The sequence below is a fragment of the Palaemon carinicauda genome, chromosome 24 (assembly GCF_036898095.1).
Source record: "Palaemon carinicauda isolate YSFRI2023 chromosome 24, ASM3689809v2, whole genome shotgun sequence".
NCBI classification, from domain to species: Eukaryota; Metazoa; Arthropoda; class Malacostraca; order Decapoda; family Palaemonidae; genus Palaemon; species Palaemon carinicauda.
The window spans coordinates 109,278,518-109,350,606 of NC_090748.1; the positions used below are offsets into that span (position 1 = coordinate 109,278,518).

Here is a 72,089-nt window from a genome sequence, read left to right on the forward strand (position 1 = left end):
AACCATCTAATTAAATAGAACGCAAATGTAAATACTGAAGTCAAAGTACAGTAGACTAACTAATTAATATACATTAGGTCTTACTAGTTTAGTACTTACACACATCTGTACCAATATCATCATAATCTTAATAGTTTGTGAGCTTCAATACCAAGTATTTTCCAAACAATAGGAAATGGTTTCATAAAACTGAAGCCATTCCCTAACTGCTGATCAGTCTATAACAAGGGGAAACCAAAACTAAAAGAAAAAAAATGTATCGTTAGGTAACGCAACTGATCCGTAATAAACCTTTCAGATCAGAACTGTAACTTGGATCAGCATTATCATTCAAAACACAAGTACAGTACATTTAGTACATTACAGTACTGCATGTACTAATATGACCTAAGGAACAACATAGCACATAGAACATAATGCAGGGACAGTACCAAAAAAAAAATGCAAGCCATTTTTTACAATAGGAGATAACTTGCAAGAAGATCTTAAAGTCTTAAGTGACATTTCCTTTCCTTTAAGATAATTTATCTACACACTACGTAACTCTGTGACAAGTCGAGATTTAATCCTAGGTGCTCCGAGCTTACAACTACCGAATGACTAGAAATTTATGTTAACCCTTTTACCCCCAATGGACGTACTAGTACGTTTCACAAAACTCATCCCCTTACCCCCCATGGACGCACTGGTACGTCCTTGCAAAAAAATGCTATTCATATTTTTTTTTTTTGCGTATTTTTGATAACTTTATGAGAAACTTCAGGCATTTTCCAAAAGAATGAGACCAACCTGATCTCTCTATGACGAAAATTACGGCTGTTAGAGCAATTTAAAAAATATATATTGCAAAATGTGCTTGAAAAAAAAAAACTCCTAGGGGTTAAGGGTTGGAAAGTTCCAAATAGCCTGGGGGTAAAAGGGTTAAGATGTTGAAGAAATGAACAGCATTACTGCCAAAGGCCTTAAAGTCCTACATAATGTACAACCATCCACATATTAACTTTCTCCATCCATAGCCAAGACTCAGAATTATTCACTTCTGTATTTCTTTGAGTTTCCACCGTGAAAACACTTAAAACATTTGACCGTATTTCATCAATAGACTTTATCAAGAAAATATTATAAATTACTAATATAGATATCAATCACTATTACTAAGTCCACACATACTGTACATTTGCAAAATGTAGGAAAATCTCAAATATATATGAAACTATGAAAATACAGATATGAAGTTATGCATTCCTGACTAAAGACAGCTGTTCGTTGAAATGGCAAATAATGCTTACCTCAAGCCACTATAGATATATATGGAGTTATCAATCTTTCCTCCCAGAACAATTCAATTGTAACAAGTTTGTCTATTACCAGCACATCCAACTGCTGAGAGCAACTTACAAGTTTGACGCACAACATCGGATAGGAATCTGCCATACAGTAGAAATGCCTGACTCCTGTACATATTTACTAGAAATATGATCTTGAGATTAAAATCATACGCTGTTCATTCTTATCAAAATCAATTTTGTAGCGGACCAGTACTTTTAACTCTTTTACCCCCAAAGGACGTACTAGTACGATTCACAAAACTCATCCCTTTACCCCCATGGACGTACCGGTACGTCCTTGCAAAAAATGGTAAAAAATTTTTTTTTCATATTTTTGATAATTTTTTTTTGAAAATTCAGGTATTTTCCAAGAGAATGAGACCAACCTGACCTCTCTATGACAAAAATTAAGGCTGTTAGAGCAATTAAAAAAATATATGCTGCAAAATGTGCTGGGGAAAAAATAACCCCTTGGAGGTTAAGGGTTGGAAATTTCCAAAGAGCCTGGGGGTAAAAGGGTTAAGTTTAACGCACAACACCAGATGGGCCATACAGTGGAAATGCCTGACTCCTGTACATATTTACTGGAAACTTTGATCTTAGAAATTAAAATCCTATGCTGTTCATTCTTATCAAAATCAATTTTGTAGCGGACCAGTACTTTTAAATGTGATAAAAAACAATGATCAACAGCGGAGTAGTGCTGATAAATTCAAGAACCACCATATGATGAGCTAGTATTGGAAGCACAGTTATCAATGCACAAGAGTAAAGATAGTGTTTATAGTGCATCTTTGTGAATTATTTTAATTAGAATAACAATTCGTTTTAAAAGTTTATATGTGCAGAAGCCAGTGGAAGTGTTTCATAAACTCATAACTCTGCCTTCACATTAATATTCTTTATGAGTTTCTGAATCATTTCGGCCAAACCTTTGAAGAGGCCGTATCCCCCGTCGTCGTCCTGAAACTGCTCTTTGTAAGCCAGATCGTCGTAGGTATTGGCGAGGTGTCTCAGAAGAGGCAGAGCTTCGTTGAAATGATAGCGGCAAACCTCCACCATGCTGTCCATTGCCGACACAACTTTGTCCACCTGCAACATTCAATATGAACAGTATGAACATTGCTTAATTCATATTAAAGCTAAAAATAACTACAAGTAATTAAAATGATTGGTACCTGAACAAGGAAAAGCCATAAACACGTTTTAATAATTTTTTATACGAATCCATACTAATCTTTCATATCCAGTGACTGTAGACAAAAGAATGTACCATGTGCACAAAAACCTTACCAAACTGACAAACCACAAAAGTATGAAAACCATACTATTTACTTTTCCCTCTTTTGATGATCCTTAATAATGCCAAGCAAACTTATCCTTATTACCAGTCACTTAAAAAAAAAAATTCCTTTTTATAGCCTTATCAATCACTGCTATATAATAAAATAAGTCATCAAAATCAACAAGCATTACCGTATCGTGATCAGGTCGTAGAGGCATCTCGTTTCTCAACGCAGCTCCCATGTCATAACGACGATCCCGTCGGTCAAACGAGGCCGCCGTTAAGAGCGAGGACACAGCCGGGCACCAGCCTCCTATGGCAAGCTGCTCGCTGAAGTCGAGGCGATTCAGCTGCTCTAAACGTTCCCCCTCAGCTTCGGCCCTCTCCACCAATAGGTCGTGAAGAAGAGAGACAATCTGTGAATCAAAACTCACATTAGAATACCATCCTATTTGTGTTAATGTACAGGGTGTAATAGATATGCTGTTAATTCAAATAGTCATGCCTTTACAGTATTCTAAAAGTTTTTTACCCAGCTGTGACCAAGTTGTAGAATGATCTTCCTAATCCGGCAGTTGAATCAGTGGAACTCTTGTCAGCCTCTATAGTTTATTTTAATGTTGTTACTGTTCTCAAAATATGTTATTTTAATTGTTCATTACTTCTCCTAGTTTATTTATTTCCTTAATTCTTTTCAACACTGGACTATATTTCCATGTTGGAGACCTTGGGCTCATAGTATACTGCTTTTCCAACTAGGGTTTTGGCTTTGGCTTAGCTATTAATAATAATAATAATAATAATAATAATAATAATAATAATTCAGTCTGTATATTTCTCTTTCAATGTTAACACTAGAAAATTTATTTATTCCTGCACCCCACCTCGTGAGTCCTGACTAAGAGCTTCCCAAGGAGGATAGTTACACGAGATTATTACATGTTATTTGAGGATCATTTAAGAAGCCATTAGAAACTAGACATTATTTCGATAATGATATTTTTTATTTATCAAGTTTTTGTGCATGGAAAATGTAAAAATGTCAAGAAACATTATCCCAGAACATTTCTCACCTTGAAAAGTACATCATTCAATAGTAAATTAATGGATTAGTGTAGCTTTTTCTACCAGTCAACACAAAACAACCACTCACACACGAAGCTACATTTATATTTTTTTAATGTTTCAAACACTACAATCTTTTGTCTATCAGACGAAAGAGAAGTAATTGTCTTTCATATGCACCTCAAGGTACTGTCTCAAAAAGGATCAGTGAATATCATGCACTCTCAAGGAAATTCAAGAACCTTAGAAGCTGGCACCCTAGAGGGATTTGTTTATAGTAATCATCAAACAAGGCCCCATGTAGCCAAGTCATACAAAAAAAGCAAACAAATAATATAATAAGAACAACTAAGATATAACAGATCAACTAACAAAAAAATTGGAACTATAAAAAATTTTAAGTAATTTTTATTTTTCCTAACATACTTACCGAGAACTACTTTCTTAGGAGTTACCTGGAATCTCCTCTCAACCGACCCGAGTTTTGTGTAGTCTACCCTACTTCCGTTTTCTGTGGGGGACTAACCCAGGAGTAAGGAGAACGTGCCCTGAGGGTAGTCCTGAGCTAGGTCGGCGTTAGCTTGGGTCTCGCTCGTCAGTAAGTTCTCTGGTCGCGTTGTGATACCATCACGCCGCTCTCATTCTCTTGCGACCCTTTGTGTCCCGACTCGTGTGTCCCACGTGGTTACCGCGTGGTATCTCTGTGCAATTCCCTTGTGTTCTCGTGTGTTCACTCCTTTCCCTTGTGTTTCCCAAGTGATTTCCTTATTTAACAACTAAGATATAACAGATCAACTAACAAAAAAATTGGAAATATATACATTGGATCTAAAACTTCACAAACCTTGAGTTGAAGTGGTATGCTCTGCCAGTCTTTATGGTCAAAGACTTTCCTCAGAACCTCTAACCCGCCATGCTGCACAAGAACTTGTTGCCCGTAAGGAAACCCTCGGACAAGACACGAAAGGGCGTAGATTGCTTTGCGAGAGACACCGTCCTGAAAGTTACACAAAACGGAATGTAATATGTATTGTAATGGAAAAAAATTATTATTAATAAATTAACTGCAGTCTGGCCTTATACATCCTAATTTGTTTGCATGCAGTAAAATAAGACAAGTTAGCAGGGGGGAAGAGGACATAATCAGGGAGCTTATGCCTTTGGATACAGAGAGCCAGCTGTACGTCATGTGAATTCCTATCAAAGGTAACTTTAAGGCATTTATTAAGACAACTACATATTTATAATAAAATGCAGAACTGTCAGATAAACGTGTTCAACTATGGCAGGTAAACCTTTTTTTTTTTAATTTAACAACTGGAATTAAATAATGCAAATTTATAATAGATTGATTTCATACTGCTTGAGAGCAATGTCTTGTAGGTTTTTAAAATAACGTTATTACATACATACATACATATACCAAGGCACTTCCCCCAATTTTGGGGGGTAGCCGACATCAACAAATGAAACAAAAACAAAAAGGGGACCTCTACTCTCTACGTTCCTCCCAGCCTAACGTTATTACCTTATGGAAAAGGTTGACAAAATACACACTAGATTTTTGGAACACAAAATGACAAATTCGAAGATAATTTGTATTTTTCCTAACCATACAAACCTTAGCTATTTACAAAGGGTTATTACTTTTAGCGCAGCTGAAATGGCGAGCCATTAGAATTTAACGAGGGTGTATTACCCCCGCGCTAGTTAGCGGGGGGGTAGGGGAGTGGTAGCTAGCTACCCCTCCTCCCCCTCACACACAGGTGAATACTCACTTTCACTTAGAGGTAGGACTTGTCTTGGGGGACAGGGCTGGCGGGCAAATATGTGTAAATAGCTAAGGTTTGTATGGTTAGGAAAAATACAAATTATCTTCGAATTTGTCATTTGTTCCGTAACCGAAATACAAACCACGCTATTTACAAAGGGTGACTTATCCCTTAGGAAGGGTGGAAAGTCCCCAGCCATACTGGCTTTGGCTTTACCCGGGGACTCAGAATCCGAGTGAGTCGCACTCGAGAAAAGGAGTCCCTGCACCTCACAAGTTCCTTGCACCGCAAGGAACCATGTGGCCTACGTAAGCTTGTGTGTGAAGGAAGAAGTGTGACCCGTCTTAGGCAGTTGACCTGGAGTTCCAGAAGGAACTCTGGGTTAGGACGTTCCCAATACCACCTCGTCAGGGTATGGGGGACGCGACAGTATTGACTCAATACTCGGAACACAAGGAAGCATGGTTTACCTGCAGAGGTTCGAGGTCAGCTATGCAGAGACCAGGATGCTGCTTCCCCGTAGAGGGGATGATGAAGAAAGAAGTAAGGGCCAGACATACTTCTTTCGTTCATGCAGACTAAAACCTGATAACAATGCCCTCAACCTTCTGCTACCTGTCCAAAAAGGAGCCTGAGGTTAGACCAGCTGTTGTGTAGCCACCACAGAGCGATAGAAAACGTATCGAGACTCCTGTGGGTCACGCCCTGCAGGAAGCGGGCTGCGAAGGTCATCAGACGCTTCCAGACTCCAGCTTGTAGCACCTGCGTCACAGAGTAGTATTACTCGAAGGCGAGGGACGTTGCGATGTATCCAACATCGTGCTGTAGGGCGACGTGACGGGGGAGGGTCTGAAGACAGGTCGAGATGAATGTCCTTGAGTCCGGGCTGAAGAGGTATACTGGTGACTCTCCCCCCATGTCCTCCTTGTGTTCCCAAATCGGCTGCAACTGAGGCCAAACTGCAGCTGTTCCCAGCGCTAACCTCTCGATTCCTGTACTGGCAAGAAAGAGAAGGTCTTGGGACATCAGACACAGAATGGAGACTCAAAATCTTGAATGAATCGGACCGAAGGGTCGGGACCCTCAGATTCTGAGTCTAGCCAACAACTCAGGAGCGAGCCTGAATGTTGCCTTCCCCTCTTCCTTAGAAAGGGGGGGGAGTAGTAAGAGACCAAGAAGATTGCTTACACACTGGCCGTGGCCAGAGTGAGCAGAAGACCCAAGGCGGAATACAATCCGAGGCCTGTCGTAAAAGGGTCTTGAGAAGATCTCTTAAAGGACTAAAAGTCCGAGCCATGCTCCAAGTTGGAGGTCTTCCTCCGACTAGGGCAGGGACGATCGTAGCTTCGCATGAGCGAGGATAGATCCAGCGGGCAGGAAAAAGTTATTCCTTTAAGCCTGAAGGTCAGGGAAAGGCTGAGCGACAGGCTTCATTGCCAAGAGCGGAAAGGAGTTTCCTCCCGCCGAAAGGCAATAAGACCGTTATTGCTGGAGAAGAGGCCTCACGGGAAGAGGTATATCTCCCACGGCACCAACCACCTTAGACTCTTCACTTTGCCTGGGAGACCCCTGTGGATGACTATCGCAGATGACGCGACCTCCGTACCGCGACTGTAGCGGGTTGTCTCTTCTAGAGGAGGAAGCGTAGTGTCTCCAGGCATGAAGCCGAAGCGACGCCCCGGTTCGGGAGAGATGTCGCAGTGTGGTTGCTTGAGTAGTCTGCGCCGTGGGAGAAGCTCTCCCGGGAGTTCCGTCAGGGGAAGCAGAGGGTCCAGAAACCGTTCTGCGCATAGTCCCAGTGGAGCTCTCCCATTGAAAGGTTGACAGACAACCTGGTTTTGTTGAGACCCATTGTCCGCAGACAAAAAGGAGGGAAGACGCAGGCGTCGAAGTTGTCCCACCATCACCGGAATGCATCTTGCCAGAGTCTCGGGGTCTGAGACTGGGGGGAAAACTAGCGGAAGCTTGAGGTTCCAAGCTGTCGCGATCAGGTCCCCCAGACCAGCACTTGCTGGTTACCCAAGGTCAAAGACCCCTAGGTACACTCTCTCTATGAGGCTCTGCTCGGATAGTCTGAGAGAAACATTCCCCTGCCTGGAATGAGAGAGCCGATGGTGGAATTGAGAGAATCTCAATCATCCCGGTATCTCTACTGCAAGATGTGAAGGTGTGAAAATGCGTCCCCTGCTGGTTAGCATGAAGTCGACACGCAACGGGGCGACTTGGCAGGAGCGGTAGGATCTGAAGAGGGGCCAGACTAAGGCCCTTAAGCCTACCTGAATGATGGAGAGGTATCCTTCAGGTCTTGACCATAGGCCTGGACCGGAACATGCCCCCCCCCCCCTTTCCTTTGACGAGTCCGAGAACCGCATCAAGAATGTGGGGAAAGGACGAGAATATCCACTACCATCAAGAGGCTCCATAGGTCAACACCCATTGCAGGTTTAATAGTTCCGCTGGTCCCATAGGGCCAGGGAGTCCGGTTAAACATTGCCTGAAGCCACCGGAACTTGGATCGCCCCACATGGAACTTATCCTGAGGCGACCGTTCGGACTATAAACGGGTCAATGAGGAAAGAAGAACTAGGAAACGTTCCAAGGTAGGGCTGAAAACTCTGCTTGACTGAGAACAGGTACTGCGACTCTCCTCAGTCTTGCCACAGTCAACCGAAAGGAAGGCTCGGAGGATGTGGTAACAGAATCTGGCGTCCCCAGGTGGTCACCCATCCAAGTACCGACGTTGCTTAACCTCGCTGGACGGACGAGAAGCGGGGTTTCCAACGTGGTAAGGCGGTTGACTCAATATCATGGCCAGATACTCCAGATGTTGAGGCAGAGGAAGAGAAGGCTCCAAGCAAAATACCATGAGCCCACACTCATGGGCAGCATTCGGAAGCTTTTCCCGGCGCTGAAGAAGGTCGAAACCCGAGCCTACCGGAGTTGACCAGCCCTCCAAACAGCAGAGGAGGCGGAAGTCTGCACCTGAGCGGCCAAGAGGAAGGCAGGGAGAGTTCTCTGGGGAAACAAACCTGCTATGCCACGGCGGGATAGCCACACTGCATCATAAGCAGGAATACTTGCAGTTTAGGCTGAATTCGACGAGCACCCTGGAAGATGGATGGAATGGAAACTGAAAGTACCCGTCCTTCCGATCCAGGGTTAAAGGAGTCCTGTCGCCTCGTTACCAGTCTGATCGATTCTGCTGGTCTACGCTGGCCGAAGTTTGTTCGACAAACTTGATCAGGGCTGAGAGGTCGACTATGGACATCCCCTCTCAGATCCTTCCTTACAAGAAAGGATCGACTGAGGGGGCCGGGGGTGAAGCCGTCGATGATCCTAAGGAAGACCTTCGCCTAAGGTATGGATCATTCTGCCCAACCGGGCAACTCTGCTGATGCTATGGCATAGAGGTTCAGAGACCCTGAATTCGCTGACAGAGACGGCAGGCGCGATATCCTTGGCTACTCACAGAGATTGTGCGGGAATGGGCATCGGGAAGCTGTCATTCGGATGAGTAACCTTAAGCATCCTCCCAGCGAAAAAACCTGCAATCCTAGAGTTCGTGAACTCCTTTTAGGACTATGCCCCCCCGGGGGAGTCTCCCGTGCCATCTGTTCCTGACAGGAGGAAACTGCAATTGGACACCTTGTCCCAGTTGTCGTAGCCGATAACTTAGGCCGACGTGGTTGAAAGAAAAGGGAGCTGGAGCCCTGCAGAGTCTGGAAGAAAGCGCCTTGGAGGAGTGAAACCGGAAGTCGATTTACTCCGCACAGCAGATGGTCAAGTCTCTGTCCTTGGGCAAAGACAAAACTCTTCTCAAGGATGGAAGGGTGTCTGAGGTCGTTGACCTCCACAGATGAGACACCCGAAGGAAGCCTTCAGTCAGTGCGTCCAGATGGTACAACATCGAGCTTGTCCGCAAGTAGATACTTAACGACGAAAGGCCAAGGTGCCTGAGCTCGAGAGGAGGAAAGTACCCTTGATCTTCCTGTAGCTTCCTTGAACCAAACCTCGGGCCGTAACCGAGGAGGGAAAGAACCTGGTAAGCTCCCAGAGGAAGAGGTAAGCAGTCACCCCTTGTCCGATGGAGAAATCTTCAACGGAAAGCCCCCCCGCCAAAAAATCCTTCCAGGGCGGGAGAAGGAGAGAGTACTCGTGCAGGAGAGGGGACCCTCGAGACCGACCTCTTGGGAACCAACTTCGCCCTGGGGGAAGTCACCACGAAGTCCACTCCTCTCTTTCTCTTCAGCGTAGGAGAGACAGCCGCTGGTTTGTTACCCTGGCCGGTGAGTGCTGGTTTCATAACCCTCATTAACGCCCGTGCCAGCGGATCAAACCATGTCTGCTGCTCCAAGGACACAGAGTCCGAAATCCTCGCTAAGGTGAAAGGGATCGGGCGATCCTTTGGAGAGGACACGACGGTTCCTGCCTGAAAAGAAGGTGGGAAGAATGCTGTACTGACCTGTCTTCGTCCTGCACTACCAACCTGTGCTTGGATGGAGGTGATCCCGAGTGCCGCCTAGGAGCACGCGTCCCTGCTGCTACCACCGGCTGTGGAATTCGCCGCGAACTATGGTCGCGCGAGGGCGAACGGTCGCGCAAAGGCGAATGGTCGCGCGGGCGCACAGGCGAGTGGTCGCGCGGGCGCGCAGGCGAGTGGTCGCGCGGGCGCGCAGGCGAGCGATCGCGCGGGCGCGCAGGCGAGCGATCGCGCGGGCGCGCAGGCGAGCGATCGCGCGGGCGCGCAGGCGAGCGATCGCGCGGGCGCGCAGGCGAGCGATCGCGCGGGCGCGCAGGCGAGCGATCGCGCGGGCGCGCAGGCGAGCGATCGCGCGGGCGCGCAGGCGAATGGGCGTGACGGCGAGGGATCGTGCTGCCGCGTAGGTGAAGAAGATCGCTGGCGGTAAGCGATGGCGAGCAGCATGTGTAGGTGAATGATCGCGTGATAGGGTGCGATGGTGATCAGCATCCGCAAGAGGGCGAGCGTTCAGGGTTGTGCGATGAGGAGCAGCATGCGTAAGCGGGCAATCGTGCAGGGTTGTGCGATGGCGAGCAGCATGCGCAGGTGAATGATCGCGTGAAAGGGTGCGATGGTGATCAGCATCTGCAGGAGGGCGATCGTTCAGGGTGGTGCGATGAGGAGCAGCATGCGTAAGCGGGCAATCGTTCAGGGTTGTGCGATGGCGAGCAGCATGCGCAGGTGAATGATCGCGTGAAAGGGTGCGATGGTGATCAGCATCTGCAGGAGGGCGATCGTTCAGGGTTGTGCGATGAGGAGCAGCATGCGTAAGCGGGCAATCGTTCAGGGTTGTGCGATGGCGAGCAGCATGCGCAGGTGAATGATCGCGTGAAAGGGTGCGATGGTGATCAGCATCTGCAGGAGGGCGATCGTTCAGGGTGGTGCGATGAGGAGCAGCATGCGTAAGCGGGCAATCGTTCAGGGTTGTGCGATGGCGAGCAGCATGCGCAGGTAAATGAGGGTCGCGCGATGGCGATCAGCATCCGTAGTTGAGGGTCGCGCGATGGCGATCAGCATCCGCAGTTGAGGGTCGCGCGATGGCGATCAGCATCCGCAGTTGAGGGTCGCGCGATGGCGATCAGCATCCGCAGTTGAGGGTCGCGCGATGGCGATCAGCGCGCGATGGCGATCAGCATCCGCAGTTGAGGGTCGCGCGATGGCGATCAGCATCTGCAGTTGAGGGTCGCGCGATGGCGATCAGCATCCGCAGTTGAGCTAGTAGCTGGCGAACCATGTTCCTTCAGAAGTGTTGGAGAACGTTGGCGTGCCAGCTGTAACACACGTGGGCGATCCGGAGATCGCTGGCGAGCTGATGATCGCTGACGAGCTGACGATCGCTGGCGAGCTGATGATCGCTGACGAGCTGATGATCGCTGACGAGCAGAAGGCTACGCGTGGAAGCCTGCGCAAAGAAGAAGAGTCCTTGACCCCGACCTGAACCGAAGTTCTAGATCGCGAGGGCGAACGTGGGCGCACAGGGCACGTAACAGGAACCGCAGGGAAGATCATCTTGAAAGCGCTGACGAACAGGAGAGCGCTGACGAACAGAAGGGCGCGCAGGGAAACCCTGACACGCAAGGGAAGAACCCCCGTGGGGGCAACCCTTTGCCCCGAAGGGATCGTTGTCCGCCGGGAGACTGATGTCCGTCGGAAGACCGCTGTCCGTCGGGAAGACCGTTGTCCGTCGGGAAGACCGTTGCCCGTCGGAAGACGAGATTAGACTGCTGTCCATCTGCACCAAGACGGAAGATCGAGAAAAAGAAGTTGTAGGCTGCAAACGGAGATTCAAAAAGGCGCCTCAAGCACCCTTATAGGGAGATGAGAGGCCCTTACGACGAGGCGGACGGAGGGCCTTACGGCGAGGGAGGCCAACAGCAACAGCAACAGAAGAAACCTCCGAAGAGGAGTCTCTATGAGTGTACTCTCTCGCGAACGAAAGAGAAACACTTCGTGGAAGAGACTGGTCAGCCAGTGACCTAAAAGGGGCAATCCTCCGAAGAGGAGCTCCTGCAGTTGCCCAGCCCCTTGAGCGAAACTGCAGGTGCGACCGCTCAGCACCAAGAGCATAGTCGCACGAAAAAAAGGCAAGAGAAGAACCCCCCAAAAGAGGAAAAGCTCAAGCCTGGACAGGAAAAAACTTCCCTCGGAAGGAAAGTTATCCGCCCAAGGAGGCAAGCCTCCTGACTGTTCTAAAATGAACTGGAGAGCTGTCCGTCGACACGGGAGTACTACCAGTAGAAGGAGACACGCCCCTGACGACAATACAAGGGGGGAGGCAGCAACAGCCGAATCCCCAGGACTCAACCAGACAGCTCACACCGTTGCTATATTACAGAAACGAACTAGATCGGTAACTGTAAAAAAATAAAACAAATAATATTAGTACACATTCATTCCCCCGGGAAGGCTCCGAAGAGGAATCCCGAGGAAAGGGAACAAGAATTACACAACAGGCACGTGCCCTCACAACCACTTACACTCGCGGAAGGAGAGCTGTAACCAAAACAGAATTATAACAATTATAATTATGTAACTATGTAATTATGTAATTTAAAAATGAATGAACACTAAAGAAAAAACGAAAACCCCGAAAGGAATCGTTCTACAAGCTGAAAAATTAACAACTACAATTAGATTCATAAACTAATTGAGACAAAATGTACGGCGTAGCAACCCCACCCACACGGGAAGGAAGCTACAAGGGCGTAGTAAAACATAGTAAAAGGGTGAACGACCTCAAGAGAGAGAGAGAGAGAAAGACCGAAGTCAAACTCGATCGCAACCCATAAAATTAGGCCGTGGTGGCCTAACTGCCGAGGCCTCCACGTAGATATCGTACACTACACACACACATCTGAAAAGGAAACTTACTTATTTCTATACTCAAATATATATACAAACATGAAAACATGTTTACATATATATTGAGTAAAAGAAAAGTAAGCGATTAAGTAAAGACAAAACAGACAATGGCTGCCAAGCGAGGACCAAGACAGAGACGTCTGTCACAGTCCGAGCCAAAAGTGAAAGTGAGTATTCACCTGTGTGTGAGGGGGAGGAGGGGTAGCTAGCTACCACTCCCCTACCCCCCCGCTAACTAGCGCGGGGGTAATACACCCTCGTTAAATTCTAATGGCTCGCCATTTCAGCTGCGCTAAAAGTAATAACCCTTTGTAAATAGCGTGGTTTGTATTTCGGTTACGGAACAAATTACCAGTTCAGTTCAGTTCCTCATGTGGAACACAGGCTCTCGCATTGTCAAAACTACCCACCTTTGGATCCTGGGTTACGGCTCTAATAAGCGTCTGCAATAGACCGGCTTCTAAAGCAGCGATCTGGACTTTTGGATTGCTCTGTACGGCTGAACCTAGAAGGTGAAGAGCTCCCTGCTTGACCGTACTGCTCGACGAGTTAAGAGCTGGTTTAACTATACTTTCGAGTCCTCCTGCAATCAAGATAAAATTGAATATTCTATTCATATAAAAGAAGTTTTTAACATGAGATAGTGGTACGAAAAATAAAAACTTCTTCAACCGGACTGATATAATTGCGGTTACAGTTTGTATTGGAACTTAACCCTTTTACCCCCAGGCTATTTGGAAATTTCCAACCCTTAACCCCCAGGGGTTATTTTTTTCAAACACATTTTGCAATATATTTTTTTTAAATTGCTCAAACAGCCTTAATTTTTGTCATAGAGAGGTCAGGTTGGTCTCATTCTCTTGGAAAATGCCTTAAGTTTCTCAAAAAATTATCAAAAATATGCAAAAAAAAATTTAAATAGCAATTTTTTGCAAGAACGTACCAGTACGTCCATGGGGGTAAAGGGATGAGTTTTGTGAAACGTACCAGTACGTCCTTTGGGGGTAAAAGGGTTAACATGAGATAGTGGTGCGAAAAATAGAAACTTCTTCAATGGGACCGATATAATTGCGGTAACAGTTTGTATTGGAACTTAAGATATACAACCGTGTAAAATAGCAAACAAAGAAACTCACCCATATCGGCAAATGTGATAGCATTATCAAACTGGTGAACGAGATATTCTAAATCTTCGAGAAGAGTGGCTTTCTGGTCGTCTGAATCCGACGTCTGGTACTGACTGATGACTTTCGTTAAAATCTCGCTATCCGTTTCCATGACAAGATTGATTTCGCTGAAATCTTTCTTCAGATCTTCGTAAGAACGGAACTTTTTCTTTGCCTCGGCTGCCTCCAAACTCAACTCCTGCAATGCAAATTTTCTTTTGAATATCTAATATTCTTCCTATTTAGTCAGAAAATATAAAAAAAATACAGATTATTATTATTATTATTATTATTATTATTATTATTATTATTACTAGCCAAGCTATAACCCTAGTTGGAAAAGCAAGATGCTAAAAGCCCAAGGGCTCCAATAGGGAAAAATAGCCCAGTGAGGAAAGGAAATAAGGAAATAAATAAATGATGAGAATAAATTAACAATAAATCATTCTAAAAACAGTAACAATGTCAAAACAGATATGTCCCATATAAACTATTAACAACGTCAAAAACAGATATGTCATATATAAACTATAAAAAGACTCATGTCAGCCTGGTCAACATAAAAACATTCGCTCCAACTTTGAACGTTTGAAGTTCTACTGATTCAACAACCCGATTAGGAAGATCATTTCACAACTTGGTGACGGTAATTTACTAATGGAATTTCGAACCTGCCAACTAGACTATCACTTTGTGTCAAATAACTTCTAGATCAATTACAGCCACCTCCTCATTCTTCAAACTCAGAAACTTTCTCGGAGCCTTTGTAGGGTGACGGCCAGATCCCGTAGAAAACGGGAATATTCTTAACTGTGGCCGTCGTTCTAAAAACGATTTTGGCGGGAGAAGCTAACTTAAAAAACCCACCTAACCTATGCTAAAAGCCGTATCCTTACCCAGGGGAGCTTCGCCCCCCCGGACCCCCCCCCCCCCCCCCCCCTTACACAACAGTTTCCATACCTACGAGTACGACGGGAGAAGCTAACTTAAAAAACCCACCTAACCTATGCTAAAAGCCGTGTCCTTACCCAGGGGGGCTGCGCCCCCCCGGACCCCCCCTTACACAACATATTTAAGATCCGTAGACCATTTCCAAACGTTTTTATTCTATACAAGAAAACAGTCGGAGCGATAATAAGCAAATTAGGACGCTTGGCCGTAGCGCTACAAACTACCCACTTTCTCTTTATATTCTCTTCCCTTTCCATTTATGTATCATAAGCAATCTTTCTCTAAATAATTTCTTATGACTACATGTATCTCAGATGTGACCATAGAATTTCAAGAATCACAGCCAAAGAAAATGGGAAAATTGTGGTGTTAAGAGGATAGAGATGGACTGGATACACGGAGACTATGATAGATAAGATAGTTTGGATATGTGGTAAAAAGGTATGAGGGATAATTTGTCAGAAGAGCAATATATAAACAGGTAGCAGAACTAAAGACCTGTAAGGCGTCAGAAGAGCAATACATAAACAGGTAGCAGAACTAAAGACCTGTGAGGTGTCAGAGAAGAGCAATACATAAACAGGTAGCAGAACTGAAGACCTGTAAGAAGGTGTCAGAAGAGCAATACTGTACATAAACAGGTAGCAGAACTACGACCTGTAAGAAGGGGTCAGAAGAGCAATACATAAACAGGTAGCAGAACTAAGACTTGTAAGAAGGTGTCAGAAGTGCAATACGTAAACAGGTAGCAGAACTAAGACCTGTAAGAAGGTGTCAGAGAAGAGCAATACATAAACAGGTACCAGAACTAAGACCTGTAAGAAGGTGTCAGAGAAGAGCAATACATAAACAGGTAGCAAAACTAAGACCTGTAAGAAGGTGTCAGAGAAAAGCAATACATAAACAGGTAGAAGAATTAAGACCTGTAAGAAGGTGTCAGAAGAGCAATACATAAACAGGTAGCAGGACTAAAGACCTGTAAGAAGGTGTCAGAAGCGCAATATGTAAACAGGTAGCAGAACTAAGACCTGTAAGAAGGTGTCAGAAGAGCAATACATAAACAGGTAGCAGAACTAAGACCTGTAAGAAGGTGTCAGAAGAGCAATACATAAACAGGTAGCAGAACTAAGACCTGTAAGGTGTCAGTAGAGCAATACATAAACAGGTAGTAGAACTAAGACCTGTAAGAAGGGGTCAGAGAAGAGCAATACATAAACAGGTAGCAGAACTAAGACCTGTAAGGTGTCAGTAGAGCAATACATAAACAAGTAGCAGAACTGAAGACCTGTAAGAAGGTGTCAGAAGAGCAATACATAAACAGGTAGCAGAACTAAAGACCTGTAAGGTGTCAGGAGTGCAATACGTAAACAGGTAGCAGAACTAAGACCTGTAAGAAGGTCCAGGAGACATGGAAGAGGGAGGTAGATTAAGATCTAGGCCTGATGGGAGTTCTGAAAATCTGAATGGAGACAACTGACTAAGTAAAGGGATAACCCGACATTAAAACATAGATAATGTTTATGACGACTTACAATAAGTATAGTACTTTACTATTTACTGATTAATAGCCTACCTTGGATAAACAGTATGACATCTATATCCTTACTGCTGCCCATCATACTTTGTAATTAATGAAGAAGGAATTTAAAATAAGAATATTCCCCAATCAGACTCGATATCTCCCTCCCTCTCTCCTTATTCAAAAGATATAATGAGTGAATGTGGTGTGGTTGTATGAATACTCTACCCACTATTTGGTTCAAAGTTCAGGCTCACATCATTCACATTTTACTTGACTGCTTCAGCATTCTTCTGTATGTTTTACAGAAGGAAACATGAGACTTGAGAGGCATAGAAATGCAGCTGGGGCCTATGGGATGCTACAAAGGAGCTTTTGAACCATATACATGGGGTTATGGTGGCCGATGTGAGAACATCCCTGACTGGTGAATGCCAGACTGGGGTTCGAGTCCCACTCCCACTCAAACTTCTTAGTTTCTTTGGTCTCTGCAGCCTCACTATCCTTGTGAGCTAAGGATGGGGGGGTTTGGGGGGAGCCTATAGGTATATCTAATTAGTTATCAGCAGCCATTACCTGGCCCTCCTTATTACTAGCTTGGTTGGAGAGGGGGCTTGGGCACTGATCACATGTATATATGGTCAGTCTCTAGGACATTGTCCTGCTCGATAGGGCAATGTCACCGTCCCTGGCCTCTGCCATTCATGAGCAGCCTTTAAACACGAAGTACATATTCAAGCGCATAGCCCCAAATTATATTCAAGCGCATAGCCCCAAATTGGGTTATCTCACTTGCCACTAATGAGGCCACTATTTCTAAAAATGCATGTAACTTTAGATCCCATTAAAAAAAAAAAAAAAAAAAAAGGAGGGAAAAGGGGGGTTTAATATAGAAATAGTTTGTGATCGTGCAAAATCTGAAGAAACAGTATTTTGTAAATTTAGTCCAACCATCCAGCCGAGAGGGAATCAAACAATAAACCTACCTCAGGAGATTTGCCATCTTCACTTTTAATATTCTTAAGAGCTTCCATAATATTTTCTCTCAGCATCTCTTCTCTCTCGACATCTCTGGGGTTTCCGCCAGGCGAATCGTCCGCCGATTCTACGTTGGACGATGGTACGACCGCTTTTCCGATCCCGGTGTGTCCAGTTTTCCTGAATTTCTCCAGAGCTTTGAAATAATTTGTGCCATCATCTCCATCTATGAGTTTGGCCTCTTTCAGCCCCGTCTGAAGATTCATACGGATGTGAAGGCCAGGAAGGACGGTGTGATCTAAAAGAAAAAACTATATTAAGCACATAAATTTCAAGTAAACTTACAAACATTCAGAGATACAAATACATCCAACTGAAATCATAATTTTCAGATAATGTATCAAAAGTTCATAATGAAATACCATAATAAAGGGATTTTGATGAAGGAAAAATCTATTTCTGGGCGAGGAACCTGTGTCGCTCCGAGAAATGCTCCTTAAAGCACCATTTCTAAGGTATAAATACTGCTAAATATACCAGAGAAAAAAGTTGCATGGAATGCTAGGAATATATCCAGCTCGCTCACCCCTAAAGGGTGTCGGTATTAAAACTGGGCCGAGTGATACCACTACCAGAGATCCCTTTCCAATAAGACTTCTCCCTCCTCAAAATCTCCCGTTACTGCGAGGTGTCGTATGTATAATTTGATGCAGTAAGCAAGATGACATTTTTAATATGAAATGAGACTATTTGTTGACTTTTGCAGCTGAAAATCATAGCATGCGAGTTAGGTGAAACCTACCCCAGTTCAAAATTTAACAAAAATTTACTTATAAACAATTCAACTTACAAACAGCTTCTATAGTCTATTTTTTTCAACGAGGCACATTTGCACCGACTCGCAGCGGTGCCCTTTTAGCTCGGAAAACTTTCCTGATCGCTGATTGGTTGGACAAGATAATTCTAACCAATCAGCGATCAGGAAACTTTTCCGAGCTAAAAGGGCACCGTTGCGAGTCGGTGCAAATCTGCCTCGCTAAAAGAAATGGAATATAGGAACCTAGGACTTTCTGATATACAGTACATATAATTAACCTTTGTAGGGTATTATATTAACGAGTTGAAAAAAAAAAAATTTCATACTAGAATTTATTATTTCCATACTTATCTAAAACCCGGTATTCAATTTTCACAAGCTTCTAGCACCAGTTTTGGCAATAAAAAGCAGAAGTGCGACATGTTTTAACCGTGACAGTATTATCATGTGTACTGTATATTTAACCCTTTTACCCCCAGGCTCTTTGGAAATTTCCAACCCTTAACCGCCAAGGGGTTATTTTTTCCCAGCACATTTTGCAGTATATTTTTTTTAAATTGCTCTAACAGCCTTAATTTTTGTCATAGAGAGGTCAGGTTGGTCTCATTCTCTTGGAAAATGCCTGAATTTTTAAAAAAAAATTATCAAAAATATGAAAAAAAAAATTTTATAGCATTTATTTGCAAGGACATACCGGTACGTCCATGGGGGTAAAGGGATGGCTTTTGTGAAACGTACCAGTACGTCCTTTGGGGGTAAAAGGGTTAAGATTACGACTGAGGCTTACTAGTGAAAATTATAATCCCTGTTCGTAGAGCTTTGCCACACAAGGAAAGGATGGGTTGGCAAGTAAATAAAATACTTTAAAAGATGCAAAGCTACATCTGTAACATACACCAATGTGTACCTTTATGTTCCGCAAAGCTCATTACCAGGAATAATAAGGGACTATAAGGTAATAAAAGTGGAAACTCTCCCTTTGACTCAAAATTAAAAGCAGCAAACACACTTATTCTAAAGGTCTTTAAAAGAATTAACCCTTTTACCCCCAGGCTATTTGGAACTTTCCAACCCTTAACCCCCAAGGGGTTATTTTTTACCCAGCACATTTTGCAGTATATTTTTTTTAAATTGCTCTAACAGCCTTAATTTTTGTCACAGAGAGGTCAGGTTGGTCTCATTCTCTTGGAAAATGCCTGAAGTTTCTCAAAAAATTATCAAAAATATGCAAAAAAAAATGTCAATAGCAGTGTTTTGCAAGGACGTGCCGGTACGTCCATGGGGGCTTTGTAAAACGTACCAGTACGTCCTTTGGGGGTAAAAGGGTTAATAGTAACAACTCTTGTATCATGGGAACCTTCATGAAAGGTAGCAAAGCTTCATCTATAATACTTCACCTATCAAAGACCATTTCTTATAGAGATGTAAAGGTTCCTTTCTTAGTTCCTAAACTGTAAGGTTTAATTCAAATAAGCCTTGAAGCCCATACAGGGCAGAAGCATCCGTACCTAATATACATTTGGCCAGGTTAGGATGCATGCCTCTTTATACCTCTAGTTTTGTGTTTTTCTTTTTTTCTCTGAATGTAAATGATGCTGCAAAAGAATCTCTGCAACTCACTGACCCCTATAGCCAGAGCAAGGACCATTAGGAAAAGAGTTTTAAATGATAACTCTCTATGTTTAAAGGGGACAAGATATATACTTAAACATTACTTCTAGGTTTTAAGAATATTTTCCTAAAGGTAGGTGGTGCGTCAATCATAAAGTATTTGAAACAATCCTTTATATCTGGCTAATTGGATAAATTTAGATCTGTATGTCTTCACACAGATACCAATCTTAGCATAACTCAAAAAGTGGAAGAACTTGATAGTACAATCTAGAGAGGTTCTAGTTGCCGATGTTCCTCTTCAAGTAAAATAAACTGCCTATTGATACTAGTATAGGAAAATTGTGGACGCCTACTTCGAGGAAATAATCCACAACCTAAAGGATTTAGGAAACTTGGAGTCCTTCATTTACTCAGCTGAGTCATAGGTTTGGAAACCATTTCTCTGAGGTTATCATAGAACTATGAGAGTCATCCTGGCATTCAGCAACATTCTGAAATTTTTTACGACCTTTCGGATCTCGGTCAGTCTTGGATCCTGCAACGTTCTGAATTTCTTTACGACTTTTTCTTTATCGTGAAAAGTCATGGATCATGACATCCTGGGCCAAGCCAGAGTCCAGGACCCCAGGGAACAGAAGACATCCAGTCTTCAGGTGAGAGAGGAGACAACTACGTCAATGTGGGGTAAAGGTTAAAGGTGTATGGTCTCGGCTCTAGTTTCATCAGAATAGATGCTCACCAGAATGTCAGTCGGGCAAGGCCAACCCTCCACTGTGGTGCCCAACCACAGCAGTGGTCACCCCAGTAAACAGCTTAAACTCACGGTCCAGCCATGCGAATGCTAGGCAAACACATTACCACTGTACTAGCCAGGAGACAAACGTTACCACTCTACTGGCCATGAGACAAACGTTACCACTGTACTAGCCAGGACACAAAGTTGATGCACTAAAATATTCACCCTCCCTAGCAAGTCCTCCTTTCACCTTAACTTAGCACATATTATAATTCTAGATACCTTAGAAGCATTCTTTCTAATCTATAGTGAAAAACCTTTCCCAAGAGATTATGGTAGTTCTCCCTTCAATGATTATAGATTTGGTTCAAACCTTCTAATACTCTGCGTCTGAGAAGTTGATTCTTAAGCCCTTATAAAGTATCTTGAATCAAAATACAGGTACAATTTGCCAGAAGACAATGGTTCATTTTTCATGAAGACAGCAATAAAGTTAGAGCCATTAATTCTTCTAACTTTGAATCAAACAGTTACTAGATGACACATGTCTTATTCTCAAACCTATACAATGTTTCCTTCTACACAGGTATTATCTCTTATATTCCCTTTCTCTGAAAAGGTAAGTGAAGATGAAACTTCAAATAAAAACTTTCTTCTAACACTTGGGGGAGTTGTATAACACAGTAATAACAACAAACAAATGGTAGCAACAACAAACAAAATATAAGTGAGCCTTGATTAAACTAAAGGAAGCTTGGAAATAAGGACAAAATACTAGATACAACTATGTCGCAAACAATACACTCAACATTCATCATAGTCTTGACTATAATTAAGCTATATTGAATAAAGAAACCACCATTCAAATTCAGCCACAAAGAAAAATAAAACCTACTACGAGCAAGGATTAACGGTTCAAACTTTACCTTGCTCGGACATTGTTAGGTTCTCACGCTTTATAAGCGAAGAGGCTTGCCATCCTATATCATCCTCTTAGTTCTGTGGTGAAAAAAAGGAGGAAATAGAAGAAGTTATACAGTTATGAAGAGGAGAAGGTAGAATGAAAAGCATGTGGTCAAAATTAATGCAGACAGGAACTGAAGGGACATGAGATAGGCCATAGTAATGCCTAAAATATGACACTTTGCACTATGAGAAGTGAGGATAATATATACCTAGAAAAAATACAGTTTAAAGAACATATTCTTCATCTTTAAAAATGGTCTTGGAATGTCCTGTACTCTCATAGTTGCCAAAGAAAGATAAAAGCAAAGAGGAACCTTGATACTCATTTCAATTTACAAACCATTACAGTACACTCGTATGAATGAAAAATATAAACACCATTTTATGGGGTCATTTATCCAGACACTACACACTTTATACATAGAGAGGTATTTGAGTACAGTCCATGAATGAAAATTAGATTTACAATATGAATCTCCACTTGAGACAAAAATGCAAATACCTGCACCAACTCATCATAATAAACATTTGTCACTTCCCTTGAGCTGGTTTAAGTCGTGAAATGATTTCTCTCAGTTCTCTTTCATTGAAAACTCTAGGTCGTCACTTATCAACCTTTCAGCAATTTCAAGGTCTATCCTCTGGGTCTCTGTCCCTCTGACATGTCTCTCCATTTCATTCGCACTCATGGACCAAATGGCAAGTGTATCTTCAAGGTAACAGAAATACTCTACCTATTCTAAGACCTTGATATTTATCATGACAGGTTTCTCAATTTTGAATGTCTTTCCCAATGAGGATTATCCATGTCCTCACATTAAAACATATCGTCACCCTCATAAACTAACTGCCTAAGTCATTTTCTCCACTTGTTGGGAAATCAAAAAGAAACCTTCTCATTTCCTAATTCTTTATATCATTGTCTTGAGTTTCAATTCACAAATTCTTAATAGAAGAATTTGTGAATAAGAATTTGTGAATTGAAGTTCAACACAATGATATAAAGAATTAGGAAATGAGGTTTTCTTTTTTATTTCCCAACAAGTGGAGAAAATGACTTATGCAGTTAGTTTATGAGGGTGACGATATTGGATATCAAAAACCTATTGCTCGATTAAACTTTTTTTAATCATGAGCACATCTTGAGACCCCATCTATTACATTTGGTGCACATGTACCGAGTCCATTTCCACAACCACCACGGGGCCACTTTCCCGATTGTAATTCATCCTTTGCTTCCTTTACGTTCAACATTAGCTTTATTCAGCTCACTGACATTCAGTCCCTTCCGTTCTATTACACTCTACTAGCTTTTGAATATTTTCACTGCCTCTTCTTTAAATTCTGCTATTAAAACTATGCCATCTGCACATGGCAGCTCACAAAGGTCCTCCTTCCTGCACTGCTTTGTAGATTTCCCTATCACTAGGATAAACAGCGGAGGCCTCAGCGCTATTCATGTACTTCTTGTAGTCTCCACCATTACTACGATAAACAGCAAAGGTCTAACCACTGATCCTTGTTGGACTTTGACACTTACCGTGATTAAAATGGACAATGACAGGGAAATACTTGAAATCAATGCTCAGTAAATAAAAATTACATCTTATACCACTCTACTAATAAAATAATAGCAGATATGGAATCTCCCATGAGGGGCACATGGCTACCGCCAACATACTTTCCATCTCTCAACATATCCAAAACGTAAGACTCCGATAAAACAAGTTAATGCATGTTAATGAAAACAGAAGGTTATATATAAAAAACAATCACATAATACACACCTGGTTTTATAGTTTGCCACTCATGTGTAGGTATGAATACATTATTAACATTGACAGGCTTCTCAATGGTGAACTCCTCCTCAACTAACGCTTCGTCATCATCTGGTTCGACGTCTTCTACAAAGACTAATTGGTGGTTTTTGGTGTCCTGCGCTTCCGCCCTTAAAATTGGTGATGCTAGCATCACTAATAGCACACAGCTGAACGGTGACTTCATATTTGGGTATATCTGTAAATAAAGCACATAGCTATTAATATGATCTATTCAAATTTATTACTTAAAAATCTAAGCATTCAATAAAGACAGTCTCATAGTTTATAAAGACTACACAGTACTGTACATAACATTTGCTTTAGCATCATTGTCATCTCCTCCTACGCCTATTGACGTAAAGGGCCTCGGTTAGATTTTGCCAGTCATCTCTATCTTGAGCTTCTAAATCAATACTTCTCCATTCATCATCTCCTACTTCAAGCTTCACAGTCTTCAGCCATGTAGGCCAGGGTCTTCCAACTCTTCTAGTGCCTTGTGGAGCCCAGTTGAAAATTTGGTGAACTAATCTCTCTTGGGGAGTGCAAAGAGCATGCCCAAACCCTCTCCAGCTACCCCTCACCATGGTCTCATCCACATATGACACTCAAGTAATCTCTCTTATAGTTTCATTTCTAATCCGGTCCTGCCATTCAACTCCCAATATTCTTCTTTACGATACACACCTTTATTTTATAAATACTTGCAATAAACTAGAGATGATGATGACATTTATAAAATAGGAAATTCAAATGCAGAGTTTAAACAAACTTTTGTTTCACATACACACCCCTCTATGTTGAAGAATACGTACTGATCAAAAACTATAGTCCATTTCTTTTATCGAGGCAGATTTGCACCGACTCGCAGCGGTGCCCTTTTAGCTCGGAAAAGTTTCCTGGTCGCTGATTGGTTAGAATTATCTCGTCCAACCAATCAGCGATCAGGAAACTTTTCCGAGCTAAAAGGGCACCGCTGCGAGTCGGTGCAAATCTGCCTCGATAAAAGAAATGGACTATAGATAATCAGTTGTCAGATGATTGGTAAGATTTCATTACTAGGGGAAAACCCTCGAGTCTTCTCTAGACTTTACTCATGGATCTGTTGTAGTAGGAAGAATGAAAGGCAAAGTTTATATCTATGAAAGTGAAAAACATTGAAGACTTGTGTGATCATACTAATTACAAAGCACATTTAGAAAAAAATTGGATCCTGGTTGGATATGACTAGTAAGTTGGTCATGCAGCTAAATCAACTACGACGATACAATAGTCATTACTTTGATTATTCCCAGTAATGTATAATGAATAGTGTCTGTAGCTGAAAAAGGATGTCTAGAAATTTTTTATCACTATGGTAACCTTTTTCATTACTGCACAAACTTGAGTCAATTCACATGAAGAGCCAGACAGGAGAGACTTGTGACGTTATACCAAGGCATTTAAGATTGAACAGCAATAAAACAAAGATGACAGTTGGACTAACAAATCTCATATTTATACACCATTAATGATACTTGGAAGAATACAGGACACAACTTCAGGTCTTTACGGTAAATGTCAACTAATTACGGAAAATACATAACTTATACCTTTTAAATAGTGACATATCATTATCATCATTAACATGCTCATTTTTTTTCATACTATTACTGCAATATAAATCTAAAATGATGTTTGTATTCTAAGGCACACTTGGAATGCCCATATAAACAAGCATCGGGGAGTGGATGACCAGTGGGGGTCTGGGGAATACACTCCCTGCCTGGGTACTGACAATCAGTGTCTTTTACACAACTACAACTAAGAAAATAAGGTTAGTGTGCGGTCGTATATATGGTTTTATTATATTTCCGGTCAGGGAAACATTTTCTAATAAAAAAAATAATGTTTTTTCCTATGGGAAAACTACCGTTTTTTTCAAAAATGACATTGATATCCAAGGCTCCTTTCTAACCTAGCCTAAGATGCCGTCTCCTTATCTATAAAGGGTAGTAACAGTAGTATGGTAAATCTGTACCTATGTCCTGTTAATGTTAAACGCTGAAACCTTACGTTCCCCATGACTTAATCTACGATGTCATGTCACTACTTGATAGAAGAGCTTTGCCATCCCTACTCATTTAAGCTCCCCAGGACTCCGTGGCCTAGCTAATCGAATATCTTAATAACTCGGAACGGCTCTCAAATAAAGATATTTCTTAATAACTCGGAACGGCTCAAATAAAGATATTTCTTAATAACTCGGAACGGCTCAAAGATATTTCTTAAGAACTCGGAACGGCTCATAGATATTTCTTAATAACTCGGACCGGCTCATAGATATTTCTTAACTCGGAACTGCTCATAGATATTTCTTAATAACTTGGAACGGCTCTCAAATAAAGATATAACATGTGAGGGCTAAGAAAAAAAACTTAACTCAAAGTTAAGTTAGGGGAACGTGCCAGTAAATCTTTAGTGTCCTTTGGGTACTTTGTAGAACGGTGGACACAGCGTATAATTGATTATGGAAGAAGGAATTATGGGGTTTTTGTAAAGTTTGGTCAATTAATTTATCGAAATACCTTTCCCAGTATAATCAAAATGGATTAATAATAGGATATGACCTAAGCTAATACAGACTTAAACGTTATGTAAAGACGAGAAAAAGCGATTATCAGAATGGTTCATAAAACACGTATAATGGTAATTACATGGTAATTACTTACTTATGTCAATTACTTTTACTCTCCAGTAATGAAAATTACACGACACAGGGTTAACACCTCAACACAATTGGTTCTGGGATCTTAAATACATAAGGGGAGCTGATGCAACGATTTCAATGTCGTGTACCAACCATCAAATACCACGTCATGTCAAAGGGGCGTTCATAGATCCCTAACTTCCTCTTTTGGAGAGAGAGAGAGAGAGAGAGAGAGAGAGAGAGAGAGAGAGAGAGAGAGAGAGAGAGAGAGAGAGAGAGAATGTCATAACACTCGATTTAATAATGGATGGAGGAGATTTCATTGTAGTAAAACTAGCTGAACTTTACACTAAATGTTTGCAAGAATACTCCATATCTATACAGTTTTGGAAAAACTTTATTATTATATTGAAAAAATTACTGCCCTATAAGTTTACTCTCTAGTTTTGATTGATGATATATATATATATATATATATATATATATATATATATATATATATATATATATATATATATGTATGTATGTATGTATGTATGTATGTATGTATACATATATATATATATATATATATATATATATATATATATATATATATGTGTGTGTGTGTGTGTGTTTGTGTGTGTATGTGTGTCATCATCAGCCGTTGCTAGTCCACTGCAGGACAAAGGCCTCAGACATGTCCTTCCACTGGCATCTGTTACGTCCTTGCTATGTTAGTCTATACCCCAAAATGTTCTCATTTCGTGAATTTTTCATCTTCTCTTCCTTCCCCTGCTTCTCTCACAATCTCTAGGCACCCATTCTGTTATTCTTAATGTCCATTTATTATCTGTTATTCTCATTATATGTCCTACACATGTCCGTTTATTTTCCTTGCATGTTAGAATATCCTCTACTTTTGTTTGTTCTCGTATCCATGTTTCTCTTTTCTGTCTTAGTGTTATTCTAATTATTATTCTTTCTCATAACTCTTTGAGTTGTAATTAGCTTGTGTTCTAAGGCTTTAGTAAGGCTCCAAGTTTATGATCCATAAGTTTTACGAATAGTACCATTTGTTGGTTTTTTTCTTTTTAGAGAAAGTGACATCTTACATGACTATATACAGAAAATTATTCTGCGCTGCTATACACTAGTTTTTATTTTTTTTTAAATATTTGATAGCACTGGTCATCGTGAGAGAATTAATACACCATACAAGGAGAAGTATTATCTCTACCTATTTCACTTGAGTAAAGAACAATTAAGAAGGTTTTGAAGATGAAGACAAACAATGATCTGAAAATGTAACCTCTATAAATCTCTAGACATTCCTGGCCTTTCTATAAAGTTATCTCAACAATGCAACGTTAGAAATTAAAGCAAACTCTCTCTCTCTCTCTCTCTCTCTCTCTCTCTCTCTCTCTCTCTCTCTCTCTCTCTCTCTCTCTCTCTCGAAAAGGATGTAATCACCTTAAATCTATAGACATCCTTGGCCTTTTTATAAAGTTTTTTCAACAATGCAGCATTAAAAATCTCTCTCTCTCTCTCTCTCTCTCTCTCTCTCTCTCTCTCTCTCTCTCTCTCTCTCTCTCTCTCTCTCTCTCTCTTAGTCATCCTTGGCCTTTCTATAAAGTTTTCTCAACGATGCAACGTAAAAATTATCTCTCTCTCTCTCTCTCTCTCTCTCTCTCTCTCTCTCTCTCTCTCTCTCTCTCTCTCTCTCTCTCTCTCTCTCTCTCTCTCTCTCTCTCTAAAATGTAATCGCCATAAATCTTTAGACATCCTTGGCCTTTCTATAAAGTTTTCTTAACAATGTAACGTAAAATCTCTCTCTCTCTCTCTCTCTCTCTCTCTCTCTCTCTCTCTCTCTCTCTCTCTCTCTCTCTCTCTCTTTCGAGTGTATAGTCTAACATTCTAAATCTACACCCCATGCTAAGATCATTGTTTTTGGTACTACGAGCGTAAATAGTATTACATATTATATTTACATATAACATAATTTTATGTTTCTTATTAAGATATTTCCAAAAATTAAATCATTATCATTTTACCAGGCTTTAAAAGATTATACGATTTATAATAGTAGTTTTACATTCTTAAAAATCGTATAAACTTATTGCATTTAGGAGTGGATTCAGGGTAAAATTAATTTTTCTTTTAATATTTATTTTTATTTGTTCTATTTTTATTTTTTGGGGCATTTTTAACATTCTTTCTTTGACTGGGTTACAAGCAGTGTTGCCAGATGGGTTAGTATAAAAATCTCCAAAACTCATAAAATATCCCCAAACAACCTAAAAAAATCCCCATTTCCACAAATATATTCTACTCTGTCTTGATCACGCAGGCTTTACTAGTAATAGAAATGACTCAATATACTTCATATAAGCGCAAGCAAATTAATTGCAACAATATAAAGGTTTACTCGTCTTTGTTTCTTCCTAGAAATTTGAACAGAATATCCCCATCAGACACCCAAAATCCCAAAATCTAGGGATAAATCCCCATACCTGGCAACACTGGTTACAAGTAACAGCACATCAGTTGTCAAAAATATCCACGGGAGGTAATCACTAACCATACATGCAATAGTATTGTTTCTGAAAATTACTATCCAAGCTACAACCCTAGTTGGAAAAGCAAGATGCTATAAGCCCAGGGGCTCCAAGAGGGAAAAATAGCCCAGTGAGGAAAGGAAATAAGGAAATAAATAAATGAAGAGAACAAATTAACAATAAATCATTCTAAAATAAGAAACAACGTCAAAACAGACATGTCATATAATAAACTATCAACAACATCAAAAACAAATATGTCATAAATAAACTATAAAAAGACTATGTCTGCCTGGTCAACAAAAAAGCATTTGCTCCAACTTTGAACTTTTGAAGTTCTACTGATTCAACCACCCGATTAGGAAGATCATTCCACAACTTGGTCACAGCTGGAATAAAACTTCTAGAGTACTGCGTAGTATTGAGCCTCGTGATGGAGAAGGCCTGGCTATTAGAATTAACTGCCTGCCTAGTATTACGAACAGGATAGAATTGTCCAGGGAGATCTGAATGTAAAGGATGGTCAGAGTTGTGAAAAATCTTATGCAACATACATAATGAACTAATTGAACGAATTGAATGGTGGACCATGGCACACTTTTGTTAAATATATCAGGAAAAATAAATGTTCATAATGTAATAAAAAGGCATATGCATAATGTCAAACGAATAAAGCTTTATTTCCAGTGCAGGGGAAAATAGTAATGATTATTATTACTTCAAAAAAAATACAAGGAAATTTTTAACTTTCATGAACTGCCTAATGATTGATCATGTCACACTTTTGTTAAATATATCAGGAAAAATAAATGTTGATAATGTAATATAAAGGCATATGCATAATGTCAAACGAATGAAGATTTATTTCCAGTGCAGGGGAAAATAGTAATGATTATTATTACTTGCTAAGCTACAAATTCGCTTTCATGAACTGCTTAATGATTGATCATGGCACACTTTTGTTGAATATATCAGGAAAAATAAATGTTCATAATGTAATAAAAAGGCATATGCTTTATTTCCAGTGCAGGGGAAAATAGTAATGATTATTATTACTTGCTAAGCAAAAATTACAAGGAGGAAAATTTTTAACATTCATGAACTGCTTAATGATTGATCATGGCACACTTGTGTTAAATATATCTGGAAAAATAAATGTTGTTGATGTAATAAAAAGGCATATGTTTTATTTCCAGTGCAGGGGAAAATAGTAATTATTATTATTACTTGCTAAGCTACAAATTCGTTTTGCAGTATGACTGCGACAATTGGATTTATAAATGTGTGTCAAAGACATGGGATATATGTTGGAAAACCATTAACAGTTTTACCAAGTTTCAATATGTTTATTCGCTGTTATATATATATATATATATATATATATATATATATAGGCTATATATATATATATATATATATATATATATATATATATATATATATATATATATATATATATATATAACAAATAGATTAGGATCAAAACCATATTGTATTTTAGACTCGTCTGCAGTCAGCTGTGACCACAACTTTTGAAATAAGGTAGAATATATATATATATATATATATATATATATATATATATATATATATATATACGTATTTGCATTGCATGTTATATAATTATATTAGGTAAACAATTTTTCTTTTCATAATTGTGACAGAATTGCTCAGCCAATCAAGGAAGACGACGTCATAATAATTAAATCATTAAGCTCTAGGCTTAAATGATATCATTATCCCATGGAGCAACTATAAACCAAGCTTAGTGAATTTTTATAAAAATAATTATGCAGATATATGATGAAATACATCATACATATACCAAAGGCACTTCCCCCAATTTTGGGGGGTAGCCAACAACAACAAGAAACAAAACAAAAAGGGGACCTCTACTCTCTACGTTCCTCCAGCCTAACCAGGGACTCAGCCGAGTTCAGCTGGTACTGCTAGGGTGCCACAGCCCAACCTCCCACATTTCCACCACAGATGAAGCTTCATACTGCTGAGTCCCCTACTGCTGCTACCTCCGCGGTCATCTAAGGCACCGGAGGAAGCAGCAGGGCCTACTGGAACTGTGTCACAATCGCTCGCCATTCATTCCTATTTCTAGCACGCTCTCTTGCCTCTCTCACATCTATCCTCCTATCACCCAGAGCTTTCTTCACACCATCCATCCACCCAAACCTTGGCCTTCCTCTTGTACTTCTCCCATCAACTCTTGCATTCATCACCTTCTTAACAGACAGCCATTTTCCATTCTCTCAACATGGCCAAACCACCTCAACACATTCATATCCACTCTAGCCGCTAACTCATTTCTTACACCCGTTCTCACCCTCACCACTTCGTTCCTAACCCTATCTACTCGAGATACACCAGCCATACTCCTCAGACACTTCATCTCAAACACATTCAATTTCTGTCTCTCCATCACTTTCATTCCCCACAACTCCGATCCATAATCACAGTTGGTACAATCACTTTCTCATATAGAACTCTCTTTACATTCATGCCCAACCCTCTATTTTTTACTACTCCCTTAACTGCCCCCAACACTTTGCAACCTTCATTCACTCTCTGACGTACATCTGCTTCCACTCCACCATTTGCTGCAACAACAGACCCTAAGTACTTAAACTGATCCACCTCCTCAAGTAACTCTCCATTCAACATGACATTCAACCTTGCACCACCTTCCCTTCTCGTACATCTCATAACCTTACTCTTACCCACATTAACTCTCAACTTCCTTCTCTCACACACCCTTCCAAATTCTGTCACTAGTCGGTCAAGCTTCTCTTCTGTGTCTGCTACCAGTACAGTATCATCCGCAAACAACAACTGATTTACCTCCCATTCATGATCATTCTCGTCTACCAGTTTTAATCCTAGTCCAAGCACTCGAGCATTCACCTCTCTCACCACTCCATCAACATACAAGTTAAACAACCACGGCGACATCACACATCCCTGTCTCAGCCCCACTCTTTAAAATTATTTCCGTATGCATTAAGCGAACCACTACCCAGCTCTCAAACTGGGCTCCAGCTCTTTCTAATCCTGCGCGGTGGAAACCCTATGTTGTCGAGAGCACCGTAAACACTACCATCGTCAACGACTTCTTTTCCCGACGGCTCCCAGAAAATTTTTGACAGATTGACCCTTGTCTCGTTATGCCAGACGTCCCCAAAATGTTGCAATTAGATTTTTTAGACGACTTAAGGCGAATGAATGTCCGCCAGGTAAGCTGTGCTTGGTTGAAACGTCATTTTACAATATAACAAGTCTGTTGTTTCGGAAATGTCTGAGGAGGAAAGAGATTGACGGTAGGCATTTGTTTCGTTTTTAGCCTGTGTAATTTCGTCTTATATGTGATAAAGATGGTTAATGTTTAGGTAATTTTAAGTATATAGGTTTATCACTTAATAAAAAGGCTGATAAATATGATATTTGTAGGCTACAGTAGTCTGAAGTTTTCTCCCCGAGTGTTGTACGGCCACTAATACTTATATACTGTACCGGTACCTTAAGTCTTTTCACAGAATTTGGTTTATATATTCTATAAACTACAGCAGATACTTAACTACACGAAATTCTTACAGATATGTAACCTAAATATAGGATATGATGTAACAAAACATTGATAGCATAATGTATCGTTCAGTGATACGAAGATATTTGATGATAACCTATGTTAGGTTAGGATAAATGAGAAATCTTGATGTAACTACCTGTAGTGGTATCTATATGGGAATAAGGGGTGTATGTATGACAATGGCTATACCCAATAATTCCCTTATTTACAACCGTATTGCCAAGAATATGACAGTTTCGTTTTGAGTTGCAGCAGCCTTTAGCCCTCCATTAGGTAAGTAGGTTAGGTTAGGTGGTGTTCTACGTATGCTGGCAGTACTGTCCTTTATATAAAGATTCTCCCCCATAAAATACCTTATTTTCGACCATATTGCCAAGAAAACAGCATTCTAAGGGTGTTTTAGGGGCCGTTAGCCCCCCAACAGGTGAGTAGCTAAGGACTTGGCTTGTAGGTTAGGTTAGGTGGTTTTCTATGTATGCGGGCGGTCCTGTTTTTTTATAGAAAGGTTCCCTCCTTAAACTACCTTATTTTCAACCCTATCGCTAAGAATGCTACGGTCTAAGGGGGTTTGCGGGGTTTGTTAATCCCCATTAGGTAAGTAGGTAACGACTCAGCTTGTAGGTTAGGTTAGGTCCTGTCCTTTATACAAAGGTTCCCTCCATAAACTACCTTATTTTCAACTATCACTAAGAATACTACGGTCTAAGGGGGTTGGTTAATCCCCCTTAGGTAAGTAGGTAAGGACACAGCTTGTAGGTTAGGTTAGGCAAGGTTATATGCATGAGAGCAGTCCCGTCCATCTTTATGCAAAGGCTCCGGAAAAGATTTACTGATAATTCCGGCTATTGCCTCCTTTGTATAATCAGTTCAGTACATGTCTATTTCCTGTAAGTCCTTAAAGATTTTTACATCAGCTCGCTAAAGTTTAAATCTTTATGCTAGCAATAGCCGCTTATTACTATTCCTCATACCTCTATCAAATTAACCCTTCTACCCCCAAGCTCTTTGGAAATTTCCAACCCTTAACCCCCAGGGGGTTATTTTTTCCCAGCACATTTTGCAGTATATTTTTTTTAAAATGCTCTAACAGCCCTAATTTTTGTCATAGAGAGGTCAGGTTGGTCTCATTCTCTTGGAAAATGCCTGAATTTTTTCAAAAAATTTTCAAAAATATGAGAAAATAATTTTTATAGCATTTTGTTGCAAGGACGTACCGGTACGTCCATGGGGGTAAAGGAATGGGTTTTGTGAAACGTACCAGTACGTCCTTTGGGGGTAAAAGGGTTAAGATGGACCCCAGTTGTAAATTTGGGCTGTGTAGAATGTAGGGATACAATAGAGTAAAATGTGGATCTGAACCATCGTAAAATGCCTTTATTCAATTTTCTCAAACTGTACATTAATTAACCCTTTTACCCCCAAAGGACGTACTGGTACGTTTCACAAAAGCCATCCCTTTACCCCCATGGACGTACTGGTACGTCCTTGCAAAAAAATGCTATAAATTTTTTTTTTTTTTTTCATATTTTTGATAATTTTTTGAAAAAATTCAGGCATTTTCCAAGAGAATGAGACCAACCTGACCTCTCTATGACAAAAATTAAGGCTGTTAGAGCAATTTAAAAAAAATATACTGCAAAATATGCTGAGAAAAAAATAACTCCCTGGGGGTTAAGGGTTGGAAATTTCCAAATAGCCTGGGGGTAAAAGGGTTAATGATACATGTTGAGCAGAATTGGTAATTGTGTAGATCGTTGGGTAACCAGGCTTGCTGCTTGCATAATAGATGAGAGTCTTTCCTATCTGTGTCAGTTGTCACCAGCATTAAGTGTAACTATGAGTATGTTGGTCAACAAGCCAGTGCTAATTACATTGTTGTTGGGCGGAGGGATTCGCCTTTTCATCGGCACCTCCTTGGTTTTCTTCTTTATTCTAATTCTTTTATTTTCTTCTCTCTTTTTTCCACATTTGATAAATATATTCTTTTTTCTCTATTCCTTCTTTCTTGAACAGCACGTTTCCTATTATCTTCTTTTCTTCTTCATACGGCTGTTGCAATTACATACAGGTCTTGCTTAGCCGTGACTCGCTTCGCTGTCAATCGAACATTATTGTATTGCTCCTCTGATCAGGCAAGCAATACGTGTTGCGCTACGTACATTAGCAGAATGAGTTAGTATTTTTGGTTGACAAAAAACAGTGACACAACTACCTACTCACTACCTGCATTTCCCATTCTTATTTTTACCTGCATGCAAGGTATGGTTTTCCTTTGAATAAATATTAAAATTTCTGATTGATTATTTAAAGAAATCACAGGCAACTGTTGAAGAAGGTTATGCAATAGGTTTACTCAATTTTTTAAACATCAAAATTATTCACTAGATGGTGACAAGTTATATTTTAACATATTCTTTCTTTTGAAATTAATGGCCAAAATGGAGACTTGATGGATGTCCGCATTTTTATCCGTGTGTGGCCAATTCTCAATACTAAAGTGGCCCGGTATTTTTCAGTTGAAGGATTTTTAGTGGTTATGGTGAGATTTTTTATGGGAAATAGAAGCCAAGGTCAAGTCACCTGTATGAATGCAAGGTTTGACCTTACATCATACTGTACAGTACTGTATGTAGAATATAGGAATGGAATTGAGTGACATGGTGAGAAACGCACCACATGTCCAAAATCGCAAGTTTTTTTTCTATAAATGGCATGCGTTAGGTAGTTGTTAATATGCAAAACAAATTTGGCAGTTAGTATGTACAATGTAACAAGATCAATGGGTGGGTTTTCCCCACTTAACCCTTTTACCCCCAAAGGACGTACTGGTACGTTTCACAAAAGCCATCCCTTTACCCCCATGGACGTACCGGTACGTCCTTGCAAAAAAATGCTATTTAAATTTTTTTTTGCATATTTTTGATAATTTTTTGAGAAACTTCAGGCATTTTCCAAGAGAATGAGACCAACCTGACCTCTCTATGACAAAAATTAAGGCTGTTATAGCAATTTAGAAAAATATATAATGCAAAATATGCTTGTAAAAAAATAACCCCCTTGGGGTTAAGGGTTGGAAATTTCCAAATAGCCTGGGGGTAAAAGGGTTAAGAATGTGTACTTAGCCTATTTGTTTTAGGATAAGAGTATTGGCTAAAGGAATTTTGGTTAAATCATCTTAGGTATGTTATAAAGGTTAGGTATTTTCTTGCCAATCAGGTATGTAACCCAAGGCTAAGTTACATATTTGGGTGCTATTATAGTATGCTATCTACCGTCGAATTTCTACTATAGTATGGTATTTACCTCAAAGTATGTTATCTACTGTCAATGTTAATCTTCCAGTTTGATGAAGATTATCAAACAGATTACTTACCACAAGTATGTTATCCTCATTGGACTTTAATGGTAGTTTAATAATATTTATTGGTAGGACAACATGGGTACATAATTATAAGCAGTTTATAGGTTAGGTTAGGTTATCAAGTCGGTAGTGATCCTCCTTATTAGAGGCGGATTAGCAAGTAGATCGTATCCTTAGGGACTGATGGTAGGTATCATACTATAGTCAGAAAGGGGTGGTAGATAGCAAAATCGGCGGTAGATAGCATACTATAATAGCACCCATATTTGAATATAAGCTTAGACCCTACTTGTTACATACATTACAAAGTTTGTAGAACATGGGACAGAGTAGAGTGATATGGCTAAAGACAAATGTCAAAATCTTATATATTCCTCATGTTGTGTGCATTAGGTTTTCGTTATTAATGTCCGAATGGAGAATTGGCAATTAGAATAAAGGTATGCCATTTGTAACAAGGCAAAAGTAAGTACTGAATGTTATGGTTAACTTTGATTAGAAATGTATACTTAGTGTCTACTTGATAACACCTTGTCATAAGTTCGAATTCAATTTCCTACTTGATAACACCTTGTCATAAGTTCGAATTCAATTTCCTACTTGATAACACCTTGTCATAAGTTCGAATTCAATTTCCTACTTGATAACACCTTGTCATATGTTCAAATTCAATTTCCGACCCTACAATATACTTGTATAAGCATACTATATCGTTGTTAAGTTTGCAGAATATTGGCGCATTCATATGAAAAAGTTGAAAACAATTTTTTTTTTCACATCTAAACTGTCTACACTTGTACCAAGTTATAGGCTTACATGTAAACAAAGTCAGATAATTTATAAGGTTGATTTAATCTGTACCTCAGAATTGGGCTTCCAATCCTTGTCAGGGTAGACTTTCCACTGTGTTTTATTTGACTGGATACAAAGCAAAGGTAAAATCCAAATCCATTGCAGTTATAACAGTCCAAATATATTGAGATGATTAAACGGGCTTGTTGAAATTATTAAGGAATTTTTGAGCGAATTTAGAACAAAAGAGGGCAAGCTAGAAAATCTTAATAGTGAAGAAATTGATATCATAGTTTCAGACAACGTGATCTTTGGAGAAATGTAGTTGTTTTTACACGAATACTAACTGTCGTCTCCAATAGGAGTGTGCTTTTAGTAAAATAGATTCGGCTGTCAAAATCTGAAAGAGAGAGTCACTGAGCTCTCACTTTGTTTTCAGCCTACAGGGAGTACAGACACCATCAACTGGGTCTCACATAGTGCGAGGTACTTTGAAATCATCGAGGAGTCCTGTTTAGCTCTTCCCCTCCACCATTCGGTGGAAGAGCTCTCCAGGGGAGTCCCTCTCGAGAGACACTCCAACCGGCCAGTGTCATTCTCGGCCTCGGAGATTCTCTGCCAGGAGAAGGTAGCGAAGTGTGCCATGCAGGCCACTTCGTGGCTGGATATCTGGCTGGTATCTCCTGGCATCCTGATACGATCCGAAGACTTGTCTAAGGAGAATACCAGGAAGGCCTTGGAGACCTTCCTTCTTTCAGGCACTCGTACCATCGAGTTTCTGGCCCACTAAGTCTCGAACTTGTGGGCTAACACTATCCTGAAACGCCGTGACACGATGTCTGAAAGATTCAACTCGAAGGTCCCCAACACCGAGGTCAGTAAGCTCAGACATTCCTCCCTTTTGGGGAGTAGTCTGTTTGAGCCGAAAGATGTAGAGCAGGTGGCTGAGAGGTGGAGGAAGTCCAACCAGGACTCCCTCCTCCAGAGGGCTTTAACATAAAGCCCTATAAGCCTCCAGCACCTCAACAACCTCGCCCTGCAAAGATGACAAAGCCGGCAATAGCAGCAAAGGCAGCGGTGTCCAAACAGCCCTTTCCCGTCAAGGACAGGAGATGCAAGAAGTGTCCAGGGGAGGCAAGAATCCTAGGGGGAGTGGCCGAGGCCGCAAACGCTAGGATTGGCAGTCCCCCCACATGTCCACCAGTGGGGGGATGCCTCCAAAGTTGCGCGAACAGGTGGCAGCAACTCGGGGCCGATTCCTGGACGATCTCCGTGATCAGCCAAGGATATCGCGTCCTGTTCATAACATCTCTTCCTCCCCTGACAACGAATCCAGTGTCGTTGAGCTCTCTTGCCATGGGATCGGCAAGAGGGCAAGCCCTTTGGGCAGAAGTCAAGACCATGTTGAAGACGGACACTCTCCAAGAGGTCGTCAACGGGTCTGCAGGCTTCTACAGTCGACTCTTTCTTGTAAAGAAGGCATCTTCATGCTGGAGACCAGTCATCGACCTCTCAGCTCTGAACAGGTTTGTCAAGCAGACCCCGTTCAGCATGGAGACGGCAGACACGGTCAGAATTGCAGTGAGACCGCAAGAATTCATGTGCACACTGGATCTGAAGGATGCGTACTTCCAGATCCCAATCCATCCGTCTTCAAGGAAATACCTATGATTCAGCCTAGACAACAAGATCTACCAGTTCAAGGTGCTGTGCTTCGGTCTCTCCACAGCACCTCAGGTTTTCACCAGTGTTCACCCTGATATCTTTGTGGGCACACAAGATCGGCATCCGTCTCCTCCGTTATCTGGATGACTGGCTGATCTTAGCAGACTCTGAGTCAACCCTTCTTCGACATTGAGACAAACTTCTGGGAATTTGCTAAGATCTAGGAATCATGGTAAATCTCGAGAAGTCTTCTCTGCTTCCTTCCCAAAGACTGGTATATCTAGGCATGATATTGGACACCAATCTCCACAGAGCCTTCCCATCAGACGACAGGATAGCAAGGCTGAGGAAGGTCGCAAGTCCTTTCATCAGACGAGACGAACTCCCAGCCCAATCGTGGTTACGTCTCCTCGGCCATCTCTCATCCTTGGTCCGTCTAGTTCCCAACGGTCGCCTCAGAATGAGATCCCTGCAATGGCGACTCAAGTCCCGGCGGAGTCCGACACGATTCCCCGGATGTCTTGATCCCTATGGGTGTCGCGGAACAGATGGACCTTCAGTGGTGGGTGGCAAACGAGAACCTACGAAAGGGAGTGGATCTTCTCGGCCTCCCCCCGGATTTGATGCTGTTTTCGTACGCATCAAAGAAAGGGTGGGGGGCCCACGTTCTGAACCACAGGACCTCAGGCCTGTGGTCAGAATCAGAAAAGTATCTCCATATAAATCTGCTAGAAATGAAGGCAGTTTTTCTGGCCCTTCAACAGTTCCAAAAGCACCTGGCGGGTCACTCTGTGGTGGTGATGAACGACAAAACCACAGTAGTGGCTTACATCAACAAGCAGGGAGGTACTTTTTCAGAACAGCTATCCCATCTTGCAGTAGAGATACTGAGATGGACCGAAGTCCACTCGATTCCACTTTTGGCTCGCTTCATTCCGGGCAAAAGGAATGTGCTCGCTGACAGTCTGAGCAGAGCGTCTTAGATAGTGAGTACCAAGTGGTCTTTGGATCGTCAAGTAGCCAACAAAGTCCTGACTTTGTGGGGTTCCCCGATTGTGGATCTGTTCGCGACAGCGTTGAACTTCAAACTGCCGCTGTACTGTTCCCGAGTCCCGGACCCCAAGGCTCTCTGGCAAGATGCTTTCCAACAACGGTGGGACAACATCGACGTATACGCCTTTCCCCCGTTCTGTCTGATGAGGAGGGTACTCAACAAGACCAGACTATTGGTCAACCTCTCGATGACTCTCATAGCTCCGCTGTGGCATCACGGGGAATGGTTCCCGGACCTTCTGCAACTCCTTACGGAGCCTCCGAGAGAACTCCCTCCACGACACAAGCTACTCAAACAACCACACGCCAACATCTTTCACAAAGCCGTAGCTTCGATTCGGCTTCACGCCTGGAGACTATCCAGCATCTCCTCGCAGAGAGAGGATTTTTGCAACAAGTTTCGGAAAGGATGTCTGGACACCTGCGAAAGTCATCCGCAGGTGTCTACCAGGCGAAGTGGAGAATTTTCTGTGGTTGGTGTCATGGAACGGGTATCTCTCCACTCGATGCCACTATTCCAGCAATAGCGGAGTTCTTCGTGTATTTGCGAGATGTGCCATTCAGTCTTGGCAGTGAAAGGCTATCGCTCAGCCTTAAGTCGAGCCTTCAGGCTCAAAGGAGTGGACATTTCTTCTTCGGTAGAACTTTCCCTACTCATACGTAGTTATGAACTTCCTGCCCTCAGTCGGAACTGAGACCTCCTCCATGGAACGTGGTTCGAGTCCTCAGATCGCCACCTGACTTGGAAGACGGTGTTCCTACTAGCTTTGGCGTCAGCCAAGCTAGTTAGCGAACTCCATGGTCTCTCGTATGACATCGCCCATTCAAGGGGATGGGGGGAGGTAACGTTCAGCTTCATCCCTGAGTTTATTGCTAAGACTCAGAATCCGGGAAGTGCCGGATCCTTGCTTCGACTCCTTCCGGATTTCGAGTCTTCGTTCCGTAACAGATGACCCAGACCATCTCCTACTGTGCCCAGTAAGGAGTCTGAGGCTATATCTGAAAAGAACAGCTGCAGTTCGTCCCCAAGTGCGGGCTTTGTTTGTCAGCACTGGGAGATCGAAGCGGAGGGTTACCAAGAACACCATCTCAGCATGGATTCGAAAGGCCATCCATCTGTCCCTGAATCCTGACCCTCCTCCGTCACGTCGCCCCAGAGCTCATGATGCCAGGGGAGTAGCTACCTCCCTGGCCTTCAAGCAAAACTTCTCAATGTCGCAGGTTCTGCAAGCTGGGGTGTGGAAGCGTCAAATGACCTTCACAGCCCACTACCTGCAAGACGTGACCCACAGGAGGCTCGATACGTTCTCTATCGGCCCTGTGGTGGCTGCACAACAGCTGGTTTATACCTCAGGCTCCTTAATGGACAAGTAGCAGAGGGTTGAGGGCATTGTTACCGGGTTTTAGTCTGGCCTTTATTCTTTTCTTCATTCTCCCCTCTCTTGGAGAAAGCAGCATCCTAGGTTCTCTGCACAGCTGACCTCAAACCACTGCAGGTAAACCATGTTCCCTTGTGTTCCTAGTATTAAGTTAATACTGTCGCGTCCCCATACCCTGATGAGGTGGTATTGGGAGAGTCCTAGCCTTAAGTTCCCATCTAAAGAACTTCAGGTCAACTTCCTAGGACGAGTCACACTTTTTTTCCTTCACACACAACTTACGTAGGTCGCAGCCCTTGCATAGCAAGGTGCGAGCGAGGTGCAGGGACTCTTTATTGTTGAGTGCTGACACACTCAGATAATGAGTCCCCGGGCAAAGCCAAAAGCCAGTATGGCTGGGACTTGTTCCACCCTTCCACCCTTCCTAAGGGTTAAGTCACCCACTTTAAATAGCGTGGTTTGTATTCCAGTTACGGAACAAATGTCAAATTTGTAGATAATTTGTATTTTTCCTAACTATACAAACCTTAGCCATTTAATCAAACTTGCCCGCCAGCTCTGTCCCCCATGAAGTCCTACCTCTAAGCTAAAGTGGAGCTACTACACAGGTGTGTGAGGGGGGAGGGTAGCTAACTACCCTCCCTACACCCCCCCCGCTAACTAGCAGTGGGGTAATAATCCCTCGTTAAATTCTTATGGCTCGTCCTTTCAGCTACGCGAAAGTAATTACCCCCCCCCACTTTAAATAGCTAAGGTTTGTATTGTTAGGAAAAATACAAATTATCTATGAATTTGTCATTTTCTATGCATTTATGAATAACATACGAGTTTGAAATATGAGTTTATTTAGTTAAACTTAATGTTTTCATTGAATGAGAGAACAAAGCATAACTTCTGTGCATTTATGATGGATACCATCTATTACCTATTGTATGATATTTAACTATTTTTAAGTTACTTTCTACAGCATTGAATTTTTTCCATGATATAGTATTTTTTTTAGAATTTTACACAAAGGAATGTCATACCAGGATGTTATCCCTCGTATATAGATATTGAAGATGTCAACCCTTTTACCCCCAGGCTATTTGGAACTTTCCAACCCTTAACCCCCAGGGGTTATTTTTTTTCAAGCACATTTTGCAGTATATTTTTTTTAAATTTCTCTAACAGCCTTAATTTTCGTCATAGAGAGGTTAGGTTGGTCTCATTCTCTTGGAAAATGTCTGAAGTTTCTCAAAAAATTATCAAAAATATGCAAAAAAAAAAAATTTAAATAGTTTTTTGCAAGGACGTACCGGTACGTCCATGGGGGTAAAGGGATGAGTTTTGTGAAACGTACCCTTTGGGGGTAAAAGGGTTAGAGTGCTCTTCTTTGTACATTTTCACAGTAATATTTTATTGCAGTTCATCAGTGCACTATTCCGCAACAGTTTCGGACAACATTCATGATTTGCAGTGAATTCATTACCTCCACCAACGAAGTTGGAAGGAGCTTATGTTTTTGCCCCTGTTTGTTTTTTTGTTTGTGAACATCTTCCTGGCCACAATTTTAATCGTAGAGTAATTGCAGGGATTAACTATTATGTAAAAAGCTAGAAACAATTAAATTTTGGAAAGCTAATGTCAGTCAAGCAAATGTCCAATTCACGTAATCAGCTTTAAGTTTCGACATCGTTGTCACAGAGACTTCAAACTTGGTTCATATTCGAGTGTATGAAAATCCACGCTAATCAATACAGGTTAAGGTCAAAGTCGAGAAATAAGCTGCCGCGGCAGAGATCTGCGCTCTACTGAGTGTCCCTCTAGTTAGGTTTTCAATATGTAACCATGTTGTCATCAAATGTCTAACGTTTTGTATTCTGTAATTTTTTTTTCTCCGCAGCTCTTCTACCAGTTCTTAAACTTTGCCATGATTGTGTCATCGGCCCTCATGATTTGGAAAGGTCTGATGGTCGTTACGGGGAGTGAAAGTCCTATAGTGGTTGTCTTAAGGTAAAGTAACTCCTCTCTCCTGTCACTTTGGTTTAAGAATCATGCTTTGAATGTTTTATTGTTTATACAGGATATTAATATCTTCAGATGATGAGTTTTGGCTGCTATTATTTAGGGATGGGAACAGCTGTTGGCTTTTATAGTGATTCCTATCTCTAAAGCCCCATTATTTAAAAACTTTCTTATTAGAGTTACTATGTAGGAAATCCCATTTGTGGTAACCTGGTGTAGTATAAATTGAGTGGGGAAACTTTAACGTGATAAAAGGGTTTGCGTATTGCCATGATCGGCAAAGCTGTACTATAGTCGATTTCTTTTAGCGAGGCAGATTTGCACCGACTCGCAGCGGTGCCCTTTTAGCTCGGGAAAGTTTCCTGATCGCTGATTTTCTTTTTTATGGAGAACCTAAAAGTGTCACTAATGAGAAAAATTAAGTGTGTATTTAGTATGTATTTTTTTTTTCAAAGTGTGTATTTTTAATATGAATGTATTTGCAGACGTTATGTTTTGGATTTTGTAATTAAAGCTATATTTGAAATCTTAGGTGTGATATATTGTAATTTATTTATTGAATTCTCTGAATGTCATCCAGTTTATATTTTTTTTTCATAGAGAACCTAAAAGTGTCACTAATGAAAAAATTAAACAACATATCCATGTCTATTCATCCTATATTTATTTAATTTGTAATAAGGCTTGTATTCAAAAGATATTTACATTATAAATCTACACAGAATAGTTTTCATTTCTCATAAAAAATTTTATTTTACATTACATTAAAACTACTACTTTGTACAGTGCTTAAAAAATCCCTTCTATCAAATTGTTATGAGAAGGAATGAAACCTTTGCTTTATATGTTACTATTGAATTATTGTTGTACAGTATTCCTCTTTTATACAAAAATGCATCTATTATTATTATTATTATTACTTGCTAAGCTACAACCCTAGTTGGAAAAGCAGGATGCTATAAGCCCAGGGACTCCAACAGGGGAAAATAGCTCAGTGAGGAAAGGAAAAAAGGAAAATAAAATATTTCAGGAAGAGTAACAACATTGAATTAAATATCTCCTATATAAACTATAAAAATTTTAACAAAACAATAGGAAGAGAAATGAGACAGAAGAGTGTGCTCGAGTGTACCCTCATGCAAGAGGACTCTAAACCAAGGCAGTGGAAGACCATGGTACAGAGGTTATAGCACTACCCAAGACTAGAGAACAATGGTTTGATTTTGGAGTGTCCTTCTCCTAGAAGAGCTAAAGAGTCTCTTCTACCCTTGCCAAGAGAAAGTAGCCACTAAACAATTACAGTGCAGTAGTTAACCCCTTGGGCAAAGAAGAATTGTTTGATTATCCCAGTGTTGTCAGGTGTATGAGGTCAGAGGAAAATCTGTGAAGAATAGACCAGACTATTCGGTGTATATGTGGCCAAAGGGAAAGTGAACCATAACCAGAGAGAAGGATCCAATGTAGTACTGTCTGGCCAGTCAAAGGATCCTATAACTCTCTAGCGGTAGTTTCTCAACGGGCGGCTGGTACCCTGGCCAACCTACTACCTAGCCAGGGTTTTATCCATACGATATTAGATCGTAACTGGTAGGAACCCTACACCTCTCATTCTGGAAGTAGTTGCACTAATTTTTCTCGTATATGAAGCTTCGTGTAATACACCTTCCATTGAAGCAATATAGAGCCAGAGAGGAAAATGGAAGTGAACTAGTCGCTGAAATAAAAAAAAATTATTATTTATTATTTTATCTTTTAATCCAGTTACTGCATATATGTAGTTAAATGTCTCATTCTGAGAAATTTAACAGGCATCTAATAATCTTTGTAGTTTGGTAAACATAAGTACACTGTATAAGTTACATGACTGACCTGAAGACCTCAGATTTTCAATTTTTTTAATATTTTCATCTTAGTGGAAGTATGGAACCAGCCTTTCATCGGGGAGACTTGCTCTTCTTGACCAACTATGATCAAGAACCCATTCGCGCCGGGGAAATTGTAGTCTTCAAAGTCGAGGGTCGTGACATCCCTATCGTCCATCGTGTCATCAAAGTTCACGAAAAGTAAGTGTATTCTATGATTCTATTCATTTACCAAGGTACTTCACCCAGTTTTGGGTGTAGCCGACATTAAATAAAAGAACAAAATGGGATCTTTCCTCTCCGCTCCTCCCACCCTGACGAGGGATTCCTTTATGTTTCAAGTGAAAGAGTAGATTAACCCTTTTACCTCCAAAGGATGTACTGGTACGTTTCACAAAACTCGTCCCTTTACCCCCATGGACGTACTGGTACGTCCTTGCAAAAAAATACGATAAAAATTTTTTTTTATCATATTCTTGATAATTTTTTGAGAAAATTCAGGCATTTTCCAAGAGAATGAGACCAACCTGACCTCTCTATGACAAAAATTAAGGCTGTTAGAGCAATTTAAAAAATATATACTGCAAAATGTGCTGGGGAAAAAATAACCCCCTGGGGGTTAAGGGTTGGAAATTTCCAAATAGCCTGGGGGTAAAAGGGTTAAGAGTGTTTACTGTAAGGTTGTGAACATACTCTTGTTAACCCCTGCGGTAACGAAAATCAGTAGAGTTCGTACACGTCTGTTTCCTTGAAATCTAGGATGTCCTTGAGCAAATGTAAGTACGCTTTTACTTACTGATTAATTTATTTTTCTTCATTTTGTTCCGTTTTATCGTGAAAATTATACGAGGCCCTAAAAAGGCAAAGGGTTTGTTTTCCAAGTTTCTTTAGCAATCATGGGTGCCATCACAGTACTTTTAGCCTATTATGACAGGCTTTTTATTTGACAAAATAATTTATCTCCCAAGGAAATTATTAATTTTTTTATATTTGATACATTTTCCATATATTCCCCCACATGTGGTATGTTTGCTACAGTGCCCATTACGTCTTAGAACCACAAACAACGCTTGCATCCATTCTAGTAATCCCTGTTCCCACTGTCTTCCTTCTAGGTGTCTAGCCCCTCTCAACTTTTATTGCAAGCTGCACCTCAATAATGAATTTGTGTAAAGTATTGTCTCACTGGAAAAACATTTCAAGCTTTGCAGTTGCCAAAGGTGCTCTTGATGTAGAGGAAGTATATAAATAGGGTAATTAAGTAGTTAACCCTTTTACCCCCAAAGGACGTACTGGTACGTTTCACAAAAGCCATCCCTTTACCCCCATGGATGTACCGGTACGTCCTTGCAAAAAATGCTATAAAATTTTTTTTTTTTCATATTTTTCATAATTTTTTGAGAAAATTCATGCATTATCCAAGAGAATGAGACCAACCTGACCTCTCTATGACAAAAATTAAGGCTTTTACAGCAATTTTAAAAAAAATATACTGCAAAATGTGCTGGGAAAAAAATAACCCCTGGGGGTTAAGGGTTGGAAATTTCCAAAAAGCCTGGAGGCAAAAGGGTTAACTTAAGAAGACATAGTTTAGAATGCTGAAGTGGATTATGGGAATATCGCTGCCTGAATGATTGGAAAATTATGAAATAAAAATGACTGGCGTAGTAAAGATTACAGAGGTGGTAAGAGTGTCACGAATGAGATTGTATGGGCACATGTTGAGGATGGATTGTGGCGAGGGAGGGACCTACTATGAGTGGAAGATCGAGAGGGAGGGACCTACTATGGGTGGAAGATCGAGAGGGAGGGACCTACTATGGGTGGAAGATCGAGAGGGAGGGACCTACTATGGGTGGAAGATTGAGAGGGAGGGACCTACTATGGGTGGAAGATTGAGAGGGAGGGACCTACTATGGGTGGAAGATTGAGAGGGAGGGACCTACTATGGGTGGAAGATCGAGAGGGAGGGACCTACTATGGGTGGAAGATCGAGAGGGAGGGACCTACTATGGGTGGAAGATTGAGAGGGAGACAGAGAACTGGATGGCGAGATATAGTAACGGATGATTTGGAGAGAATAGGTTTGGCGGAAGGGGATGCCTTTGATAAAAGGTATTGGAGAGGGCGCATCAGGCAACTGACCCCTTAACCCTTTTACCCCCAAGGTATTTGGAACTTTCCAACCCTTAACCCCCAGGCATTTTTTTTTTTCAAGCACATTTTGCAATATATTTTTTTTAAATTGCTCTAACAGCCTTAATTTTCGTCATAGAGAGGTCAGGTTGGTCTCATTCTTTTGGAAAATGCCTGAAGTTTCTCATAAAGTTATCAATAATATGCAAAAAAAATGTATAAAGCAGTTTTTTGCAAGGACGTACCGGTACGTCCATGGGGGTAAAAGGATGAGTTTTGTGAAACGTACCAGTACGTTCTCTGGGGGTTGAATTGTTAATACATGGATAACGGTGAGAGAGAAGTAATTATCCTAATTAAGAGGAAGGCCAAGGTTTGGGTGGATGGATGGAGTGAAGAAAGCTCTGGGTGATAGGAGGATAGATGTGAGAGAGGCAAGAGAGCGTGCTAGAAATAGGAATGAATGGCGAGCGATTGTGACGCAGTTTCGGTAGGCCCTGCTGCTCCCTCCGGTGCCTTAGATGACCGCGGAGGTAGCAGCAGTAGGGGATTCAGCATTATGAAGCTTCATCTGTGGTGGATAATGTGGGAGGTTGGGCTGTGGCACCCTAGCAGTACCAGCTGAACTCGGCTGAGTCCCTGGTTAGGCTGGAGGAACGTAGAAAGTAGAGGTCCCCTTTTTGTTTTGTTTCATTGTTGGTGTCGGCTACCCCCCAAAATTGGGGGAAGTGCCTTGGTATATGGATGGAACAGCCTTAATTTTCATCATAGAGAGGTCTGGTTGGTCTCATTCTTTTGGAAAATACCTGAAGTTTCTCATAAATTTATCAAAAATATACAAAAAAAAAAATGTAAATAGCAGTTTTTTGCAAGGACGTACCAGTACATCCATGGGGGTAAAGGGATGAGTTTTGTAAAACGTACCAGTACGTCCATTTGGGGGTAAAAGGGTTAAGGTAATAAAATTAATACCTGCATTCCATACTTTAACTTTCTCTGGTATATTTGGAAGTTATTTATATCAGAAAAGTGACAAGAAGGACTCTTCACCGGCGAACACAGGTCGACCCAGAAAATAATCATTTAGGAAAATTTGTTTAAAGCTCCCTTCTTTGTGCTTCTTTTCCTAACCATTTATCATTTCTGTCACAGGGAAGATGGTTCCGTCAAGTTTTTGACCAAGGGTGACAACAACAGCGTGGACGACCGCGGCCTTTATGCCAACGGACAGGCCTGGCTCCGCCGCAAAGACGTAGTGGGACGGGCACGAGGTTTTGTTCCTTTCATAGGGATGGTTACAATCATAATGAATGATTATCCAAAATTTAAAGTAAGTATTAAAAAGTATTTGCCTGGCTTAAGGGAGTTTTTCTTTCGTAAGGAAATTGGTTCGCTACAACCTCCTTAATCATAAGTGGCCGCATTTTATGTGCTTATTATTCACTGTGATTTGTAGTACCCTAAGAGAGTTTGGAATTTGATTGGGTTTCCTATTTGCAAATGAGGAAATTTTGAGTTAATAGGTTTGTAATGGAAAACAGGTTTCATGTACAGTATATAGTTTTTATGAAACAGGAACTTATTATATTTTAAACACAGTATATACTGTTACTATATTTTAAACACAGTATATACTGTTACTATATTTTAAACACAGTATATACTGTTACTATATTTTAAACACAGTATATACTGTATGTGTTACATGCATACTGTGTATTAATTCTCTGTTTACTTGATGAGATTAAAAGATAACTACAGCAGACACTGTGACACCAAACTACGTAACAAAATGGAGTCATAATCTTTATCAGAAGTCCTTTAATTATAATCACAAAATTGTTTTGAATATTGAATAAGTCTTGCTTATGTAAAAATTTGATATAAGTTATTTTTAAATCTCCTTCAGAAATGTATAAATACCTGACAGCATTTAATAGCTGAACTTTTCCACACTAACAATATCTCAAGTGATTTAATTCTCAGTAGAGAAGCAGGAAAATAATAGAGCCCATAAATTCTGACTTTCGAATAGAAAAGGCTATTTATTGCAATTGGCAGATAATTTGACAACCATGATGCCATCTTAACACACCACTCAAAACCTTTTATCTCTGGTAGATACTTTTAAAAAGAAAGATAAAAATAAGTATACATGGGTAAGAGTGGCAAATGGAAGAGTAGTAGAAAGGGCATTAATGGATTATGTGTTGATAACTAAAAGAATGTTTGGAAGATTGAAAGACGTGCACGTGTTTAGGGGTATGGCTAACTGTATGTCTGATCATTTTTTGGTGGAAGGAAAATTGGTTGTAGCAAAAGAGTGGGGGAATAGAGTAGGTGGATGTAAAAGGGAGCTAGTGAGGGTTGAAGAGCTAATAAAACCGGGGGTAAAAAGTAAATATCAGGAAAGGTTGAAAATGGCATATGACGTGGTGAGAGTAAGAGAAACTGGTAATTTAGAGGAGGAGTGGAAGTTAGCAAAAGAAAATTTTGTTGGGATTGCAAGTGATGTATGTGGCAAGAAGGTTGTTGGAGGCAGCATGAGGAAGGGCAGTGAATGGTGGAATGAAGGAGTGAAGGTAAAAGTGGAAGAGAAAAAGAGGGCTTTTGAAGAATGGCTGCAGAGTAATAGTATAGAGAAGTATGAAAAATATAGAGAGCAAAAGGTGGAAGTAAAGCGCAAGGTACGTGAGGCAAAGAGGGCAGCTGACCTGAGGTGGGGTCAGGGACTGGGTCAGTCATATGAAGAGAATAAGAAGAAGTTTTGGAAAGAAGTGAAGAGAGTAAGGAAGGCCGGCGCAAGAATTGAAGAGACAGTGAAAGATGGAAATGGAAGGTTGTTAAAAGGAGAGGAGGCAAGGAAAAGGTGGGCGGAATATTTTGAAAGTTTGCTGAATGTTGAGAATGATAGGGAGGCAGATATAATTGCTGTTCCATGTGTTGAGGTGCCAGTGATGGGAGATGAGAATGAGAGAGAGATTACAATAGAGGAAGTGAGGAGAGCACTAGATGAAACGAGAGTAGGAAAAGCATCTGGTATGGATGGTGTGAAAGCTGAGATGTTGAAGGAAGGGGGTGTGACAGTACTTGAATGGTTGGTGAGATTGTTTAATGTGTGTTTTGTGTTGTCATTGGTACCAGTAGATTGGGTCTGTGCATGTATTGTACCACTATATAAGGGTAAGGGAGATGTGCATGAGTGTTGTAATTCAAGAGGTATTAGTTTGTTGAGTGTAGTTGGAAAAGTGTATGGTAGAGTACTGATTAATAGGATTAAGGATAAAACAGAGAATGCAATCTTGGAAGTACAGGGTGGTTTTAGAAGAGGTAGGGGTTGTATGAATCAGATTTTTACAGTTAGGCAGATATGCGAGAAATATTTAGCAAAAGGTAAGGAGGTGTATGTTGCGTTTATGGATCTGGAGAAAGCCTATGATAGAGTTGATAGGGAAGCAATGTGGAATGTGATGAGGTTATATGGAGTTGGTGGAAGGTTGTTGCAAGCAGTGAAAAGTTTCTACAAAGGTAGTAAAGCATGTGTTAGAATAGGAAATGAAGTGAGCGATTGGTTTCCGGTGAGAGTGGGGCTGAGACAGGGATGTGTGATGTCGCCGTGGTTGTTTAACTTGTATGTTGATGGTGTGGTGAGAGAGGTGAATGCTCGAGTGCCTGGACGAGGATTAAAACTGGTAGGCGAGAATGATCATGAATGGGAGGTAAATCAGTTGTTGTTTGCGGATGATACTGTACTGGTAGCAGACACAGAAGAGAAGCTTGACCAACTAGTGACCGAATTTGGAAGGGTGTGTGAGAGAAGGAAGTTGAGAGTTAATGTGGGTAAGAGTAAGGTTATGAGATGTACGAGAAGGGAAGGTGGTGCAAGGTTGAATGTCATGTTGAATGGAGAGTTACTTGAGGAGGTGGATCAGTTTAAGTACTTGGGGTCTGTTGTTGCAGCAAATGGTGGAGTGGAAGCAGATGTACGTCAGAGAGTGAATGAAGGTTGCAAAGTGTTGGGGGCTGTTAAGGGAGTAATAAAAAATAGAGGGTTGGGCATGAATGTAAAGAGAGTTCTATATGAGAATTCTATGCGAGAATTCCAACCTTAACCTCATGGTCTTTAGGGAGCCTTTTAGAGTAGGATAATGTTTGTCTTTTCCTTCCCTGGAGATTTTTCCCGCTGGGAATATCAGATGATATTGGAGTTGAGATGATAGATTGGAATGACTCATTATAGATTAAGTTAGCACATTTCCTCCATTTTCCAGTAAGTCGAGTAGCCTTTTCTTGCAGGATATGGTTCATAATTAAGCTAAGAGATTGACTTCATGGTTAGTTATTTCTTCATTACTGTCCATTTTTTTATATTCTTTGCTCTTCTTCTCCAAACATAGCAGTGGAAGAGTTGTTCACCATCACACTAGATCTCCCTGGGTCCCATGTACTTGGAAAGGACACTAAGGATTTTTGCAGTGCTGCACTATGAACTCATGTTCCGAACACACTAGTTCTTTCCAAGTCTCTTCAATTCGGTCTTTGTGTAAAGCCAGCAAAGAGATCTTGTTTTTATTCAACAAAGAATGGTGCTCTACTGGTCAAACATTCTAGAGATGACATTCCAGAAGCAATCAGTAGTAGAGGCCTTCATTTTGTATGGTTTGTACTTGGTTAAGATTTTTGCTTTGTCTCGAGCAGCTGAAGTGGTTAAAGGTGGGATCAAGTGTTGAGTTTAGGGCAATTTGGAACTGGTTTTTCAATTTTTCATGGTACTACTACAATAGACATCAACTTAGATGGAGGGCCAATGAACAATTTAAGATTACAATATAGAATAGACTGATGAATATAGCGAATACTTGATTCAGGAGTGTTCCTTGCAGAAATGTCCACTTTTCATTAAACACAGAGAGAATCTTGATGTAAGATCTCTGCAGGCTTATCATACTACATCCATCAGGAATATTACAGACATCAGTCACCCTTTTACCTCTGGGCAATTTAGTTTGAAGTCTCCAGATAAGAGAGGCAAGAGGAAAGGGAAATAAGTTTATTCTTCATAATCGATACCTCAGGAGTAGTTGAATTTGGTACCTGTAGATAAGAGGGGTCAAAAGAAAGTGAAATAAGTCACCCTTCACAGTCAGTGGGGCTTTATCTCTAAAAATTCTGCAGATCCAGCATAATCATGGGAGATAGACGTAGATTTTCCTGGCAAGTAATATATTTGGATACAGCCTCCATAGGAATAAAGAAGATACAAAAGAGGCAGAGAGATTACTGGCTATGGTCAAGCAATGTAAGGTAAATGTTGAAGAAGTTGGCAATTGAATGGGTGCCAAACTCTAGATTTTGTTGCTGGAGGCAGTAGTAAGATGATGGCCAATGATCAAGCTCGAAATCCCCATCAGTTTGGAGGCAATAGTCAATATGCTAATTTTTCAAGAAGAAAGGCTTCTTGAGCATCTATGATTTCAAAGAGGCCTACTTCATTGTCCAGATTCATCAGTCCTAGAGGAAATAGGTTTATTTTGTAAGGACAAAGTCTTTCTCAATCACGAGCATTATGTTTTGGCTTGGGACAACAATAACCACAAATGCAGCTAGCTCTGGTCCACTGCAGGGCAAAGGCCACAGATGTGTTCTTATTCACATCTGGGGTTTGGCCAGTTTTCATCACCACTGGCCAGTGAAGATTGATGAGGGTTGGAGAATTTTTCTGATAGCTCACAGCAAACCAACCCAGTAGGGGCTTCCGTGAATAATACAGCTTTGATGATCATAGCGATACGAGAGTTTTTAGCACGTTAAGGTATCCCCCACTCAGAAAGGGTAACTACCCCATAAATTTTCACTCAGAATTTGGCGCTAATGATGGCGTGAGCACGTAAGTCTATCTTAACCCTTTTACCCCCAGGCTATTTGGAAATTTCCAGCCCTTAACCCCCAGGGGGTTATTTTTTTCCCAGCACATTTTGCAGTATATTTTTTTTAAATTGCTCTAACAGCCTTAATTTTTGTCATAGAAAGGTCAGGTTGGTCTCATTCTCTTGGAAAATGCCTGAATTTTCTAAAAAAAAAATATCAAAAATATGAAAAAAATAAATTTTTATAGCATATTTTTGCAAGGACGTACCGGTACATCCATGGGGGTAAAGGGATGGCTTTTGTGAAACGTACCAGTACGTCCTTTTGGGGGTAAAAGGGCTAATACTTCTGAGATATCCTACACCAGCAGTGGATGACTGTTGCAAAAGCAGTAAAGTTATGATCTGGGAGCTCCCCAGATCATCTAGGTCAACTATATCAAGAGCTGGGAAGCAGTGAGTCAGATGGATTTAAGGTTTAGTTCTAATTACTTAAAGAGAGGTGTTTGATCTGCTGTAGGAGGCCTACATCTTCATTTTAAGAAGCTAGAGAAAATTTCTGAAGCTACCAGACTGAAGGGAAGAAAAAAAGGATTTTGACGAAGGAAAAATCTATTTCTGGGGGAGAGACCTGTGCCGCCCAGTGAAATGCTCCTTTTACATCATTTCTAAGGTAAAAACTGCCATGTTATCATATTATCTACGTAATATTACCTTGTCATTATCCGTTATGATCATTCGTTATTATCTGCCGTGGCTCATCGACCAGGTTGGTACGCCTGGTCTCTCTGCCCCACGTGATCGCCTCCTGCCTCCCCATTGGCTTGTTTGTAAAGCTACCAGACTGAAGGGAAGAAAAATATAAATATTTTGTCAAGGCAAATTTAATACTGTAGTTTTAATTGCCGTAATGAGATTGGACATGCTTTATAGAGATACAGCTGTAATATCCTTGTGAAATTTAACAGAAACATTGTTGTTATTATTACTAGAGAAGCTACAACCATAATTGAAAAAGCAGGATGCTATATTATTATTATTACTATCCAAGCTACAACCCTAGTTGGAAAAGCAAGATGCTATAAGCCCAGGGGCTTCAACAGGGGAAAATAGCCCAGTGAGGAAAGGAAATAAATAAATGAAGAGAACAAATTAACAATAAATCATTCTAAAAACAGTAACAACGTCAAAACATATATGTCCTGTATAAACTATTAACAACATCAAAAACAAATGTCATAAAGAAACTATAAAAAGACTCATGTCCGCCTGGTCAACAAAAATGCATTTGCTCCAACTTTGAACTTTTGAAGTTCTACTGATTCAACTACCCGATTAGGAAGAAATAGCCCAGTGAGGAAAGTAAATAAGGAAACGAATAACTTACTGTACAAGAGAGGTTGTTTTAGTGGTGGCTTATCATAATTTGTTCCGTCATTCTATGCAAACCCTCGCTATTTCGTTAAGAAAAATATACATTACTTCCAAATTCGATATGTTACCTTGAAGGCGTTCGTGTGGGTGACGGGGCGTGGTACAAGTGTGGTTTCTGGGGTCTTTGTTACGGCCCTACCCTTTGATGAAGGAGTTATCTAATTGGAAGACAGCCTGTGAATAGTGGTTTTCACACGCCCCTGATGTATACCCGACACTCACGAGGTGCTCGCGCGAGGGTAGTAACCTCTGCATTCCATGCTTTTATTTTTCTCTGGTATATTTGGAAGATTTATATCAGAAAAGGTAGGAAGAAGGACTTTTCACCGGGCGTCACACGTCTCTCCCCAGAAATAGATTTTTCCTTCGTCAAAATCCCTTTTTTACTTATTCCTTGTGATGATTTACATTCATTAGCATGTTAATTTAATTTAAGAGATGCACTTATTGCTTTGTCATTCAAACCTTCGTGTGTAACCCGTAAGTTGTTTTACCTTACATATTTTCTTTATGCTTCCTCAGTATGCCGTACTAGCGGGACTAGGCGTCTTCGTGCTGATTCACCGCGAATGAAGAAGGCTGGAGAGCTCAAAACAAGGTGGTGCATAAAGAAGATGTGTGATAACTTTAGGCTTTTTAAAATTAGAAAAAAAAAATTAAAAACTTAAACATTGGTAAATTAATTAGGAAATATCAATTAGAAGGTTAAATGGTTAAAATTTTGTATGTATGAATTCTTGTGGGTATATCCTCATTTTGCACTTTTATATCCATAATTCTTTTACAGCCACTAAAAGCTAAAAGATTACTCGAAACTTTCGCGTCTTACAAGATATTTTTTTCCGCGAAGGGACAACACGTTACGATATCAAATAGGAATGCAACGGGGCACGGATTTATAAGTTCATTTCTGTTCTTTCTTGACATACGGTAGTTGCCAGCATGAGATGCTTCAAAATATTTATTACAGGCACATTTTTTTTTGTAGTACTCTCAAATCTGTTACACTTTTATTTAATAGTTACCTTGTACTGTAAATTACTTTATATATGTTCATTTTATCATTTCTCGTTGATTTATTTAAATTTTTAATCAAATTCAGTTTTGCATTGACAAATTTAGAGTGAAGGTTGCATTTTTGTGTGTATGAATGATCTGGATATTTATCGAATTTCTTCATCGCCTGAAATATATGGAGCTCTCCTTACCCCTATACTATATGTGCTGTGTAACCATAGACAGAAATGACCGTCGTTCTATCCATTCACGTCGACAGTTTTGTCATACAAAGGATGTGCGACTCCGATGGTATATGCGATTGTCTTTTGTAATTAGGTAAATGATAGTCAATACAGTTTTGATATATTTTGAGAAACCTATCTTATTCTATGTCCAGTAAATCATGGGTATATCTTCGATTGAGGTAGTAATACATTTTTTTTCAGTTTTAAGGGAACCAAAATTGTTCATCCTTAAGTTGTTTATGTAAGCTTAACATGCTCCCATTTGGAGTAGAAGTCTGCGACTAAGTTTGGAAATAAACTTTTCCAGATGACAAGTGTTTGGTATTGGTGGCAGGGCTCATGGATGTCAGTAGTTTTATTCTAAGGTGTTTGGACGAAAGACAGGCTAGAGGAAGTTTTTTTTGTTTGGGCTTATTTTTTCTTTTCTGAAGTATTTTAGTAGAATTGAAAGCACCATTACTACGAAAGGCACTGCTGTTGATCATTTTTTAAAAGAATCGATGCTTCCACGCCACGATAAGGCTTTGGTTATCGTGCGCATATCGGAAGCAGATCACGAACTAATAGAAGGTCACCGCATAACGTTCAAACTTTATTGGAGTGTATGTTTTGTGTCATGGAAAGCATCGCGTTGAATTGGTAAGCATTTCCGTGTAGGCATTTCAATCGAGATGCTCAAAAATACGAAGTAAAAGTTATTGATGAATAATTAATTACCTATTACCCTGGTGTTCGGTATTGGAAATATTCATCGAGGAACTCATACTGCCATTTCACATATACTCGAATGATATGATTTTGTCAAAGCATCAACATTACAGTAAATATCCCAGAAAGAAACTCTGCCTCCAATTAATTTAAGAAGCAATCCATTTCTATGATGTACAGTTAAAAAGTTTACGGATCGACTGACCAATATTGAAGGTTGATCTATTTATTTATTGATGCTGTGCGTATATTTTCTGGTGTATGCGCAGCTTTCCCGACTTTTGCAGAGGGAACTCGAGTATGATAAGACAGCTCAGTTGATACTTCATCCTTAAATTTAATTGATTTTCCTTTATCGACAGTTAAAATCTCACTTGTTTATCATTGTTAGTTACATATGGTGTACTGTACTTTAGAAATAGAAGTGGATCTATAGGTGTTCTGTACACAGTTTTATATAAAAAAAAAAAATCTTTGTAATGAGAATTTAGGTCAGTAAGAGTAGATTTAATGCAGAAAGCTGAAGTTTAGATCATTTGCACTTGTACTTATGTAAACACTGATAACGATGAAAGTATGTTTAATGTGTATATTGTTTTCAGAATCTATTGCAAAATATATTTTATATCTTTTGATCAGCATTATCAGTAGGGTACTGTATTTTGTTATTTGTATTTATACAGTGGTTAAGCTTTTCAGAGCAGTGTGATTTCCATGCTGTTTCAATACATAAAAACGATCTGCATCATATTATAGCTGTTCTCGTAATCCATTCATTGTTCTTGTTCATTGAATTGCGGTGCTCAAGAGCATTGCTGTGTACAGGTGATTCAGTACACTGTACTGTATTACAAAGAAGCCAACTGTTGAATAATTGCTTTTTATGCGAAGCAGTCTGGTGATTCCTTAGTTTATTGCTGGAGTTGTTGATGAATTCTTCGATCGTGAAGATATTTGTGGCCAAGAAGGACTTTGCAAGTTGTACTTCACCCTGAGAAGTTAAGATAGGTCGAGGAAGAAGTAATTTGTCTGGTAGGTGTTGGATGTTACTGAAATGTGAATTTGTTTTTTTTTTTCATTTACTTGCAGACTGCAGTTTATGCAAAGGATAAATGGTAATGTTCTCAAATTCTAATATGGTTTTTTTTTATACAAGAAGCCAATTTTGTGATATAGTGAGCTTGTGATGAGAGTCTCTATACACTGTACATTTGTTTCTTGTTTATCTATAGCTGCTTACACAAGTGTTTTTACCATGTTGAAATGTTTTCCATTTCAGCAATCACATCTCTTAACTGTTTGTTCGAGGCTCCGGTCAAGAAGCCTTTTATACCTCTCGAGTAATAAAGTGAGGTTTCACTGTTGGGCAGGAAATCAGAATATTTTAAACAGTGATGTAAATAGATCACAATGTTTGTCAACAGGCACTACTTTATTAACCAAACTTTTGCCATTTAGATGGATGATATACAGGTAGTATGTTATAGGCTTAAATATTTTCATTCTTGTTGCATCGGAGTTAAAACAACGTGCCGAACAAGTCATACGCTACGCTGGCACAAGACTACATTTGACGTAGATTATAGCATGAGGATTCATAGGCTTACAGCCTTGAAAGATAATTCTGCTTCCCCTTCATCTTTTGTGTAGGGACCAGGTCAGGAAATCTTTATTCTTGTAATTGCCAATGGTGAATATTCTTTCTATCAGCAGGAATCAAAAGAGTTGAGGGTAAGATGGTACTGTTTGTCGTTTAACTTAGTAACAAATGTTTGTATTCAGAGATGAACTTTGTCATCTTACAAATACAACTGCTTTTTGTTATTTCCTGTTTGTTTGTTCATTCATTTTCTTTTTAAAGCAGTGTGAAGATGTTCATTCCATCATTTGATTAAACTTTTTTGTAAGAGTGATGTTTTTTGTACCCTTCTCTGTTGCTTATTTAACGAAGCCATTTTTCTTAACCACCAGGAAAGGAACATTTGCAGCGTTAAGCCCCGTCCAATTAGTTGAGCCTGCTTGACGGGCAAACCATGATCATGTTTTGCCCATCGAGCCTGTAATGTTGCTAGATCCCTGCCTGTGGTTTTCCCGCTTCTGACGTCATCACCCCTCGTCACTACCTATTATGGTCTGGTATCACGGTTTGCCCGTCAATCAGGCTCGATCGTATGGACAGGGCTTTAGGAATTGGCCGAGTGCCAGATGTTGACAGTAATGGAATATAAAAGCTTTGAGAGTTTTAATTCATAAATATCCTGTCCGAATTGTAGAATAATTGATAAAGTAAGCCTTGTAGATGTAAACATGTCTTTGGTATTATTGAACTACTATACAGTACTGTATACTGTAGACTAATGGTTCTTTGGTACTTCTGTTTGTTTGATCCAATTAACACAATTTTAGTTGGACTTTTAATGTGAGTGAACAGATGTAACCGCCTTTAGCATAAACTCAGCTCCCTTGTTCTCATCTTGTTCTTTCGAAGGAGAAGTTACTAAGTCTTCGTTGGAAGAGTAAACATACTTTCCTTCTCTTAAACTGTCAACAGTGACTAGCTTGTGCACTCCATACAGAAGTGGGAAAACCTGTTCTGATGAAAGAACATTGGCAGAAACAGGAACATGGTTTGTGTTGTAGACTGGTAAAGCGTTATCTGCCCAAGGAGAAGCTTAATGCTCATACAAAACAAGAGAAACTTTTATAAAAATTATGCACAGGAAACCTTATAAGGTTTATGAATCAGTAGAACTTCAAAAGCTCAAAGTTGGAGCAAATGCTTTTTTGTTGATCAGGCGGACATGAGTCTTTTTATAGTTTATTTATGACATATTTGTTTTTGATGTTGTTAATAGTTTATATATGACATGTCTGTTTTGACGTTGTTACTTATTTTAGAATGATTTATTGTTAATTTGTTCTCTTCATTTATTTATTTCCTTTCCTCACTGGGCTATTTTTCCCTGTTGGAGCCCCTGGGCTTATAGCATCTTGCTTTTCCAACTAGGGTTGTAGCTTGGATAGTAATAATAATGATAATATAATATATTTTGCTTCCAAACCCCAAGTTATCCAACAAGCTAATAACCTCTGAACCAAGTTCCACTCTTAAATCATCGACTAAAAGCTTCTAATGTTTACCTTGAATACCCAGAATAGATATGTACCTTAAAACAGATGGGGGAGGAGAAGCTCCTATGCTTAACTTTCCTATCCTTAGCTCTTTATTTCAACCAGGTGCAAACAATAAGAAGCAAGCTCTTACAGCAACTAACTGCATTCCGAACATCAAGTTATAAGAAGTAAATCTATATGGGATACATTTTTTATAAGGATCCACTTTTCATGATAAAATCATATTTGAGTTCCTTGCATAATCTGGTTTATACAAACTTGAGAGACTCCTTGATTATTCTTCAGGAAAGGTAATGACTATACCACCAAATTGATGAAATTATATATGAAAAAGTGTCGGGTTGATGCGTTGAATAAAAAGAACAAATTGAGGACATTCTACGCTAGCTCTGTTATTGGCAAGTTTTGCCTGCAGTTCTTATATATTCTATAGAGCATAGATTTCAATTAGGTCTTTGAATTATATCTTTGACAGAGGCTTACACAGTGATGTGATTAAACTAGTTTTCCTAATTATTCACCACTTGCTCCTGAGGGTCGTGGCTATTGTAAATTGAAAGGTTTTTTCAATTAACCCTTTTGCCCCCAGGCTATTTGGAAATTTCCAACCCTTAACCTCCAGGGGGTTATTTTTTCCCAGCACAATTTGCAGTATATTTTTTTTAAATTGCTCTAACAGCCTTAATTTTTGTCATAGAGAGGTCAGGTTGGTCTCATTCTCTTGGAAAATGCCTGAATTTCCTAAAAAAAATTATCAAAAATATGAAAAAAAAAATGTATAGCATTTTTTTGCAAGGACGTACCGGTACGTCCTTTGGGGGTAAAAGGGTTAATATGCATGCAGTACTTTACTTCACATTTAGGCTGACATGACTATATTCAAGGTACTTTTGGGAATGCTTTTCACAACCATAAGACCTCAGGCAATGACTCTACACAAGGTAGTAAGATCTTTAAACAACAACACAATTTGATAAGTTATTCAATTTACAATCATTCTGAGATAGCTTTCAAACACAAATTCAGCTGAAATAAAAAATCTCGTATATTGTATCAAAAGTTCGTAGGGTATACAGTAATGGGATAAGGAACTACTGTAACAAAATATATAATTGAGTACAGTAAAAGGTTAAAGGCTGCTCATAAATGCCCGAGGCAAGGTATAGTGACATTGCCCTAGAGACTGACATGATCAGTGCCCAAGGCCCCTCTCCACCCAAGCTAGGACCAGGCGATGGCTGTTGGTGACTCAGCAGATAGACCTATAGGCTACCCACAACCCCCCATCCTTAGCTGACAAGGATGGTAAGGTTGCAGACACTAAAGGAACTAATGAGTCTGAGCGGGACTCGAACCCTCGTCTAGCTATCACCAGGCAGACATTACCAATCAGGCCACAACAACCCAGACGGCATCAATAACCTTAGATGTCAGGATGCCTGAAAACTTTAAATCAATCAATCACAACAACCCAGAAAGCCAAACACATTTGCAATAACCTGTTGTTTATATCATATGAAATGGGACTATTGTATTTACTATTTGTTGACAAAGTTGAAAATCATAGACCTGGGAGTTAAGTTAGGCTAAATTTCCATTTTTAAACAATCAACTTTCAAACATCTTGGTACCAGTTGAATTTGTAAATTGAGGACACTGTATACACCGTGGCCTTAATATCACTACTCCTCTCTGTTGATCAAGTGTGAGACTTCTCAATGAACTTCAGCAAGATTTGTTGTGATGAAAATCTTTTCATAGACTTGATAATTACTGAAGTTCATTAGAATTTCTCGCACTTCTCCCCACTTATAGTGTAATTTATCACTTTGATCTTTAAATTCATCGAGCTGTTTTAAACTAGCACATGAAATTAATCTAGAATCTGTATCATTACTTTTTCCTGCAGTATCTTTATTGATGTCTAAATATATTTCCTTTGTCTTTTCACAAATGATCATCTCTTATCACCTGCCAACTGTTTTTCGATAAATATTTCACCACCACCTCGATGGTCTTACTTCTTTACTTAGAAAGAGGTTACGCTCCTTTTACTATATTACCTTCTTTATTTTTTCCAAAAGATGCAGATGGTCAATTTTGATATACACTACTATTTGGAAATGTCGGTCACGCGGACACTTATTTCTGCTTATAACAGTTATCTACTCTTAGTTCTACAGTGTTTCAAAAACTCCCTTTTTGGTTTATCACTATAGTGTTTCAAAACCTCCCTTTTTGTTTTATCGCTATAGTGTTTCAAAACCTCCCTTTTTGGTTTATCGCTATAGTGTTTCAAAACCTCCCTTTTTGGTTTATCGCTATAGTGTTTCAAAACCTCCCTTTTTGGTTTATCGCTATAGTGTTTCAAAACCTCCCTTTTTGGTTTATCGCTATAGTGTTTCAAAACCTCCCTTTTTGGTTTATCGCTATAATTTCAAAACCTCCCTTTTTGGTTTATCGCTATAGTGTTTCAAAACCTCCCTTTTTGGTTTATCGCTATAGTGTTTCAAAACCTCCCTTTTTGGTTTATCGCTATAGTGTTTCAAAACCTCCCATTTTGGTTTATCGCTAGTGTTTCAAAACCTCCCTTTTTGGTTTATCGCTATAGTGTTTCAAAACCTCCCTTTTTGGTTTATCGCTATAGTGTTTCAAAACCTCCCTTTTTGGTTTATCGCTATAGTGTTTCAAAACCTCCCATTTTGGTTTATCGCTAGTGTTTCAAAACCTCCCTTTTTGGTTTATCGCTATAGTGTTTCAAAACCTCCCTTTTTGGTTTATCGCTATAGTGTTTCAAAACCTCCCTTTTTGGTTTATCGCTATAGTGTTTCAAAACCTCCCTTTTTGGTTTATCGCTATAGTGTTTCAAAACCTCCCTTTTTGGTTTATCGCTATAGTGTTTCAAAACCTCCCTTTTTGGTTTATCGCTACTGCTACTAATCTTCTCAGTTGCCATTATGTGTGATCAACACTAAAATCAAGGAAATGAGAGAAAAGGGAAACGGGATAAAGTTTTGCGTGTATAAACAGTGTGAGAGCATCCACGTGTTCCTTAAGCGCACTCACTTATTAGCCTTCTATATCTCCGTTCCTGCCCATTTCTACCAACTTGATGTTCGGCCTCTTAAATTTTCCTACATTCTGCACTGAATGGCTTCCCAAGTCCCAGTACTTGGCCTTTCATTCAAAATTGATAATCCTAATCATGTAAGGTAGAGGTTAGGTGAGTGTATTTGAACCTGGAAAAATGGTAATGCAGACATTTCTTTTTCATGTAGGACTTCTCTGAGGCTAAGGTGGTCGATGCGGATAAGAGGGTGGGGCTGAAGGCTGTATATAAGTGGATTCATTCATAACTGCAATAACCAATAATAATAAGAATAGGGAAGTGGGGAATATGGGGAAAGGAAGAGTACCCCTGGATACAATCCAGTTTATAGCTCAAAGGCAGGTACTCCGGATGGGAAAGATTAAGGAAATAGGAAGAAAGAGAAGTACAGGAGAAGAATAAAAGAGAGGAGCAGACCCTCTTGCGATATTAGGGAATTGGTATGAGCTAAGAAGCTCATCATAACTGCAATCCTGCAGTTATTTCAGGAATCGGGATGCTTTTTGTCACATATTAATCTAGCAGTTTTATAGGAATTCTCCATATTATTAGCCGATCAGGCTAAAAATAAATATGCATTTAAAGGGATGAATAAAAGTAAATTTGAGGTTTATAACACTTTTAAATAATAAAGGCTCTTTTCATAACATAATGTGAATCCCCTAGAAACATTATTACCGTTTTCTCGGTTCCAAAAGAATTTGCAAAAAGTGACTGGTTTGAAATTATACTTTTTTTTTTTTTTAATAATCAAACCAGTTTCTATAACTTCTATTTCTTTTCTGTGTTCACCATGATGAGAGAGAATTTTTAGTTAGGGGCCCATCACTGAATGATAATTTTATCTTTCAAAAAGTTAGACAAACACAAAATTTATTAACCCTATTGTAGGACTTTAAAAGATTTGTTCCGCAAAAAGCACTACATTGGATCCTTCTCTGGTCACGATTCCTTTTCCCTTTGCCTACACACACCGTAGAGTCACATATTCTCCTCTGTCCTCATATATCTGAAATACTGAGATTACCAAACATTTCATCTTTGCCCAAGGGGTTAATTACTCCTCTAATAGTTGTTCAGTGGCTACTTTCCACTTGGTAATGGTAGAAGAAACTCTTTAGCTATGGTGAGCAGCTTTTCTAGAAGGACACTCCAAAATCAAACCATTGTTCTATAATCTTGGGTAGTGCCATGTCTTCTGTACAAGGGCCTTCCACTGTCTTGGGGTAGAGTTCCCTTCCTTGAGGGAACACTATTCTGTCATATTCATTTTCCTGTTGTTTTATTTCATTAATTACTTTTTTTCTCACTGGGTTATTTTCCCTGTTGGGGCCCCTGGGCTTATATCATCCTGCTTTTCCAACTAGGGTTGTAGCTTTGCAAGTAATAATAATAATAATAATAATAATAATAATAATAATAATAATAATAATAATGTTAAAGCCTCCCATGAAATCTTCGTTTTCTCTCAGAGAGACGAATAAAGCTTTTATTACAAATTAATATCTGCAAACCTGTGAACACTCGTAGCATTGTTGAGGAATTTTATTTCTCATTATTCAAAATTTTTAATTTTCCAATATTGAATATATAACAAGTCTTGGATATATCTAAATGCAAAATTAATTATATAGATTATAGAAAACGGGAATACTTTCCCGAATGTAAGGACTTGGCATTGACTTCGACTTCGAATATTTACATACTCATTATATAATAGAAATTAACTATAATAGAAACGAATTTTAATATATAAATTTAATTTAATTAATTAATAATATACTTTTATAGTGTTTAAATTATTATATTTATCATTTATTAAACCTATAAAAGAAATTACATTAAACAATCGAACATCGACTGTTGTTGTTGAGGTTGTTTTGGACAAGAAGTGATGGTGCTACAAATTTTAGCCTCCTTATATATCGTCATTTAGATGTCGGATTATCGGTAAATTTGGAATATTCTGCGCATTTCATAACCAGAAGATACACATATATATAAATCTGTAAGAATTAGTGCCGAGTAATAAACAGTTTAGTTGGAAAAAGAAAAAGTGTTTTGTGATTTGTGGTTTCATTGCCTTTCACTCTGGATGTAATGAACTGGAGATGGATTTCACTCGACAGATTTTTTTTAATTACTCGTTTTCATGCGATTCCTTTTGTGAAAATGTGCTTTGATTAATAAACTATGATATAGATGATTCGTTAATTAATTAATTAACGGTATTCTATTTGTAAATGACTGAATAAATTCGTTTTTTTAAGTAATCCCGTTGAGGTGCTATGAATCCGATCGAGGTTCAAATACATATTGAATTCAAATTCTATTCTAATTCATTTAGATGATTCGTTAATTAATTAACGGTATTCTATTTGTAAATGACTGAATAAATTCATTTTTTTTAGGTAATCCCGTTGAGCTGCTATGAATGGGACCGAGGTTCAAATATATAAACTCAAATTTTATTTTAATTCATTAATTTGTGATGTGAATCGTGTTTTTTTCATCGTATTTAGTGATACAGTTGAAAATTTGTCGGGTCTATTGTCAATTCATTAGCTAGACTTAACCTAGTTTAGGCCTTAGTAAGGAATCATGGCCGTAGGCTTGCCCTATTTAAGCATGGTAATATTTCGGTAGAGTCCCACCCAGCTATTATCGCTTACCAGTACATAGGAGCTTAGTTTTTTAGGGATTTTTTTTTTCTTGAAGCAAAGGCAGCGCAAGCGCATAAAAAAACACTAGATTTTGGTAATATTTCGATAGAGTCCTTAATAGACCTTGTGCTCCTATGTACTGGCAAGCCGTAATGGCTGGATGGGACGCTACCGAGATATCACCTTTAAACATTTGCAATAGCTTATTCTTTGGCTAATTTGCAAAGTGTAATGTTTTGTGTCTGGACTCTCTTATTCCATTTAGCTGTATATTTTAATTTTAAACTTTTCACCACGTTTGATTACTCATTCACTGTTCAGATCACTTTGGTATGCCATAAGTAGGAATACGACATCCTAGGTTAGGTTAGGTAGAAGGGGAGGGTTCAATGATAATTTGCGACTGTGTACGGGGGAATATTTGCAGATGGGTCTAAGAAGTAAAGCTATTATCCCTTTTATCCCCAAAGGACGTACTGGTACGTTTCACAAAACTCATCCCTTTACCCCCATGGACGTACCGGTACATCCTTGCAAAAAACTGCTATTTACATTTTTTTTCCCTTATTTTTGATAATTTTTTTGAGAAACCACGCATTTTCCAAGAGAATGAGACCAGCCTGACCTCTCTATGACGAAGATTAAGGCTCTTAGAGCAATTTAAAAAAAAAGAAATATACTGCAAAATGTACTGATAATATAGATCAATTACTATTTAATAACACGCCAACACAGTCCTCGCACTGTTCGGCAAATGGCCAAGTATATCCACTTACTTTAACTTTTGAAGAGTTAGTCTACTGTATTCCTCAATGAGTGAGGTTTACCAACAATACAAGAGTACCCAAATGGTAAATAATTGATGGTTCCCCTGGAAAAGCATCAACACTTTTAGACTCCTAACAAGAGATTAAAGTGCGAAAAGACCAGAATGATTGGTCGTATAGGCGTAGAGCGAGTCCGAATCTTTCCCTTCATCTGCTGATGCAAAAACGACCCATACATCCTTTTCCTCAAACAGTTGCAGAAAATCGTAAGTCTATGGCTGGATCTAGCACTTCGCCAGAACGCACACGTCCCATAGTTGACGTGTCAGCTGAAAGCCTTACTAAAAATACGCGTCCGCAGGCAGAATACGTAGCTGTCATTCCAAGAATGCCAACAACATAGCCGGTCATGTATAAGACAAACTCGCCACTGACTAAATTAGGCCATTCTTTGTTAGATGTCGGAGGAAACAATAGCTTCACGTTTAGGTCTAGTACTAAAAGCAGGAAAGATTTTTTTTATTTTACAGGTTAAACCAGTGATCCTTCCCGAAAGGAAAAGGGCTGCTGTACTGTAATTATGTCGTTTCCTCATGTGAAACTACGATCTCTCGGTTTGAGGAGCAACAGGAAAAAATTTAAATAAAACTAATCAACTGACATCATCATGGTACCCAAAAATTTTCTGACTTGCAGTAATATTTGTTCTTAGAATATTACGAGAATTTAAGAATTCCACAACTACCTCGGGATGAACAGTGATATTTATTCTTAGAATATTTCGAGAATTTAAGAATTCCACAACTACCTCGGGATGAACAGTGATATTTATTCTTAGAATATTACGAGAATTTAAGAATTCCACAACTACCTTGTGATGAACAAACTAAATTTTTATTATCTCCTGAGGCTTGTTAGACCCAAGATTGCCAAGCGAGAGCACGTCCTATTTGCAGCAGCCATCTTGTTTGTTTACACCCGAAGTCATGTTCGCTGTTTGTGCTTGCTGCTTCCCATCCAGTTGGGAAGCCAATATCTCTAGCAACAAGCTCCCGGTTTCCCATTTTTGGCAGCAACAGCTCACTGCTAGTGAAAAAAATCCAACTGTGATAACAGTTTAATTTGTATTTTTCCCAGCTAAACAAAACTCATTTATTTATACTTCAAATCTCTTCCATCCCGCAAGTTTTAACGAAGACCGAAGTGGGAATTAAGCCACAGGCTCCTACACACCTACGCAGCGCATGTGGGAACATAGGGCAACCATACAATGTTGCGATACTCACAAAATTTCCTTAATTTTGATTTTAGCAAAACTGCAACACTGTAGAGTGTAACCATGTAAGTCACTTAGGTTTGTATAGATACAGAAAATACAAATTACTTAAAATTTTTACTATATTTGCATTTTAGACTTACAAATATGTATGCCACATTATTAAAAGCAAATGCGTATAGTATTCAGGTTCGGTATTCTTAATCAGCCATCAGAGTTCAGTTCAGATTTTACGTAGTTTTTGATTATCCATCATCATTGAGTTTCTAGGGCAGTCGTTTTCAAACATAATGAAGGGAAAAAGGGTAAGAGAACTAATTAACTATAGCCAATTTTTTTTAGCGAGGCAGATTTGCACCGACTCGCAGCGGTGCCCTTTCAGCTCGGAAAAGTTTCCTGATCGCTGATTGGTTGGACAAGATAATTCTAACCAATCAGCGATCAGGAAACTTTTCCGAGCTGAAAAGGGCACCGCTGCGAGTCGGTGCAAATCTGCCTAGCTAAAAGAAATGGACTATAGGCTTTTCTTCTCTACTTGTAATGTAAATACAGTACATACAAACTTCTTTTTACGATGGATTGGATTTTATGGTATCCCTTCCTGATTTCAAAATTAACCTGCAGGTAAAAGCTACACAATAAAGAACTTTCATACTTTAGTTATTATCCACAATGCTCTTAGCTCCTCGTTGTCCTTTGGAAGCGTGAAAGAAAGCCCCTTCTATTTTGTTTCAATACAGTATCCTTTTTCAAATTACATTACAGCCCTCAAAGTTTAAGTCATTTCATTAGCAAATGCTGCCCTTGAAGATGACATTTATTTTTTGGTGATAACCCCCAGATGAAGTCGGTACTGTATTGAATTTTTGGGATGTCCTCAGTTTGATAGAAAATAAGTTATGGAAGATGTATCTATTTCTATAGCTGTCTGATAGTGGTTGAGTTATTTAGTGTTTGGATGTTGGTACTATAATGTATAGTGCTAGATCTATATTATGAAAAGGGTCAATGTACCAATTGTTGAATGGTTGGAACTTTTTCCCTCTTGTCGTTCAATATATTGACCCTTTTACCCCTAAAGGACGTACTGGTACGTTTCACAAAACTCATCCCTTTACCCCCATGGACGTACCGGTACGTCCTTGCCAAAAACTGCTATTTAAATTTTTTTTGCATATTTTTGATAATTTTTTGAGAAACTTCAGGCATTTTCCAAGAGAATGAGACCAACCTGACCTCTCTATGACAAAAATTAAGGCTGTTAGAGCAATTTGAATATATACAGTACAGTACTGCAAAATGTGCTTGAAAAAAAATAATCCCTGTGGGTTAAGGGTTGGAAATTTCCAAATAGCCTGGGGGTAAAAGGGTTAAGCTTATTATGAACATGTACAGGAAATTCAAACCTTTGGTCCTGTTACTTTGGAGTATTTGTCTGACATAAGATGGAATGGCTGGCGAGTCACTAGTAAGGCATTAAGGTAATGACGTGGGTGGGATGTACTCTCCTGCCTGAATGAGTTGAGTCACTTTAGTCCGTGGTTGCTGCTCTTCATCACTCTCTGGTTGCTGTTGGATCATTACCTTTCACTTAGTGTTTATTGGCATTGACATTTTTACTTTTTTTTTTATGTCTAAACGTAACAACGTACAAAATTGTGGGAAGTTTATATCATACATGTTCGACGATTCCCGTTCTCTCTGTACCTTTTGTAGGGGACACTTTTGATTAAGTTTCCCCCTGTATTGATTGTAGGTCATTGTCTCCCGTGCAGTGGGAAAGGTTTGGTAGGAAGATGAAGATGAAGAGGCCTAGGAAGCATTTGCCTCATGCTGGAATAGGCCTCCATTGATGCCCAAGAACTTCTTATGTTCTCTTTGCCCCTTTTCAACCCTGATTCAATATCCCCTATGATTACTCTTTCAGCTTATTCCTTGAAGAATAAGCGTAAAGTGAGGGATAACCAAGACCTTCACTCGGCGCTACTTTTTATCCAAAGATTCTTAGGCTCTCTTAGGACGTTCCATGAATTTCATCTGTGAGTGCTTTGAGGGAAGCTTTGGCGTTGGCCAGGACTCTCTCCATGTTATTACCTCTATTCAGTGTTCCCAGGACCCTCCCCTGGTTATGGTTCCAGGCAGGGATTCTATTAAGGGTTTCCACCTCCGAGGGAGAACCTGCATCGTCGTCTCAGCAGACCTTGACGCTTATGGTGATAGTGAAGAAAGATTCATCTGGCAAAGGAAAGGAGCAGGCTCGCTCTTCCCATTCCTCCTGTACAGTTCTGACTCTTCTTCTTTCTCCCCCACTCCACTCCTCCCCGGACGCTTCTTCAGGTTGAGAGGAAGAAGGTCAAATCCAAAGAGAAGGGCTCTCACAAGAAGTCTTGTCAGTCTTTTAACAACAGCCTTTTTCCCACGGGGTTAGGCGGTCATCAGTATTTCTTCTTTTTTGGTCTGAGTGCGGACACCTTTTTTCCTGCCAAGGGTGAATCATGAGCCGGCCATCACCATTCTGGCTTGGGTAGGGGAGGACTTTCATGCCCCTCCTTCGTATCGTTTGATAAACTGATAGAAGCCGTATCACACACTCAAGAAGAGGTCAAGCTTCCGGGGCTTACTGATCAACACAAGAGCAGTGAGAGTCTTTCCTTTTGACTCCTGTCTTAGCAAATTTTTGGGAGGTGGCACAGCTCTTCCTGACTAAGCAGGAGCTCCTCAGTAGCCTATCATCCCTGGAGAAGCTTGTTCCTCACGGACGTCTCTACTAGAGGTCTCTTCGGTTGTGTCTGAAGAGGCACTGATCAACCACCAGGGATCCTCCATCTTTACCAGTCCCAGAGGGTTTTGAGGTGTGGAACGAGATCTTCTGGTGACTTGACAACAGGAATATCACTGAAGGAGTTCCCATGAAGTCTCCACGTCCATAGTTGCATTTATGCTTGGATGCATCAGACAAAGAGTTGTGTTTAAACCTAGAGAACTTAGTTTCTTCAGGTGTGTGTACAGAGAAGAGAACGAATATCACAAGGTTATTAAGGTTTTGATATTGGTGGCAGAGTTTTGTGCTTGGCAAAAATTCAAAGAAGCAGTGGTGGGCCCTAGTAGTACAGTCAGCCCTCCTTATTCATAGGGGTTAAGTCAGTAACGGGTAGAATTCACGAATACTTGGTGCCCTAGGGTGGGTCAACTCATAGCCCACTGAATTACCGAGCATTTCTTACGTGCGGTTGAAACTCACTGTACCACATTGTGTTGCTTTCACATGGTTTTATGCTGTATTAGTATTGTACTATTGTAAGAACACACCTCTGTCAGTTGATGAGCTGGCACAAACCTCGGTTTGCCGTGCTGTGAAGTTGACGGCAAGTTTCATTCCGGGCAATAGGATTGGCTGTGTAACATTGCTGAATTCTCCATATATTGAAAATCCCTGTTTTTTTCAGTGATGAAGTTGATAGCATACTGATATAAATAAGCCAATCAAACTCAGAACTAGGTCATGGAAGTATTATTAAGGCAAAATCAATTTGAGAAAATATGACTGTCCTAGAATAAGCCACACCTGTTCAATACATAATTATCATTATTGCAATTCTTTTTCATCAGGTTATGACCTCTTTTCAACTCTACTGTTTTGTGCACTACCAGCTTATAATCCTATTTCATTCGTCTTCCATTTATTATATGTTTCCACAGTCGTCAAGGTTCAGCCATTTTCAGACCATCTTCTGTCTTCCACTGATCTATGTTCAGCCCTTTTCAAACCATCTTTGGCATTCCAGCGCACTGGTCTATGTTCAGCACTTTTCAGACCATCTTTGGCCTTTCACTGGTCTATGTTCAGCCCTTTTCAAACCATCTTTGGCATTCCACTGCACTGGTCTATGTTCTGCACTTTTCAGACCATCTTTAGCCTCTCACTGGTCTTATGTTCAGCCCCTTTTCAAACCATCTTTGGCATTCCACTGCACTGGTCTATGTTCTGCACTTTTCAGACCATCTTTAGCCTCTCATTGGTCTTATGTTCAGCCCTTTTCAAACCATCTTTGGCATTCCACTGCACTGGTCTATGTTCTGCACTTTTCAGACCATCTTTGGCCTCTCACTGGTCTTTTGTTCAGCCGTTTTCAAACCATCTTTGGCATTCCACTGCACTGGTCTATGTTCTGCACTTTTCAGACCATCTTTGGCCTCTCACTGGTCTTATGTTCAGCCCTTTTCAAACCATCTTTGGCATTCCACTGCACTGGTCTATGTTCAGCCCTTTTCAAACCATCTTTGGCATTCCACTGCACTGGTCTATGTTCAGCACTTTTCAGGCCATCTTTGGCCTTTCACTGGTCTATGTTCAGCCCTTTTCAAACCATCTTTGGCATTCCATACCATCTTTGGCCTCTCACTGGTCTATGTTCAGCCCTTTTCGACCCATCTTTGGCATTCCACTGCGCTAGTCTATGTTCAGCCCTTTTCAAACCATCTTAGGCATTCCACTGGTCTATGTCCGGCTCCTTCCAGACAGTCTGTGGCATTCCACTGGTCTCTGCTCGGGTCTTTCCAAACCATGTCCCGCTCTTTCCAAACCAGCTATGGCATTCACCTGTTCTATGTCCAGCTTTTTGCAAACCATCTGTGGCATTCCAGTGGTCTATGTCCAGCTCTTTCCACAACATCTAGGGGATTCCACTGGTCTGTTTCCAGCTCTTTACAGACCATATCGGTCCATTTTCCAGTGTCCGAACATTACACATGTCATTAGCCACCAGATTTGTAAATGGGCCAATACAGTGTATTTTGTATTGGCTATAAATCATTATTCTACTGTCTCATTTCTTCAAAATAGAGAAGTGACTTTCTTAATAATGCCATATAGTTACAGGATTCATTTGGAGTGTCAGAGGCCAGCTTAAGAACATCGTTTAAAAACCAGGAAACTGCGCTAGGGCGAGTGGAAGGTTTTAGCCTGGCACAAGCTCTCGGAATGGATGAGAAATATGAATCCGTTAAATCAATGTCACTGGGCGACACGGGTCGGAGCCCAGAAATAGATTTTTCCTTCGTCAAAATCCCTTTGTAAGTGCACAGTTTTCTGGGGCATTGAGAATTTATTCACATATATTTGTTTTTCTAGCAATAAGATCGTTTGTTTACCGGTACCCCAGCTATCATTTCTTAATTTACTCGTGCTGTTGCAACTTCTCCTCCTTACCTCTCAGAACTGGCTTCACAGCGACTGATAAAACACCAATTTAATTTGTTACTCGACTTCTAACCTACAGTTACTTAATAGCCACTCTTCAGGCTCAAATACCCATCAGTAAGAAATCTTTTACTATCTCAAGTTCCCTGTCTTTCTCGACTGGGAACTGCATCAAGATAGAGACGACGGGGGAAGTCTAACCAAGGCCCTTT

General features: G+C 40.0%; 2 protein-coding genes across 2 annotated transcripts; one reads left to right on the plus strand and one right to left on the minus strand.

The window, feature by feature from the left end:
* Positions 1-1,714: 1,714 nt before the first annotated feature.
* Positions 1,715-26,244, minus strand: Sil1 (Sil1 nucleotide exchange factor). The gene is made up of 8 exons (XM_068347894.1): positions 26,107-26,244; positions 23,366-23,594; positions 17,454-17,743; positions 13,968-14,196; positions 13,242-13,414; positions 4,523-4,675; positions 2,805-3,029; positions 1,715-2,420 (listed from the first exon to the last, which is right to left on the minus strand). Exons 2-8 carry the CDS (start codon positions 23,580-23,582, stop codon positions 2,202-2,204), a joined length of 1,506 nt encoding a protein of 501 aa, XP_068203995.1. The 5' UTR covers positions 23,583-23,594; positions 26,107-26,244; the 3' UTR covers positions 1,715-2,201.
* A 5,449-nt stretch (positions 26,245-31,693) lies between these two features.
* twr (signal peptidase complex catalytic subunit SEC11 homolog C twr) lies at positions 31,694-57,636 on the plus strand. The gene is made up of 5 exons (XM_068348440.1): positions 31,694-31,866; positions 42,355-42,464; positions 44,390-44,539; positions 47,627-47,804; positions 54,298-57,636. Exons 1-5 carry the CDS (start codon positions 31,798-31,800, stop codon positions 54,346-54,348), a joined length of 558 nt encoding a protein of 185 aa, XP_068204541.1. The 5' UTR covers positions 31,694-31,797; the 3' UTR covers positions 54,349-57,636.
* The last annotated feature ends 14,453 nt before the right edge of the window (positions 57,637-72,089 follow it).

What these genes read in the sequence shown, in the direction of transcription:
- Sil1 (XM_068347894.1), bottom strand. Translation starts at nt 23,582, where the DNA reads ATGAAGTCACCGTTCAGCTGTGTGCTATTAGTGATGCTAGCATCACCA. An exon ending in GTGGCAAACTATAAAACCAG is followed by an intron (nt 17,744 to 23,365) that starts GTGTGTATTATG and finishes TTTTTCTTTTAG; the next exon opens with ATCACACCGTCCTTCCTGGC. An exon ending in CCGTAACCCAGGATCCAAAG is followed by an intron (nt 4,676 to 13,241) that starts GTGGGTAGTTTT and finishes TGTAACTTTCAG; the next exon opens with GACGGTGTCTCTCGCAAAGC.
- twr (XM_068348440.1), top strand. Translation starts at nt 31,798, where the DNA reads ATGCCAGACGTCCCCAAAATGTTGCAATTAGATTTTTTAGACGACTTA. An exon ending in GGCGAATGAATGTCCGCCAG is followed by an intron (nt 31,867 to 42,354) that starts GTAAGCTGTGCT and finishes TTTTCTCCGCAG; the next exon opens with CTCTTCTACCAGTTCTTAAA. An exon ending in CCTATAGTGGTTGTCTTAAG is followed by an intron (nt 42,465 to 44,389) that starts GTAAAGTAACTC and finishes TTTTCATCTTAG; the next exon opens with TGGAAGTATGGAACCAGCCT.